This window comes from Rhinichthys klamathensis, unplaced genomic scaffold, assembly GCF_029890125.1.
Source record: "Rhinichthys klamathensis goyatoka isolate OS25496 unplaced genomic scaffold, OSU_Roscu_1.1 h1tg000329l_1, whole genome shotgun sequence".
NCBI lineage: Eukaryota > Metazoa > Chordata > Actinopteri > Cypriniformes > Leuciscidae > Rhinichthys > Rhinichthys klamathensis.
In genome coordinates, this window is record NW_026606844.1 from 1,907,113 (window position 1) to 1,979,201 (window position 72,089).

Consider the following 72,089-nt stretch of genomic DNA (forward strand, 5'->3'; position numbering starts at 1 on the left):
TGGGACGCAAACAGGTCTACCTGTGCTCTGCCGAATGTCTCCCACAGCAGTAGGACCGTCTGCGGGTGCAGAGACCATTCTCCTGCTGGAACATTGTTTCTGGACAGTCTGTCTGGTCCCAAATTCAGGTGACCAGGCACATGTGCTGCTCTCAATGAGCGCAGATTGTGCTGAGCCCAGACCAGGAGGCGTTCCGTCAGCCTGTAAAGGTTTCGGGACCTGACGCCACCCTGGCGATTTATATAGGCCACCACTGACATGTTGTCCGAGCGGACCAGGACGTGGTGTTTATCTGGGGAAAAAAACGCCTCAGCTCGTTGTCGACTGCCATCATTTCCAGACAGTTTATGTGTAGAAGCTTCTCCCGTTCTGACCACTGGCCAAAGAACGGTCTGCCCTCGAGCAGCGCTCCCCATCCCGAGGTGGAGGCGTCCTTGGACACCACTTTCATACTTGAGGAAGTCCCCAGATTTACACCTGACTGATACCAGTCGATTGCTCTCCAAGGTTTCAGAGCTGTGACACATTTCTGATCGACTTTGGAGAGCAATCGACTGGTGTCAGTCAGGTGTAAACCTGGGGACTTTCCCGAGGTGGAGGCGTCCTTGGACACCACTTTCATACTTGAGGAAGTCCCCAGGTTTACACCTGACTGATACCAGTCGATTGCTCTCCAAGGTTTCAGAGCTGTGACACATTTCTGATCGACCTTGAGGTGAAACAGACCGGAGGCCCATGCCCGAGGTGGTACTCACGCTTTTAGCCATAACTGCAGCGGGCGCATGCGAAGCAGACCCAACTGGAGTACTGATGATGATGAGGCCATGAGACCCAGCATTTTCTGAAACCTTTTAAACAGGACTATAGTGCCGCAGCGGAAGGATTTCGTGATGCACTGAATGTTTAGTCTGTGCTCTGGTGACAGTCACGCTGTCCTAGACAGCGAGTCCAGTTCTGTGCCCAGAAAAGATATTCTCTGACAGGGAGACAGCGAACTTTTCGCCCAATTGACTTTGAGACCTAGATTCTCGAGATGTTTGAGTAATATGGTCCTGTGTTCTATGAGCTCTGAGTGTGATCGAGCTAGAATCGGCCAATCGTCCAAGTACTTCAAAACTCGCATGCCCCGAAGTTTCAGGGGTGTGAGAGCCGCGTCCATGCACATTGTAAATGTACGGGGTGTTAGGGACAGGCCGAACGGTAGGACTGTGTATTGATATGCCTGGCCCTCGAAGGCGAATCTCAAAAATCGCCTGTGACGTGACGCTATTTGTATTTGGAAATATGTGTCCTTCAGATCTATTGACATAAACCAGTCCTCTTGGCAAATCTGCGCGAGGATTTTCCTGGTTGTGAGCATTCTGAACTGGCACTTGTTCAGCTGTCTTAGATCTAGAATGGGTCTGAGACCCCCGTCTTTTTTCGGTACCAGAAAATATCTGTTGTATAGACCCCCTTCGCTCTGAGCTTGAGATAAAGGCTCTATGGCCCCTTTGTTCAATAGTTTCGCTATTTCGGCTCGAAGTAGATGAGCTACTTTGGTTTTTACCGTAGTTTCGACCCGCGCCATGTAGCGGCGGGGACGTTGAGCGAACTGCAGCGAATAGCCTCTTTTTATAATGTTCAGCACCCATTCTGATACCCCGGGAAGCTTTGCCCACGCATTTGCATGAATAGCTACGGGTAGAATGAGATATAGGCTCTGGCCGCAACATAGTGGCGACCGGAGAGCTTCGTGTGCTGTAACGTAAACGCTGTGCTTGCATCGTTTGAGGCGGGGGGCACGGCGATCACGGCGGGCAGCCTGGCCGCGATCGACTCCCTTATGGTAGTTTGATGAGAGAGAGCGAGCGGGGCAAACCCTGTGGGGCTTAACATGTCTGTGAGTGAATGTGGGCGCGGGACAGCGGGCACATTTACTGCACTGAAAACACAGTCAGCCTGAGCTGACTGTATGTGTGTTGGTTTCGTTTTTACAGAATCCGTGGGACATGTGGTGTGTAGTGTTTGTGGGCACTGGGTTGTGGGCACATTCACTACATTTAATGCACAATCGACATTAGTCGATTTTATTTGTGCGAGCCCTGTACTGTGGTGGGCTGTGCTTGTGTATAGGAATGAACAAGGCGCTTTCCAGTAAAAACATAAATAAACAACAATATATAAAAACTTAAGTGTACATAAAATAGCAATTGAAACGGGACGAAAGCTATGTGTTAAAAGCTTGTCTGAATAGATGTGTTTTCAACTGCGATTTAAAAGTGCTCAACATAGTAATAGTTCGCAGGTGAGGTTGAAGTGCGTTCCACAGCTTTGGGCCTTGGGCGGCAAATGACCGACCTCCAAACTTTTTGTATTTGAATTTAGGAGTGACCAAAGAGGTGTGTTCAGAGGAGCGCAGGGTTCTGACTGGTTGATAGACCGTTAACAGTTCTGTGAGGTAGGCCGGGGCCATACCATTGATGGCATTGAACACGAACAACAGGACCTTATACTCCACCCTGAACCCTATTACACTCATAACACCATCGGCCGTGGCCGGAATACCAGAAAATACATTCTTTATGTGATTTATCTGGGTCGCCGTGAAAACGGCATTTGTGTGCAGGCATGTGGGCCGTGGTACCGGCTTGTTTACAGCAAAATACACTGGAACAGTCACATTTTCTGGAACTGAACGAGCGAAAAGTTTCAGTGGAAGTCTGGCCGCGGCGAGACTTAAACACCGTCGTTTTCCTAGGAGGGCTAGGAAGACTTTGAGGCCTCGGGCTTTATCTCAATCTTTTGGTCTCTGGTCCCGGGCTTGACGGCGCTGTGAAGCGGTGGCGGACGGAGGCTGTGGCTGGGAGCTTCGAGCAGACGGCTGTTTTGGGCGACCTGCTGCGAAGCCAGAGCGCTTTGGAAAGAAGTGCTTCATAGCCTGTGACGTCTTCTGAACCTCAGCAAATCTATCCGTGAAATCTTTGACGGATGATCCAAAGAGGCCAGCTACGGAGATAGGCACGTCGAGGAATGCGGAGCGCCCCGAGTCCGGCATCTCAGATAACGTCAGCCATAGGCATAGGCGGAAATCGCAGGGGGGTCAGGACCCCCCCTATCTGAGGGTTGGCCCCCCTAAAATATCATTAAAATATGTGTGTTGTAAATAAAATAATGATATATTCTTAAAATAATTGTTTAAGAAAAAAAAAATAATACAAATGCAAACGGGGCAACAACAAAAAAACATTTTAAACATTTTGAGTCCCCCCTCCCTTGCCTCACAGTGCTTTGGTCCACTGCCTCCGCCCCTTTTACCTCACCACCGAGCACCGACACACACACATTCCGGTGGCGGGAGAGATGAACTATGTTTTTGAGTAGTTGTGGAACTCCAGTAAGTCAATGTTATTTTATTCACTTTAAACATCGGATGAAGTGATTATTTTCTCTTTAATATAGATGATGCTGATTCATTAATAAATCATGTAAAAAACAAATATATATTTGCGTACTAATGTACTTTTGTCACTGATGTAGTCTGCTATGTTAGCGATTATAACGTTTAACGTTTACCTAGCTTGTTTATATCAGTATATCCCCACACACACACACACACCCACACCCATAGAGTGTACGCATACACTACGTGATGTAACGTTAGTCTTGTAGATTAGACTAGTCCGGGTGCGCATTTAGATTTTAACGCTTTCACTGTGATTTAGTCGGTTTATATAATTGAATTAGTGTTGTGCCTGAACGCGTTCATTGAACGATAGTTCATGAACTCGTTCATATTTTGGGTGAACGTGAACTGGACGTGCTGTATTACTGCCTGATGAACAACGTTACTGTGAACACGTTCATTCTGGTGTCTGTGAACGCACGCTCTCTCAGTTTAACTTCGTTCAATAGGGTGCTAGATTTCTATAGAGCCTTCCAGGCGAAAACCCGGCTAAAAATTCTTCAAAACCATACATTTTTTGTAAATAAGTTGTTTACACAAAACAACTTATTTACAAAAAAAAATATGGTTTTGAAGATTTTTTTTGGTCAATTTAGTCAGCTTTTTCATTAAACCAGAAAGAAACTTTGAGAAGAAGGATAATGGAACGGTCTCCATGCTACACTAATAATAGTAGTAAGGCTTTCCTCGGTGTACACATATCCTTGCAAGTACAATTTTGCCTGTATTATTGGTGTCCCCTTCAAAAATTGCTCTTGAGAATTATGTTTATTGTCCCCCCCAACATTTTGATGAAATTTTCGCCCCTGGCCATAGGTGTCTCAGCAATGGTGAGAGAAGCAATGTTCCGCCCAATGGCCTGTGCAGCGGATTTCGCGGCGCGAATAGCCAGGTCCGTAGCGCTCCTCATCCAGTTTTCGGAGAAGGTCGGCTTGGAAGATCTGCAGTACGGCCATTGAGTGTAATGCCGATACAGCCTGCCCAGCGGCTGTGCATAGCGTAAGTAGTGCGGCAAGCTTTAGAAGGTAGCGCTGTCTTAGCTTGCTGGCCAGCAAAGATGGGCCGCTACAGCTTCTTCTACTGGAGGAAGAGAGTGGTATCCTCTGTCATTAGCACCGTCCACCATAGAGAATGCTGCTGAGACAGAGTTACGTGGTCCCTTTGCAGGAAACATCCATCCAGTCGGTTGTGCGCAGGCTGTGCGGGCACCTCCCACACAAGGCCGAGGCTCGCCACGGCCTGTGAGAGCAGACGCATCAGCTCGGATTCGATGCTGGCCCGTTTCCCTGACGACTCGTGGGCAGAGGGGGGAGGTCCACAGAGCTCGCCCAATCCGCACTGTCCCACGCCAGGATAGAGCAGCTGGCCTCCTCTACAGATGCAGCTATCTCGTCGTCATCAATGGCGGAAGCGGCGGCAGAAGGCGGCCGTTGTCCGTCAGTGAGCGACTTGAGTGAAGCTGGCGAAGCTGGCGGATCTGACGTCACCAAGGGCCTCTCTCGATAGGCTGCTGCAGTTGCCGCAAGACAGCCAATAGGCACGCGAGCCGTCTTGCCTATGTCTGCATGCTGCCGCAACGCGTTTTACATTAATTCAAAATTAAGGATAATTTTTGGCTTCAATATCTCGTGGAAAAGAGGTTTTCCCCTAGCGTAAGATATTGCGCAGTATGTTTGTTATTCCAATAACTTATCAAAAACTGCTTAAGTCATCATTGCTAGTACTAACATGATGTTTTCTAGTTAGTAAGGAGGCTTGGACACATCTACAGGTATGATGTTTGTAATAAATGATGAATTGCAAAGCACACTTGCAAAAGGTCCCCATATTGTTGTCTGTGACTAAAGCTTGAAACTGTATCTTTGTCATTATAGACCTTAGTCAGGGTAGCGCCCCTAGTGAAAAATAAATATACCAAAATGTATTTGAAATACATTAACTTTATGCTAAGTATATACTACAAATACATTTACATATTTATGTACTTAATATAAATACCCTGCAATTGTATTGTTGGTATACTAATTGATATACTTAAGTCTACTAAATTGTAACAACTAATGTTGTTCTTAATACACTTTAGTTATCTGGATATAGTGCTGAGGTCCAACTAAAGATATATTTGATATGTACTAAAGTGGAACTGCTGCAAGTATACGTTAAATACCTTGCATTTAAAAACTGCCTTATACAGTGATCATACTATACTTACCAATAATGATATTAAAACACATTTTAGGCTAATATTAAAAAATGTGCATTATGTAATAAAGTTACATAATATTTGGATTGTATTTTAATTATAATATTTATAACAGTAAGTCTCAAGCGATATGCCAGTAAATATATGTACATGGATTTTTAGTATAATTAGTACAAAATAAATGTGTTTTAAATATATTTTGGCATACTTTTTCACTAGGGGCCATATTTAATTTTTGACAGGAATGAAAACGAGGCTCTGAGGGATATAATTACAGTGCGTTCAATGGATTGTACTATTTAACAACATCCAAAATGTTCAGCTAAAGAATCATCTTCTTAAAACTTTATGTAGACAAAAACTTAATAAATAGTTGTAAAGTTCCAACGCATTCTCATTCTTATAGTGTGTTATTCTCATCATATAGGTGACGCCTTATGACATTTCGTCGAAATCTTACGCACATGGCATCCTTTAGCGTCAATATAACACGCACTGTTATGGGTAGGTTTAGGTCTGGGGTAGGGTACGGTTATGACGCCTTGGGATCTGCGTCTCATATTCACGCTAAACGATGCCATGTGCGTTGGATTTAGACGAGCGTCACCTGTATGACGCCTTGGGTTCTGCGTCTCATATTGATGCTAAAGGATGCCACGTGCGTAAGATTTCAACGAAATGTCCAAAACGTATGGAGCGAATTATGTGCCAAAACCTCACACACAGACAAAACGTGTTTTACTCACACCCAATGATTCACAAACAAACTCAATGTGGTTTGTAAATACAAAACATCACTCACAAACTAATGCATATTGTTCTGCAAATAAAAAACGTACCTATCAAACAAATACAGTATGTTTTACATATACATAGACACGTATTTCTTCAATGACAAAAATATCATCTAAGTACAAATTAAAATCTTTCAAGTACAAAACAAAATTATACAAGTACGAAACAAAAACCTTCATGTACAAAACAAAATTCTACAAGTACAAAACAAAAACCTTCAAGTACAAAGCAAAATTCTACAAGTACAAAACTAAATTCTACAAGTACAAAGCAAAATTCTACAAGTACGAAAAACTGTCACGTGACTTTTGGCACTATTTTTCCGCGTCCATGGACAGGCAGATTTTCTCACAAATGCAGTTGAGCAACTTCCTCTTCTAGAACAGTAGATGGCGCTAAGATAGCGGATCAATTTCGCGCTAGTCTCTCGGGAGAAACACTGATGTGAAACGCGTGCTTGCCTTTCCCCATGGGAAAATGAGCGGTGAAAAGGTGTGTTTCTGTCTTACTTTATCTATAATTTACCTTATTGAGGTTTTGGTAAATGTTAGAAATCCACATTAGCACTTAGTAGCACTCCACTCTAGGATTAGGGAATCTATAAACTGAAAGCTCTGCCATCATGTTGCTTTTTACATTTTTGTAAAAACGTTTCATTTACTGAATGAGTCTATTTCTTTCGTTCTCTATAAATTAATGAGAACATTTCATTTAATTGAAAGGGTCCCACTTATTCATTAATTTAGTTGGAATTCAGTCAGCGTAACTGTTAATGTAATAAAATAATGAATGAACATAACAAACAATAGCCTATACAATTGTTTCTTAACTTCCCTGTGGCGTATTGCCCAAATTATTATTTTGGACAGACAAATGAAACCCTCCTTTCAATTAAATTAAATGTTCTCATTAATTTATGGAGAACGAAAGAAAGAGCTTTCAGCTTAGATTCCCCTATCCTAGAGAAAGTGGAGTGCTACTAGCGTTAATATGGATTTTTGTCTAGATTTAATAAACATTTTGCAAAAGAAAACCTCAATAAGGTTAATTAGATAAAGTAAGACAGAAACACACCTGTCCACCGCTCATTTTCCTCAGCTGTAGGCAGTGTTCTATTTCGTTACAGAATACATGCCCAAAAATGTATTACTCAATCTACAAACTATAAGGTAGCCTCTCTCACAGACATTTACTACTTTCACTGCGAAGATCGCGAGTCAGCATCGTCAACTTCATGTTTTCAGCCGACACACTGACAAAGAATAGGGTAGAGTGGGGGAAAATGCCCCCCTGGGGTAAAACGCCCCCCACCCGTTTTTCCCAAAATAACCACTAGAATGAATCAAGATACATTTTTACTATTGCTATGCACCACGTTGACAACGAGGATATACAAGTCTCCATGGAGAAGCTGACACCAGCGACGTATTTGAAGAGAAGAGGATTACATGGAAAGTGCTATAACTTTCAGATATTAATAAACAAGTTTTTAATAGAATATTGTTCACAGTGATATCACATTGATGTATGATAGATGAATAGTGATGTCTGTAGTTTGAGAGCATATGTTATTTATAAGGAATATAATTATATTTTTTAAAAATAAACAATTTTTTAAAAAGACATAGCTTGTGGGGTAAAACGCCCCCCAAGGGGCATAGTTTCTCTTTATCATAATTACTACAGTAACATATTTCTGTTCATCAAAGTCTTTATTTTACACTTTAATGCAGTATAACTAGGCGGTAAAATCAAAATATTTGAACAAAACATGAAAAAATTACCTCAAGTGAGCATTAGCTAGCTTGGTGAATGCAATGATGGAAGGTGGTTAGGTGACCCAATGATAAAACACAGTGACCTTTAATGCATTTATGGAATATATTTCACTATAAATATACTAATTTATGTTTAATATTTATTTAGGGGTTTCTGTTTTTCTTGATGATTGTGGTGAACAAATACTACATCAATTATCAACCCCATATAGGCCTAGTGTAGAAATCAAAATATTAAAATGTTCGAAATTTGGCTATTTTGTACATTGCTGAAATAAATATTAATAGGTATATATATATACATGTTGTTGCATTACTTGCCTTTTACTTTTAGAGATTAAAAACTATGTTCATTTTGCTGTTGATCTATGGAGCAAACTGGTTGGTAAGAAAGGGGGCATTTTACCCCACCTTGGGGGGCGTTTTACCCCACCGCTGGGGCAAAATGCCCCCTTTGTACAAAAATATTTTCAGTCAAAAAAAAAAATTATTATGAAGGTTGAGCAATTTTAATATTTGGTAAATAACTCCTGCCATAGACACTCAAAACTGGGATGGCACTTCTAGTCACATTTATGTTTTGTTTCACAGTAATGTCACATTTTCCTTAAGGGGGGCGTCTTCCCCCACTCTACCTACACTTGTTTATTAATAAACAATTAAAATATCTCCTTGCTATATTTTACATATTCATAATCTTTTGCCGGTTCTTTGTGACAGCTTTAAGGTGCTTTATTGGCAGTGCCACCACACATGTTACACGCGTCACCACCGCACCCACCAGAATAGGCCTGGGGTGCGTTTCCCGAAAGCATCGTTAGCCAACTATGGTCGCAAGTTGGTCGCAAATCCCATTGAACTCTATTGGTCACGACGGAACTTGCGACCATAGTTGGCTAACGATGCTTTCGGGAAACGCACCCCTGTTTAGTAAGCAGGATAAGATTGCCGCATTCTTACATTTATAAAATGAGTAATGTAACGGAATACGTTACAAATTACATTTTTGGGCATGTATTCTGTAACGAAATAGAACACGACCTACAGCTGAGGAAAAATGAGCGGTGAACAGGTGTGTTTCTGTCTTACTTTATCTAATTAACCTTATTGAGGTTTTCTTTTGCAAAATGTTTATTACATCTAGTCTAGACAAAAATCCATATTACCGCTAGTAGCACTTCACTCTCTCTAGGATAGGGGAATCTAAGCTGAAAGCTCTATCATATGTTGCTTTAAAAAAAAAGAATTCTACATAAGACGCGTGTGAAATTACTAAATTAGTGATTATGTACACTGAACGAATCTATTTCTTTCGTTCTCCATAAATTAATGAGAACATTTAATTTAATTGAAAGGAGGGTTTCATTTGTCTGTCCAAAATAATAATTTGGGCAATACGCCACAGGGAAGTTAAGAAACAATTGTATATTGTTTGTTTTGTTCATTCATTATTTTATTACATTAACAGTTACGCTGACTGAATTCCAACTAAATTAATATATAAGTGGGACCCTTTCAATTAAATGAAATGTTCTCATTAATTTATAGAGAACGAAAGAAATAGACTCATTCAGTAAATGAAACGTTTTTACAAAAATGTAAAAAGCAACATGATGGCAGAGCTTTCAGTTTATAGATTCCCTAATCCTAGAGTGGAGTGCTACTAAGTGCTAATGTGGATTTCTAACATTTACCAAAACCTCAATAAGGTAAATTATAGATAAAGTAAGACAGAAACACACCTGTTCACCGCTCATTTTCCCATGGGCAAAGGCAAGCACGCGTTTCACATCAGTGTTTCTCCCGAGAGACTAGCGCGAAATTGATCCGCTATCTTAGCGCCATCTACTGTTCTAGAAGAGGAAGTTGCTCAACTGCATTTGTGAGAAAATCTGCCTGTCCATGGACACGGAAAAATAGTGCCAAAAGTCACGTGACAGTTTTTCGTACTTGTAGAATTTTGTTTTGTACTTGTAGAATTTTGTTTTGTACTTGTAGAATTTTGCTTTGTACTTGAAGGTTTTTGTTTTGTACTTGTAGAATTTTGTTTTGTACATGAAGGTTTTTGTTTCGTACTTGTATAATTTTGTTTTGTACTTGAAAGATTTTAATTTGTACTTGGATGATATTTTTGTCATTGAAGAAATACGTTTCTATGTATATGTAAAACATACTGTATTTGTTTGATAGGTAAATTTTTTATTTGCAGAACAATATGCATTAGTTTGTGAGTGATGTTTTGCATTTACAAACCACATTGAGTTTGTTTGTGAATCATTGGGTGTGAGTAAAACACGTTTTGTGTGTGTGTGAGGTTTTGGCACATAATTCGCTCCATAAAAGCAAGAACGGGCTGAAAGTTCTGAGTTGTGAAATATGTGATCCAGAACCAATGTATGCCATTGACTGTAAGTCTGTCCCTCACAGTTCTAGGAACTTAGTTATAGGAACTAGCCACCAGAGTGGTTCCCCCAAGAACTAATTGTTCACCTACTTCAATTTTCCTGGTTGCATTCGCAACCAGTAGGAACTCGGAAGGGCCGTAAGCTGCGCATTTTGTTGTGACCTTTATTTTGACGGTGTTGACAACACCAGAGCCAGATCACACAACGCTCTTATTTTCTCCTTGGTGTAAAAATTGAGAGGTCCATCTATCGATGTTTGCCATGGTCGGAGAGTTAGTTTGTTGATTAAATATATAGGCTATAATCTGTGTGTGTACACCATTTTTAAAAATGGTGGGTGCCAGTGTTTTGCATGCGTTCGCCAGTCAGTGTACACTTATGTCACTGGTAGTTCCTTGTCCTGGGTTAGACCCTACTCTGAAGTAAGAGCTCATTTATTTCTACCAAAAGGCGTTCCTAAAACTAAAATCGTTCCCAGTTCCTGCGGTGCGAACACGCCAAAAAGCGGGTACATCTGCCAATCGGTCTAGCAAAAGGTTCCTCCAGTGCGAAATCCCCTATAATTAAGTAAGTACACCCCTAAGGTCACTGGTTAGTAGCCTATAAGAAATGGGAGGTCTACGGTCAGTGTCATCAACCAACCACAAAATGTCACGCCTTGATGGGAAGAAAAAAATTAGACTTAAATATCTTTGACTCAGACAAATGTTTTTAGAAAGAAGTATATTGTAAGTAAATGATTCTCTTGGTATTCCAGAGTTAGATCAGATGCTTTTCCAGATTATTATAAAACTTTAGTCAATATTTTTTAGATAATAATGTGCTAATTCCTGTCATTTCCTGTATTTTAAAAAATGATAAAATACAATTTAATATTTTAACTGGTTGTTATGACTCTGTGATCAAATATTATTGTATAATATTATATATATATATATATATATATATATATATATATAGATTATAGAGTAATTTGTGCTATATATGATTAATGCCAAACCAGCATTATAAAAATGCATAAAAGAAAATGCATTTCAGTGTACCTTAATCTATTTTATCATCCAGCCATCAGGTCGTCATGTCAGCCGGAAACATCAGCTTTGTTAAGGATTTTTTCATTGTTGGTTTTCCTGGGCTTCAAACAGAATACTATGGCACGGTAGCTGCTCTGCTATTTTTTTGTCTATGTGTGTATCTTAGTGGGGAATGGGATATTTCTAGTAATTTTTGCTTTAGAAAAATGCCTACATAAACCTATGTATTATGTCATCTTAAACCTGGTTGTAAGTGATATATTATTCAGCACTACTACCTTACCAAAAATTATTACTAGGTATTGGTTCCAAGCTGGTAGTATTTCATTTGGCGGTTGCTTCATTCAAATGTATTTTGTGCATTATTTTGGTTCAGTCAATGCTTTTATCCTGGCAATAATGGCCTTTGATCGGTATGTAGCCATCTGTAATCCTCTAAGATATCCTAATATACTCACAAAATCGAACATTTTCTATCTTTGTCTCATTGTATGGGTGCAAGGACATGCATCCTCTTTAATGATGGCAATAAGGGCATACCCTCTGCCTTACTGTGCAGAAAACACCATTATGCTCTGTTACTGTGATCATATTTCTATCACATCACTTGCATGCACTAACAGGGCACTGTACAGTGTTCCAGCCTTTGTATTTGCTATGGTTGTGTTGCTCAGTCCTCTGACTTTCATTGTTTTCTCTTATTGCACCATCATTGTGGTAGTTCTGCGTATATCGAGCGCTCAAGGAAGAATGAAGACTTTCTCCACCTGCAGTCCTCAGCTCATCATAATAGCTCTCTATTTTCTACCCAGGTGTTTTATTTATTTGGCTGGCAATATTGGTATCAACTTCAGCACTGATTTACGATTAGTCATTATTATGATGTATAGTCTGTTTCCACCCATGATCAACCCCCTCATATACTGTTTAAGGACAAAAGATGTCAAGGAAAGCTTACTTAAAAGGCTAAAATTTTCAAAAAATCCCCAAATTAATCCAACAAAAGTTAATGTATCCACTGTGTGTACATAAATTATTACAGCAGTCATACATTAGAAAAAACTTCAAAAACAAAATAGTATTCTTTGAATGTCATGCAGCATACTGAACTAGAGCAACTGTAAGAACATAGGATTTATCCACAAAAATATCATAGGAAAGATATATTTTGTCTTTTGCTTATATTCCAGTGCTCACATTTTAATGCTCTGCTTTTTGAAGCCAGGAAACGCAACTGCTGTATCTTTTACTGTAAAACATAAACTTGAAACTATATTTTAAAGCAAAAGCAAAGATCTGTGTTTGTACATGACTTAATCTAACTTTATGTGTTATTGCCACTTTATTTTCTTAAATAAAGTTTACTTACAAATTCATTGCATTTACACTGAAAAAGTCAATACATTAATTTTGTACATCGTGTGGTCATTCAAAATTATGTCAGGAACTGAATAATGGCCATTATGGAACATTTAACGACAACAATACATTCCTAAGTGTTCCCATTTTGTATAGATAATGCAACTGAAAGGCTAACTCATGTGTAGGTGTCACATATCTAATTGTTTTGATAGCATTTTATTTTTTAGATTCATAATATATTTCAAAATTGTATTACCGTAGAAATGTAGCAAATAGGTGTCTTGGTCAAATTTGTATTAAGTTACCTTACTGTTAGTTTAACAGTTTTGAAAAGAGTATGTAAATGTTCAAATTGGCCTGGATGTATATAGAGTTTTGGTGGTGGTTTTGTCTACGTAGGTGAGAAATTAATTCATGTAATTTGAAAGATGTAGTCATCAAATGCATTTTGTGCAAAAGCAATGATAAATGATCCACAGTTTAGTCCACAAAGACTGATGTTGCACTCGCTGTGTTAAGAGTTTTGAAATGTGTCCTAGGCTAGCAATTGTAAAAAACATATAATGGTTGAAAAAGTGAAATTTGTCGGATCCTAGTGGAATAATTTTCCCACTCTTTTCTGAAAGAAGACAAGTCGATAGCTGTACTTTTGTACAATTGATTTACATTTTGTTGTCTTACAGTTTTTCACATGTGCTAAGGCACATTTCTTGAAACCTTTACCTATTTTATCACAACATTAAATAAACTCAAAACCTAGTGTTCAAACTACATTAACAAAACCCTTACCCTTCTGACAAAATCAAACAATCGCCTCAAAACCATTTCACCTGTTTTCAAAATCAAACAAACCTTTCAGATCAGTCAATATATAAACACTTCAGAGCATTCATTAGCCTTGTGGTTGATGACTAGCCTGACTTCGTCATACTCATATTCTAGTCAGAATGTGAGTCTGATACTGCTCCATAGGGCTTTGATTATGAGGCGTGTCTTAACCGAACCAGGAAAAAAAACAACGACCACAGGGTTTTCATTGCATCCCATCTTCTTAGCGACCATCGGAGCCAGCTGATAAATTAAACTTTTGCCGAATCCCATAGGAAGGACGGCAAACAGATCTTTCCGATCGACAAATGCCTTGATTGCAGTTTTCTGTTCGTATTTTAAAATTAATGCGCTGTCGATTTCTTTTACAACAGACGCGATAGCGGAATCTATACATCTCAATTCTCCAGCTGCAGTCATCTTTGAGGGTAACCAGTTCAACCCAAGCGCTCTTTGATAACGCGATGATTACGTAACTGCAGATCATCTGTCCATCATCGTATAAAGCCCGCCCTGTCAATTTGATTGGCCCGACTAATTCTGAACCGATCATAATTACTCCTCAATGGATCGAGCCCAGACCGAACTTCCCGACCAAAAAAATGTTGTGGGTGGGGTTCGGGCTGGCATCCAGGCTAGTTGATGATGCTAGCTGAGCAGAAATCATGTTTCGCTTGGTCTTCTCAAAGTTGTGTTGGATTTTCTCCTTAGTGTAAAAGTTGAGAGGTCCATCTATCACTGTTTTCCATGTACGTAGAGTTAGATCATGGAATACATATATAGGCTATAATCTGTGTGTACACAGCTTGTTTTTAAATGGCAGTGTTTTGCATGAGTTCGCCAATCAGCGTACATTTATGTCACTGGTAGTTCCTATTGTCCTGGGTTAGTCAAAATTTTTTTAGATTATAATGAGTAATTTTTTTTTGTCATTTCATGTATTTTTAAAAATGATAAAATACAATTTAATATTTTAACTGGCTGTTATGTTTCTGTGATCCAATGTTGTAATTTGTGCTATATATGATCCATGCCAAACCAGCAGTGAGGCAATGCATAAAAGAAAATGCATCTCAGAGTACCTTAATCTAATTTTACATCCAGCCATCAGGTCGTCATGTCAGTCGGAAACATCAGCTTTGTAAAGGAATTTTTCATTGTTGGTTTTCCTGGGCTTCAAACAGAATACTATGGCACAGTGTCTGCTCTGCTGTTTTTTTGTCTATGTGTGTATCTTAGTGAGGAATGGAATATTTCTAGTAATTTTTGATTTAGAAAAATGCCTTCATAAACTTATGTATTTGTCATGATTCTGCCATCATGTCCATGATTCTCTTAGTATTGCGGCAGGATCATGACAGACCCATGTTCTGTGTGCAAGCACATGGCCTTGTGTTTTGGTCATGTGCTTGTGTTGTCTCGTCTCTTTAACCCGCCCCCTTGTTATCCTGATTCAGTCATTATTGCTTTAGCCGTGTCACCTGTTATGTCTTGATTAGTCTCCTTTTTTAATCCCCTTGTGTTTGCTGTCTTGTTTCGGTTCATTGCCAAATGTTACCTGTGAGTATTCTGTGGAAAGTCTTGTCATTGAAAGTCGTAGTTAGTAGTCATTGTTAGTATTATACAAAGTGTTGTTTGTTTCTTGTTCAGTCATTATCTAGTCTAGTCTTGCCAGTCTTATATCCCTTGTTTCGTCTGTTTTGCCCCCTCGTGGGTTTTGTTTTCCTGTTTTGTCCCAATAAACCCTGAGTTTATTGTACACCGTCTGCGTTTGGGTTCATCTCCGTGCACACCCGTAACAGAATGAACCGACCAACATCGAACCCAGCAGACGGTATGTCCTCCCTTGTCAAGCATGACTCTGATGAACTTAAGGATTGGTGGTTCAAGACCATCGCTGACTCGAGGAGAGGCAAACTCCCGATTCCCGCTCAGGGACGGCTATCGATAAGGGAGCATGCCCGGGTTGCGAACGAGAGGGGGTTTTTCATCCCGGAGTTCCTCCTAAACTGCTACCTCGTTGCAGGTCTCAACTCTCTTCCACCCCTGGCTGAACGGGAGGAGATGGTGACCTATCCGTTAACTGATTTGGTGGATTGCTTGTCTCGGAGAGAGTCACAGACACCCACGAGCTCATCATCCGCCAAGCTGCCCGTGATCCCGGAGGGTCGTGTACTAGCTGTGGTCACCCTTGGGGACCAGGCCCATGCCGCTTCAGTCCCTGAGGCATCATCTCCGCCCACCAGTCTCTGCAGCAAAGGGGGAAGACACGCCTCGTGGGAGTCCGCTTCGGAGTCCTCCGCTACAGAGTCAGCGCAGTCTGAGGCTGCCCTTCTTGGGCTAGTTACGGTCCCTGTGGAGCTTCCCCAACCAGCCATGAGTCCAGCTATTGCGTCTGCTCCCCGACCGAAGAAGAGGAGGAGGGGAGCCTCTGGTCTGTTTTCGTCCCCTGTGTCTGTAAGCACTGTCCCAGAGCCCGTTGCTGCTGGCACGATCCCAGAGCCCGCTACAGCTGAAGGTACCGTTCCTGAATCGGTCGCTGAGGGCGCGGCTCCAGATTCTGCAGCGGTAAACTTGTTCCCACGCCTGTCGCCGAGAGCGCAGCACCCACGCCTGTCGCCGAGAGCGCAGCACCCACGCCTGTCGCCGAGAGCGCAGCACCCACGCCAGCCGCCGAGAGCGCAACAGTCAACGCCTCTCCAGAGTCGGAAGTGATGAGTCTCACCTCTTCTTGGGGAAGCCTTGACTCTTCAAGTATCTCTGTTCCCGTTCCTGCTTCCTCTTCCCCTGTCAGTTCCCGTGTCTCCGTTTCGTCTCCCGCTGCTGCTGTCTCCACTGCCCCCGGACTCCCGTTTTGTTTCCCCCGTCATGGCTCAACCCAGGACTGTTTCTCCCTCTACCCACACCACTCCACCCAAGTCCGTTCGGACCCCCCGTCCTAAGCCCAGACCCCGTAGTCCCAAGATCACCGTCCCGCCTACCCACCCTGGACCCTCGCTCAAAGACTTTGTTGTCCCTCCGCCTCCCCTTCCTTGTTTATTATTTTTGATGTTCCACCCGAACCCTGTCATTGTTTACTCTTGTATGCCCTTGTTATTATTTGTTATGTTTTGTTGGGTCTTGTCTATGTCCCAGTCAGTCTTGTCCCGTGTTTGATGTCTCCTTGGGGAGCGTCTGGTAGCCGCTCCTTAAGGAGGGGGTTCTGTCATGATTCTGCCATCATGTCCATGATTCTCTTAGTATTGCGGCAGGATCATGACAGACCCATGTTCTGTGTGCAAGCACATGGCCTTGTGTTTTGGTCATGTGCTTGTGTTGTCTCGTCTCTTTAACCCGCCCCCTTGTTATCCTGATTCAGTCATTATTGCTTTACCTGTGTCACCTGTTATGTCTTGATTAGTCTCCTTTTTTAATCCCCTTGTGTTTGCTGTCTTGTGTCGGTTCATTGCCAAATGTTACCTGTGAGTATTCTGTGGAAAGTCTAGTTAGTAGTTAGTAGTCATTGTTAGTATTATACAAAGTTTTGTTTGTTTCTTGTTCAGTCATTATCTAGTCTAGTCTTGCCAGTCTTATATCCCTTGTTTCATCTGTTTTGCCCCCTCGTGGGTTTTGTTTTCCTGTTTTGTCCCAATAAACCCTGAGTTCATTGTACACCGTCTGTGTTTGGGTTCATCTACGTGCACACCCGTAACAGTATTGTGTCATCTTAAACCTGGTTATATGTGATATATTATTCAGCACTACTACCGTACAAAAATTGTTGCTAGGTTTTGGTTCCAAGCTGGTAGTATTTAATTTATTCAGTAGCTTCATTCAAATATATTTTTTGCATTATTTTGGTTCAGCCAAGGCTTTTATCCTTGCAATAATGGCCTTTGATTGGTATGTAGCCATCTGTAATGTCAAGAAACATCTGTTTTGTTTGTTTCCACTTTCTCGATAAAAGAGCAGTTTCCAAAGCAGTTCCCTTTCGAGGGAACTCTCGATGCGTCACTTGACGCTTTGGGAACGCCCCCAGCGTGCATGCGTCTGAGCATCAATGTCAACTAGTCCAATGGAAAGAATGAGCGTCACGGGCGGGTGACGTCATGACCAGGAAGGGATAAAGGCTCACCCGGTGAAACGCGGCATTAGCTTCTGTGTCTCAGCAAGCGATCTGTGTCATTTTGTCTCTGTCTATTTACTGTTGTCTGTTGCGGAAAAGGATGGAAACTAAACAAGTGTACAAACAGTGTGCTTCTCCCTGCCCGCGTTATTTAACGGGTGGGGACACACACGAGCTTTGTGTCGTTTGTTTGGGAGTGGAGCATGCGGTCTCAGCCTTCGAGGGGGCTGAGTGCCAGCATTGTGAGATGTTACCGCTTCGCATGCTCCGCTCTCGCCTGTCACTCTTTGATAAAGAGAGTGGGCAGGCTCGCGATCCGCAGGGATCAGGACCCGCGTATGCTGAGGCAGCGCGGAGATTGCATTCCTGGGGATCGCAAAAGGAACTTTCGGAGGGGTTGGAGACGGGTCCGAGGGCTCTTTCTCCTTCCTTACCCGAGAGATCCAGCGCTCTCCCCCCGGTGTCGGAAGCACGCTCTGCGGTTTCTTCCGCCCGGGGAGAGAGCCCTCCATTACTTCATTGCTCTTCCTCCGAGGAGGTTGATGCGATGAGTTTGGAGAGTGAAAGCACACACATGGGGGAAAGAGATTCACAATTTATTTCCCCAGCATATGATGAGCTGGTGGATGTTATGTCGCGGGCTGTAGAGAAATTAAATATCTAATGGCCATCTGAGAAGAAGGGCGCTTGTCCTAAAAGCAAATTAGATGAGCGCTTTTTATCTTCCACCACATTATCTCCACCACGAGGGCTTCCATTTTTTCCCGATTTGCACAATGAAATATCTAAATCGTGGAATAAACCTTACTCATCACGTCTTTTCAGCCCTCAAGTTAACACTTATTCGAGAATAAGAGGGCTGAAAGAGTATGGTTATGAGGCGATGCCCCAGGCGGAAGAGAATTTAGCCAGTTATCTTTCCCCTGGTCCCGCATCGTCTCTGAAAGCCTCGGCTTTGCCCACTAGACCGCTCAAAGCCACTTCGGTGTTAGTGGGCAAAGCTTATACGGCAGCAGGTCAAGCTGGAGCATGTCTGCATACTATGGCAGTGCTCCAGGCTTATCAAGCTGACCTGCTGGGGGATCTGGATAGTAGTGAGGGAGTCAGTCATGACGATATTCGTGAACTTCGTCGGGCTGCCGATCTTTCTCTCAGGGCTACTAAGGAGACCGCCAGAGCAATTGGGCGGTCTATGGCAGCCTTGGTAGCTACTGAGAGACATTTATGGTTAAATCTGTCTGATATTAAAGAAAAAGATCGAGCTTTTTCATTAGATGCTCCGCTTGAACCTTCTGGTCTCTTCGGCGACGCAGTCCACGCGGTCGTCGAGAGATTTCAGGAGTCAAAGAAACAAGCTGACGTTTTTAAAAAGTTTATCCCTCGCCGGGTCCAGCCCCCTGGGGCTGCTGGGCGTGAGCAGCCCCAGCCGTCGAGCTCATCATATCGTGTGCATCAGAAAGAGAGTGTTGCGTCTCGTGCACCTCCACGTAGAGACTGGAGACGGACGCAACCCTCTCAACCGAAGTCTTCTAAGTCGAAGCCGGATCTGAGGACCGTTCTTCAGGCGAAGAAGACTTCGGTTCAAAAAAAAAAAAGGTCCTGATGTTCATGCATCAGGCCTGTGAGGACAGCCCCGACCGAAGTGGAGCGGTGTACACCTCATTATACGGTGCCCGTTCCATTTCGGGGTCCTCACGAGACCGTTCTGCCAACCCTGCCACCCTCGGTGCTTCAGGGCGCAGCGGTCTCCAGCGAGTCGCTGATGCTATGCTGCGGCACAGCATCGGTTTCGCGCCCTCTGAGGGGGGCCTTAGAGCGGCCAGTTCAGGTAGTTCCTGCCATTATGTTTCAGGCTCCGGAATTAGCCGTCTCGATAACACCAGAGACCAGCCTCGAGAGGCTGGTTCCCTTAGTAAATTTTCTGGCAGCGTGGAAGCTTCTGCCGAATATTTCTCGTTGGGTCCTGCAGATTGTAGAGAAAGGATACAGAATCCAGTTTGGTTCTCGTCCTCCTCGTTACAACGGGGTGCTGCCCACAGTGGTGCATCCCGAGCAGGCTCTGGTAATGGAGCAAGAGGTAAAGGCCCTGTTAGCAAAGGAAGCTATAGAACAGGTGTACTCACCCGACAGAGAGTCGGGTTTTTACAGCCGTTATTTCATTGTTCCAAAAAAGGATGGAGGGTTGCGTCCCATTTTAGATCTTCGTCTGTTAAATCGTTAAGTACAGAAACTCAAGTTCAAGATGCTGACACTCAAGCAGATCGTGACTCAAATCAGATCCGAGGACTGGTTTGTCACGATAGATCTGAAGGACGCTTACTTCCATGTCTCCATCCTCCATCCTATGCCATAATCAATGTAGCGTGTGCACAACACGCATACACGTTGATTCTCTCATCTAGCAGCAGTTTTCATTTTTGCAAATCATACATTATTACGATAGATAGATAGATAGATAGATAGATAGATAGATAGATAGATAGATAGACAATTTATTATAAAAGCATACATGTAGCTTACACATTTACCCAAATTATCATACGCCTGTTTAACAGAAGTTAATTTGGGTGGGTTTCTCCATCCCCAATGTCACTTCTCTGTGTTTTACGGCCCTGACAAGAACGTTGCTCTCCTCGGCTGTGAACCGCTCCTGGCGCGCGCCTGACAAATCCGCCGTTATAATAGGAATCCGCTTTAGAACAAGCGCGCCTGCTCTTAAAAGGAATGTGAGATGACGCTCTGATTGGTTTATTTCACGTTACGCCCAAACCACACCTATGAATAATGAAGCTACTTCAGACCAACCCCTTTTAGATTTGCGCCAGGCGCAATAGGCATTTATCACGCCGGGAAAATAGCAACAGCGCCGGGATCCGCCCACAAAGTTACTTGCGCTTTGCGCTTTGACACTTGTGTTTCAGATCGTTAAAATAGGGCCCACAGTATTCTAAAATGTTACCCAAACGAGCAGACAGTACAGAGTGGAAAGGCCCTTCTGTAGTTCTCTTACGAGAGGTTCTTTCGTATTGCGTAAGCTAGCTTACGCTATGGGAAAGATTCATCTTTTCGAGATATTGAAGCCAAAAATTATCCTTAATTTTGTATTTATTGTCAACGCAGTGCAGCCACTGCCAGACCTAGAGCGGGCTATCTAGCGAGCTCATAGGCTGCTGCAGCCTATCAGTGAACCTGGCGTGATGTCACGCCCAATGAGAGGCGCTCGCGCCCTCATGGCATCACAGCCCGCCAGAATGGGCGTGGCTATGTGTATATAAGCGAGGTTCAGAGGCTGCTTCCCTGATTTTCATCTCTTCAGCGAAGCTCTCCGCATCGCTGGACTACAGAAGCCACGTCGCTGTCTGAGGGGCATCTAGCGAGCTTAGGACAGCGCTCGAAGAAGCCGGCCGTCTTCACCACCTTTAGCCATCCGTGCGAGCTACGCCATCCGGCGACGTATCCTTTTCTAAAAGCTTTAGAGCACGTTCGCCAGCGCGAACTTCTAAAAGAGCAGCGAGTGTCTTTTTAAAGATGCCTCGCACATCCTGCGGCTCGTGCAGAGCCCCGCTCAGCGCAGGAGACCGCCATCTGATCTGCACTCTCTGCCTGGGCCAGGAACACGCAGCCCTCGCCGACGGCGGATGCGAGCTCTGCGAAGAACTCCCGTTGTCGACCCTGCGGGCTCGACTTCAGAGTTTCGAAGCCGCCACGCCGCCTTTCGTTGCACCGCGCAGGAAGAAGCGCCGTTTACAAAGGCCGCCGGAGCCTCTCCCTCGAGCTTCGCCTTCCCTCGAGTGGCCGCATCGCCGTCACGACGGATGAAGAGGCGGAAGAGAACGTCACTCAGGACTGTTGCTCTATCTTGGCTTCAGAATAGAGCATGAATAGAATAGAAATGTCAGATTTGAGGAGCGCGACGGACCTGTCCCTTCGCGCCACAAAATCTGCTGCTCTAGCACTGGGAAAATGTATGGCCGCGCTGACTGTTACAGAGAGGCACCTCTGGCTGACGCTCGCGGACATGGGGGAATCTGAACGTGCCACGTTTCTCAACGCACCGCTCTCTCCCTCCAGTCTCTTCGGCCCCGCGGTGAGTGGTATCGTTGAACGGTTCTCCGAAGTTCAGAAGACCACTCAAGCCATGAGTCTATTCCTGCCTCGATGCTCTAGCTCCTCTGCAGGCCGCTCACGTGACCAGCCTCCTGCACGAGCCTCCTCACAGCTCCCAGCTCAGCACAGCCAGCCTTCGCAGTGCGCTGAAGCCCGAGCACGCGAAGTCCTCCTAGCAGCTTCAACACCGAGGAAAAAAGACGGTTGAGTCCCGCCGCGGCCGGACTGCCGTCAAAACTCCGCCCCCTGCCAGTCCCCTTCACTAAGGCTACTGCAGTGGAAAAATCAGCAGTTACACTCCCCGTGTCACTCAAGCATTACACTCCCCGTGTCACTTACAGAGCCCACTCCCATAAAGCGGACACAAGCCGCTCGAGTGGTGAAGTCAGAAGACGCGCCCGCGAGTCCATGCGCGCGCTCTCTCCTTGCCCGCTCTGTCACACGGCCAGAAAACACTTGTATGAATGTAAGTCTCGTGCCCTCTCCCAAGCGCGCACGCTTACAAATATACGCTTCTCCCAAAGCGTCGCCTGCTCGCCACAAGGCTATAATAACACGCTCCCCATCCAGAAGGGTCGGGACGCTACTAATTCATGTAAACACCGTGCCCGCTCTCACACGCGCTCACGCTTACAGAAAGGCACCTCGCCCGAAGCGCTGCACTGCAAAGCAGTCATAAAACGCCCCCCATTCGCGTTAATCGGGTCGTCACTCACAAATCAGTTTGTCACTGCTGCCTGCGAGCCGCCGTGTTCAAACACCGAGCCCACGCACGCCGCGCACACACCTCAGGTACTGCCTGTAAGACACACACAGTGTGGCAATCAGAGCCCGGAGGCCATTCAACCCCTGGCGGCACATATAAAAGCATGGGAAGCTATCCCAGGGGTATCAAAATGGGTGTTAAGCACAATAAAACAGGGCTATTCGCTACAATTTGTTTGCCGCCCCCCACGCTTTCGGGCGCCGCTCGAAACTACTGTGAATTCAGAAGTAGCACATCTACTTCGCGCAGAAATAGCAAACCTGCTGTGCAAAAGGGCTATAGAGCTGGTGCCGCTTTCTCTGAGCGAGTCGGGGTTTTACAGCCGTTATTTTCTTGTACCAAAGAAAGACGGTGGCCTCAGACCCATCTTAGATCTGAGACATTTGAACAAAGTGCTTGTGAAAAGACCGTTCAAAATGCTGACAATCAGGAAACTCCTCGCGCAAGTGCGCCAGGGGGACTGGTTTATATCTCTCGATCTGAAAGATACTTATTTTCAGATTCAGATAACTCCCCATCACAGGCCATTCTTGAGATTCGCCTTCGACGGCCAGGTTTATCAATACACCGTCCTCCCGTTCGCCCTGTCCTTAGCACCCCGTACATTTACGAAGTGCATGGACGCGGCTCTCGCCCCCCTGAGAAATCAGGGCTTGCGAATACTGAACTATCTGGACGATTGGCTGATTTTGGCACAAACAGACACGGAGCTTTTGTCACACAAAACAGCGCTCCTCAACCATCTGAAATGCTTGGGTCTCTCGGTCAACTGGACCAAGAGCTCATTACAGCCCAGTCAGGTGATTTCCTTTTTAGGAATAGAACTGAACTCGGTGACTATGACAGCGCGCTTGTCAACACAGCGCGCGCGCCGTATACAGTGCTTAGCCGCATCTTTTCAGATGAACAGCCTCATTCCTCTGAAAACATTTCAGAGAATGTTAGGCTGTATGGCCTCAGCCGCAGCAGTACTCGAGCTGGGGTTACTGCGCATGCGCCCGCTACAACGATGGCTCAACACGAAGAGCAAGGACGTGCTGGCCGAGGACTGGCCCAGCCGCCCGCTTTACGCCTTCCCGCCTGTCTCATTGTTACCACAGGTAATAAAGAGAATCAGGGAAACGCGCCACTTGGTGCTCCTTATAGCCCCGCGTTGGGAGAATCAGGCTTGGTTCCCGGAGCTTACGCAGCTGTCACAGACAGCCCCGTGGCCCATTCCGGTGAGAACAGATCTCCTCTCTCAGGCTCGCGGCTCGATCTGGCATCCCCACCCAGAGCGTTGGTCGCTGCATGCGTGGGTGATCAACGACTACCCGTTGCTCTGCCAGAAGGAGTAATAAACACGATCGTACATGCCAGAGCTCTTTCTACCTGAAAGCTTTATGCGTCTAAATGGTCTGTGTTTTCTAAATGGTGCACCGACAAAAATCTGGACCCACGGGAATGTGGGGTTTCGTGGCTGCTCGTATTTTTACAAGAGCTATTGGATAAGGGCAGGTCCCCATCCACGCTCAAAGTACATGTGGCGGCCGTTACAGCGTTCACAGAACCTCCGCACGGCCAGTCATTGGGACAGAACGAGCTGGTCATCCGTTTCCTTAGAGGAGCTAGAAGGATGAACCCTCCGCGCCCCCCGTCGGTTCCTGCATGGGATCTTTCTGTGGTCCTCGCGGTCCTGAAAGCCTTTCCCTTTGAACCACTACAATCCATGGATTTAAAGTACCTGTCATTTAAAACCGTTTTTCTGACAGCTCTGTCATCAGTTAAACGTGTGGGGGACCTTCACGCGCTGTCTGTCAGCCCGGCGTGTCTTGAGTTCGGGCCAAATGACTCTAAAGTCATTCTCAAACCTAGACACGGTTATGTTCCCAAAGTGATTGGTACTCCCTTCAGAGCGCAGATCATTTCCCTATCGGCTCTGCCAGCATCCGATAGCGAATGCGACACCAATCTCCTCTGCCTAGTCAGAGCGTTGAGATTATACACTGCGCGCTCCGCCTCTTTCAGACGCACGGAGCAGCTATTCGTTTCGTGGGCGCACTAAAGGTCTCGCCGCCTCGAAACAGACACTGTCCAGGTGGATAGTGGACGCTATCGCGGCTGCTTACGCGTCAAAAGGCTTGCAATGCCCTTTGGGCGTCAGGGCTCACTCCACTAGAGGCATGGCCTCATCGTGGGCGTGGTCCAGCGGGATTTCCATCCACGACATATGTGTGGCAGTGGGCTGGGCTTCCCCGTCCACCTTTGTCAGATTTTACAATCTGGAAGTTCCCGCCCTGCAGGCAAAGCTTCTGGCGGTATAAGTGTAATACTATCACTATAATCAGCTCGACTGGTTGAGCTGCACTACTGGGTTGCTATATGCTTACACAGACCGGCGCCGCCGCTCTGCTGTTCCCTTTAAGTGCTTATGTACATGCGCTGGCCCGCACTGCTGCTGGCCACCTTATTATCCCCACTTATCAGGGCTCCCCGGGTTCCCCCCTGCAACTGTTAAAGACAGACAAGAACATTTTGAAATTAAATGCACTTTTTTGAGGTGCTAATGAGATGTTATGCTTTGAATGTACTAAAATAGCCTTCACACAGTTACACAATTCTAGATGTAATTTAAAAATGTATTTTTGGCTTGTACATTATTGTTAAATAAAACAATTTTGAGAATTGAATTTTCCTGTGACTTATTTGTTCATATGGTTTGGGTAAGATTAGGCTGGGTTATGGCTCAGTTTTGGGGTTTCTGGTGTTGATATGGTTAACTTATGGCTGAGACTTGGTACCAATAATAAAACCTGTTTTGGTCCAATTCAGGGCCAGTTATGGCCCATGTGTGACTCTTGTCCTTAATCCAGTTGTGGGCCACTTCAGGGCCAGTTAAGGGTGATTAACTGGCTGAGATTCGGGCCAGTTATGGCCCATGTGTGACCCTTGTCTTTAATCCAGTTCTGGGCCACTTCAGGGCCCGTTAAGGGTGATTAACTGGCTGAGATTCGGGCCGGTTATGGCCCATGTGTGACCCTTGTCTTTAATCCAGTTCTGGGCCACTTCAGTGCCATCATTCTTTGCGGTACTTGGGCCGAGGGAAAAGTGATTGTGTGGCCCGGAGCTGGGCCAGAAAACATTTGCTATGTGGGTGGGCTCATGTAGTGGATGCTTGGCGCGCACGCCATTGACAAAGGGTTCCCGTAGCGTAAGCTAGCTTACGCAATACGAGAGAACCTCTCGTAAGAGAACGTATCGGTTACCTAACGTAACCTCGGTTCTCTCTAGAAGAGGGAACGAGTATTGCGTAACCGGCCGTGCTCGCGCCATGAGCGACTTTCGCTTCAGTCGATGAAAACCAGGGAAGCAGCCTCTGAACCTCGCTTATATACACATAGCCACGCCCATTCTGGCGGGCTGTGATGCCATGAGGGCGCGAGCGCCTCTCATTGGGCGTGACATCACGCCAGGTTCACTGATAGGCTGCTGCAGTGGCCGCAGAGCAGCCTATGAGCACGCTAGACAGCCCGCTCTAGGTCTGGCAGCTGCTGCACTGCGTTGACAATAAATACAAAATTAAAGATGAACTGAACTGAAAAAAATCGACGTTGATAACGTGTTGTTTATGACAATTAAAAGTAAATTACACTAAAAAAATTATTAAAAATATCAATATAGCTTTTTTTAAGCAACACAAAAATTGCGCTTGTTACGCTGGCAGTTTCGATGACGTCACTGGCATGGTAGGACACGCAGAGGTGCATAGGCAACAGCTGCAGGTCCTAAGACACAGACGAAAATGAGCACTTTTAACGGCATGGGTTACGCATTTGAACCTGTGAGGGACAGTCCAGTAGTTTCTGACTACCACCACCACATGGAGGATCAGTTTCAGGCTCATAACCTACAGCACAGGATCGTTTGGGGCGAAGTGACTGGTGTGGGTGTGTGAGCTGCCGGAGCATGGACACTGCACCGGAGTCAATCTGTTGCAGAGAACAGTCTCTGTTACAAAAAATGCACTTGAATAAATACCAAAAAGGGAGTCTATGATTTCTTGAACGCAATGGCCAATCAGAAGCAAAACATATAACTGTGATTGGCTACATCACTCAACGCGATGTTATAGCGTTGTTATAAATAGAATGTTATGAATAGAAACTCTGGCCTGTAAATCGTTTATTTTTTGTTTTAGTTGTTCTTGTTGTTTTTCTGCAACAGATGAATAAAAATCTATTAGTTTTTATGTTTTATTCATAAATATTTCTAGTTCGCGGGAGTCCCGCGAATCGTTTTATTTAAATAACCCGCACACACAGAGTGAGTGCATTACCGCCCGCGCCCGCACTAGTCTCGGCCATCAGATCTAGTGCCGCGCAGCACGTCTCAAGGATAGTGTCGGTAAATATCGCTCGGGCAGAATAAGCTCTAGTTCACTCTTCCTACGCTAAGGAACCGAGAGTTGTCATCCAGTCTCTTTGCTAGAGGGCGAGAGAGAGAGAGAGAGAGAGAGAGAGAGAGAGAGAGAGAGAGAGAGAGAGAGAGAGAGAGAGAGAGAGAGAGAGACGAGGAAAACAAACAAGCATGCAAATGGAAATTATCGCGGCCGGAAAAATTATCGAGCTATTTTTTTTTGTCGTGCGATTAATTTATTTATTGACTATCGCGACAGGCCTACTAAATAGTCTGTCACAAAAAAATGCTCACTACAGACTCGAAATCCAGGGGCTGTCGGAGGGCTAGATCGTTTTAAGGCAGCTAGCCTTGACTTGAGGGCTGGTTTCCTTGTCAAAGGTAGCCTGTGAAAATGTATCGTAACCCCAGCTGCCTTAGCCCTATACAATTCATTACTACAGCCAGGGGCAATACAGTATGAACCTCCCCTAGACCTGTTGGTTTCTGTTTCCCCAGCCATGTCAGCTAGCCTCAGACTATTTAGATGCTATGGCTGCTCTGCTGGTGTTGGTTGACAACGGAGTAGCCTACCATGCCAGTGACGTAGCCGAATGTTGAAATCCAACATGGCGGCGCCCGTGTAACAAAAACAACATTTTCAACGTACAGTTTTATCCCTTTTAACAAATTCTGCCATTTTAATAATTGTACCAATGATAATAAATACAATAGATCTGTTATATCACCGTTTTTCAAATTTCAGTTCAGTTCATCTTTAAGGATAATTTTTGGCTTCAATATCTCGAAAAGATTAATCTTTCCCGTAGCGTAAGCTAGCTTACGCAATACTCATTCCCTCTTCTAGAGAGAACCGAGGTTACGTTAGGTAACCGATACGTTTCATATAATAACTATTGCCCAAAAGCAGTTTTGCTAGTGGTGAACCATGAACCTCAGTTTGAAAACCCCTGATTTAGAGCAGACAAGACATGTAAGTAAGTATTACATATAATGGAGGTTGTTATATATTAAAGTCGTTATATATTATAGAGGTATATTTGAATAGACCTCTCAGAGAGGATCTCAACCATTTCCACTACTCGCTGTTAAGGCCAACACATGGAGATAAGTTGTACTGCAGTTGCTGTTACATAGAATTAAATATATCCTTGAGTTACCGTAATATAATGTGCACTAATGAGAACTTCACAAAGCGGAATTGTGTGGCCAGTGAAGAAAATGTCTATCAAAACTAAAGCAGTGGCCAGAACATTTACTTCAACATACAAGTATTACATCATTGTGTTGTCTGAAAGCTCTCAAGAGATGAATCAGTAGATAAATTTGGATTCAATGACGCAGAAGTCCAATGATCTTTGCGACATTAGAGAATAAAGATGGGCATTTAAAACAGACTAATTTAATTCAAAGCAGCTCACAAGCGTTCAGACACTGTCATTGTTTGCTCTGGCTCTAAAACTTTAAGATTATTTAGTCTGTGATTCAAATATTATACTGAAAGTTTACATAAAGGTATATTTTCAACATTTGAAAATAATAGATGTTAAAAGTGTGAGATAACAATTTAGTCAAGTCCATATTTTTGCTATTTCTTTATAGTAATTTCTATTTTCAGCCTGTGCAAAACAACATACACAGAGCTGCCATGAGTTTATCCCAGAATATCTCGATTGTTCATCCTGAATACTTTTTCATCACTGGGCTTATAGGTACACCATACAAAACTTATTACTATATATTCTTATTTATAATTTATTTTATTACTATAATTATGAACTTGATAGTCCTTCTCATTATAGCTCTTGAACGGAGCCTGCACAGTCCAATGTACATCGGTGTGTTTAACTTGGCCTTGGCTGATATTGGTGAAACTAATGCACTGATTCCTAACATGATGAAGACTTTTTTATGGGACTCACAGTACATCTCATACAATGCTTGTTTGGCAAACATGTTTTTTGTGAATGTCTTTATTACTGTGCAAACTTACACTCTTGTTGTTCTGGCATTTGATCGTTTCATTGCTATTTGTTTTCCACTAAGATATCATGCCATAGTGAGTAATAAGTTAATGTCTATAGTGTTTTCAGTAATATGGGCATTTAACACCTGTATGGTAACACTGTCGACATCTTTGATGACCAGACTTTCATTCTGTAATTCCAACGGGGTAGAGAGTTGGTATTGTGACTATGGAACATTGCTGAGGCTGCCATGCAATGACAATAGCATTAATACGTTATTAGCAATCCTAATTGAAGCTTTATTCCTTGTAGCACCACCTTTCATTATAATCCTGTCATATGTGGGCATTTTTCTTGCTTTATGTAAAATTACAACTTGGGAAGGACGTTTAAAAGCACTGAAGACCTGTGTTTCTCACCTTTTGGTAGTTGGATCATTCTTTCTTCCCATAATATGCATTTTGATTGCTTCACCTACTACTAATGCCACGATTATCAGTGGATCTCTTTCATTTGCTCTTCCACCGATGCTAAATCCCATCATTTATGTTTTAAACACAGCTAAAATCAAAGACTTAATCCGAAAAATGCTTAACAACAGATCTGCACCAATTAGAGGGAACGTTTCAAAATGACTGTAATGATTGTCTGTATTCTTCAATCATTGTGAATTAAATTACCTATATGAAAAATTACATTTATGTATTCCATAAATATTTTTAGATCCATTATGTGGTAAATAAAAGTGTACAAGCAAAAAATAAATTAACATGTAGATTGGACACATTAGACATCTGTTGGTTAACAGCAGTGAAATTTTGTTTATTTATTTATGAATGAATCCATCTGATTTCAGTGTGTGTATACTGTACTGTGATTGGTTTTAGTTACTGACCCCGTAAGCAAATTGAAAAGCAAATATTTTAGCAAGAAATTTGAATTATTGTACTGTTAATATAGTATTTCTGTCAGGAATAACTGCAATACCAAAGAGGAGGTTTGATAAAGAGGATGTTTTAATAACAGTTATTGAATACAATCAACAACAGCAAAAACACAGCAGAGATGATGGTAGTAAAAAAAGAAGAGGCAGATGTGGACAGCAGTGTTTCAATATTCTGTATATACTATAACCATAAAAAGAAACAGGCTCGCATGCACAAACTGTTGCCGGGAGAAGGCCACTAAAGGAATAATCCAGATTGTCTATATACAGAAAACAATAATTTACAAACAATGCCTGCAGGGTGCTGGGGCAAGAAGGAACAAAAGCAAATCCAACTGGACAAGAGAACATGAGTGAGTTGTCACAGTGTCTGGTTGTTCCCTGGGTTAAACACTAGAGGTCCTCAGTTTTCACGGTGTCATTCACATTAGACTATATTTCCCAGCATTCTGTTCTGCCACTCATCTGATCATTGCACACAGCTGTTTCCCGTCACCTTGTTAGTTCTGTGTGTATATATATCCTGTCTGTTTCAGTGTTTGTCACGGAGTCCTTGTTTATAGTCACCACACTTCGGTTGTTCTCGTTCTGTCTACCTTGTGTTTTGTTTCTTGTTTTGGACTGCTTGCCTGGATTTTGACCGCTGCCTGAACTAGTTTGTGAGTACGGATTACCCCTAAATAAAGTCATTGCATTTGGATCTCTCTCCCCAGTGTGTGTTCCGTGACATGAGTAGCAGAAGAATGCAATCCTCTGGACAAGATGTTTTGACAAGCACTCAGTGCAAACACAAGATATTAATAGGCAAAGTAACAAGCAAAACATTGCTCATTAGTGGCTGATTGCTCATTAGTGCTTATGCAATGCTGTCCAGCAGCTCCACACCCGTAACACAATAAAGACACAAAACAAACCTGACACAATCCAGACACCTGAGAATTTTAATGTCAGCCACCAAGTAAGGGATAATGACATACATCCAGCCGGTTGTTCTCTCAAAATAACCCCCAACAGGGTGATGAGGACCGCCACGCAAAACAGACGGGTCTTAATCAGCCTGAAGGGGGTTATTTTGAGAGAACCACCGGCTGGATCTACATTATCTCGCTTATTACACGGCTACTTGCCACATAAGTAAATAATTAGATACGAAATATTGATCTGAGTTTAAATATTTTTTTTAGGTCTTTAAACACAAAGCTTCCGCGGAGAGAGCAGATGCAGCGCGGCAAGTTCAAACTAGACTACTCTCAGTCGTACCACTTATTACACAGCATTTCACCACATAAATAATTATGGAGATAAGATATATTGATTTCCGATTAAACTGTTTTAAAATCGTACCTTTGTATCTTATAATCCAACAGTGTACAAAACAATAGTCACAAAATGGCAGCAGCTGTTTGTATGAAACAAGAGAGAGCGAGTCCACGATACTGGATGGCATAATTAAATAACTGTACTGAGCTTGACTGAATTTTAATACTTTATTAGCTCTTTAAACGCAAAACTTCCACAAAGAAAAACCGTTCCTAGCACTGTTGACTTCAGTAACCCGGATGAGCCTGCATTAACTGTTTTGAGCGGTTGTTATCTGGGGATCCATACATTGGAAATGCTAAATCTTCTTGATATTGATAGCTGATGCTTGTTTTGACAATATCTCTGGATACATGATATCATGGTCTATTGGTGCAACCCGGCACGGGGGTTTATCGGGCATATTTCACACGTATAATGTGAGCAATCAAGTTGCAGCTCAACGTTCAGACCGTATAGTGTGAGCACATAAATCGTGAGCTTTGGCTTTACATTGCATGCTATCTACTCGTACAGTGTGAGTAGGTAACCTTGTTGAAATCGCAAATAAATTGCACAGTGTTACAGGCATCTTGAGGAATCACAGGAGATTCTGGATACCAATGAAGAGGAGGAAACACATAATGCAGTGTTTTAGGGGGATTCTGCCCTGTGGATTTTCTTATGATATAATCTGTGATTAGAAGTGATTGACATTATTGTCCATTGTGTTTATAAATTAAACTGATAGGTTTGTATTCTGATTCATTGAGGTGAACATATTATAGTGTCTTATTAACTGTGGGTATTTAATAGGTAAACTATCATTTTATTCAGAAAGCTTTTAGTGGAATAAAGATTATTTTTGTGAAATACATTTGTATTTGTCATGATTCTGCCCTCTTGCCCTTGATTTTCCCTAGTCATGAGGCAGGATCATGACAGAATCATGTTTTGTGTGCAAGCACATGGCTTAGTGTTCGGTCATGTGCTTGTGTTGTCTCGTTATGTAACTCCGCCCCCTTGTTACCCTCGTCTTGTCATTATTGTCTAGTCAGTTTCACCTGTCCTCGTCATTAGTGTTCCCTATTTAATCCCCTTGTGTTTGCTGTCCTGTGCCGGTTCATTGTTTCTCATTGTGTGATTTCTACCTGTGTGTTAAACTTACCTGTGAGTACCTTGTGAGAGTTTTATCTGGAGAATTACTGATCCTGTTTCTGTAGTTAGTTTATGGTCTAGTTAGTCAGTCCTAGTCTTATTTCTTTTGCTGTTCATGTTTTGCCCCCTTGTGGGTTTAGTTTTCTCTGTTTTCTGTCTATAATAAACTTTGTCACTGCATCCCGTCTGCGCCTGGGTTCACCTTCCACCGTCATAACAGTATTGTTTGGAATTCACGTCCCTGCCTTTAAATCCAATTTGAACAATCCGGTTGCATGAGACCTATGCTCCCCTTGCTTAAAGGGTAAAAGGCGCTAAGCTGAGTACATCGCTTCTGTTGGCAATGTGAGTGAGTATCCCAAGCCCAGCAGACCTTTTGGTGGTTAGCTCTGTTAGAAATGTACTTGCTACCAAGTAGTTGGCCCTTCACTGGCCACATTGAAAGCAATCCTTCGAGTTGAGCTAGGCTCTTAGCGTACTAGCTAATGAGTGTCCTGACTCCATAGTATGGTGCAGACTGAGATCAGGTTGCAGGCCTCATAGGAGCCTCCCTGACACTAGCCCTAGAGATCTAGATTCTTTACCAAGTAGTTGGCCCTTAAGCAAGCCACCTTGAAGGCGATCCTCTGGGTCGAGCTAGGTTTTTTAGCAATTTCAGCTAAATCAGTGTCCTAGCTCCCTAGATTTACATCATGTTGCAGGCTCCTTTTGAGCCTGTCTGTTATTGCTTAGAGCTTGGTCGATGCTCTACTCGGTTGAGCTTGGTAGTACTCCCCTTATTTGAGAGGGTATTTCTGTAGAGTACTCTGCTCCCTGAAAACCTGTGCTTTGAAAACGATAGCACTATACTGTAGATCATGGGTCGAGCAAGCGAAGGTTTGGAAAGCACTATGCTGAGTCCTGCTCCCCAGGATGCCCGTCTCTTTATCCGGTGTGAGCTGGTTACTGCCTTTTTGCAGTCCCTTTCATTTGGCTACCACTCATGAGGCAGGTAATGGAAAGAGGCTCTATTTAGGAAACAGACAGGTTGTTGGCAAGACTAGGTCTCAGGGCAGACCGGGTCAGCCTCCCTGGTGGCTATGGGGGTTGACATATTGTTCCCCTAAAAGTGACCGGCCAGGGTTCCTGTTAGGCCCCTGGCCATATTCTCTTAAATGAATCCCTTCCCATTGAAGATGTTGGTTCCAAGCCCTTGAGCGGCCTTTGAAGCTTTTTGAGAAGGCCTCCGCTTATCTGAGCCAGATTGTGATATGTCATGTGTTCGGTCCTCTGGGGGCCGCCTTGATAATCCGTGAGTTGACTTCCTCTCTCTAGAGAGTCTCTCTGAGGCATGATAGCTTGGGCAGTGTCCATAGGGAGTATTGTCACTGACAGTCTAGTGTGTGACCAGAAGGGGTGAGTGGTTTTGGCATTTCTGCTTGAAACTGCCATTATTGTACTATAGTCTCAGCCATTGTTTTGGCATGCACTCCCGTCAGCATGGTGGCACGGGTATTTCGTTCCCCATAAGTGTCTCAGGACGCAGTGCGAGTTCTCTTTAGAAAGGGAACATCTCGAGTTACGACTGTAGAACACTGCATCTCGTTGCCAGGCCTCCGGGCTGCCTGCAAAGTCCCCTCAGACAATAAGTGGATGACATGTTCTCTAGGCGCCCCTTATATACTTCCTGGTCCTACTATTATGATATCATAGGCTGTCGCTGGCCAATACGATTGCCGTGATTTGACAGTTGCTTCAGACACCAGTCACGCTGAGGCGTTCCCCATAAGTGTCTCAGGACGCAGTGTCTCTTTCCCCGAGACGTAACCCGATTTGTATTGATTTCAATAATATTGTGTGTATAATGCCTTCAGTTTTTTCTGTTGATTGTCTTGTGTTGGTTGTTTACTGCACACTGTTTCATTTATGTCTTGTTTTTCTTTTTATTCTTTTGTTAGGGTTAGGTTTAATAAAGGTAAGCTCTGATTAGATCCGCTACGCCTCTCGCCATCCTAATCTCCTTTGAATTGTGTCAAAAACCATCTGATCAAACGCTTTATAAATAAAATGATATTATTGCACAATACTGTTTATTTTAATGTGTAATCCAATTCACCTTTTGCCGGAAGTTTGATTGACAGTCGATCTAAACAATCATGACGCGGAATCTGCCGTTTTTTTCCGACAAAGCAGTCAGAAAGGGTTAAGGTGCATTCACACTACAAGCTGTCGCTGCATGTCGCCAGTGGCTGGCGGTGAGGTTTCTTAGTAATGTTTGTGAGTGACTTTCATGGATGTTATCCCATTTTGTAGACAGCAAATCAATTTTCTAGCTGCTACAAACAAACATTTTGGAAGGAAAAGTCTAAATATAAATGAAATCAGTACATAAAATGCATGATACCAGAAAAAAGGCATGGCGCATGCGTACGTGTGCGACTGGCAGCGAGAGTTGGCGTCCGATTTGTTTGTTTTGTAAGCGTCATTAAGTGTCTCAAGTTTTGTCTAAAGTTTGTACAAAGTTTGTCTGAGACTTCCTACCGAGCAGCTAGTCTCCAACCGAAGGTGTTAACCTAAAAATGGAACTTTTCTACCTGGTTGTGACATGGATTCTGTCATGTCTGCTGCTTGCCCAGGATTCAAAGCAGGCAGCTACCCAAGGAAGAAGACAGTACAGCAGAGACCAATTGCTTTATCTTAGCTCTGGGAATCTGCCTAGTGTATCAGATATAACCTTATACTTACCAGACTGTATATGAAAGGATTACAGGTCCGGATCCTCGACATGGCAGAGAAAAAAGAGGAAGCGGGGAAAACGCGGAGGCGTCAGATTACCCCTGAGAAAGCAGAGAATGAGACGGATCCCCCTGCCCACAAGGATAATGGGGAATGTGCAATGAACAAGGTGGATGAACTCCAGGGAAATGTCCATCTACAGAAGGATTTCAGGGAATGCTGCGCCCTGGCCTTCACGGAGACCTGGTTGTCTAACCGGGATCAAGACCGAGACCTGTGGATTGACGGCTTTGGATCACCTGTTCGGATGGACCGGGAGGCCAGTGCAATGGGAAAGACACTGGGTGGCGGGGTATGTGTATTTAATAGATGGTATTTTACCTCTGTGACTGTTAAAGAAAAAATATGCTTGCCCGATATCGAACTCCTGTCTGTGTCATTTCGACCATTTTATTTACCACGGGAGTTTCCACAAATTTTCTTAACAGTCGTGTACATACACCCGAGGGCAAATGCCACCACCGCTTGCACTGTGATTTCTGACGTAGTGCAGAAACTACAGTCACTCTCCCCAGATGCGCCAAACTTTATCCTAGGCGACTTTAACCATGTCACCCTGAAAAAGACTTTGAGAGATTTTTACCAGTATGTCACCTGTCCTACCAGGCGGGGAAAGACACTGGATCTCTGTAATGGTACAATAAAGGACGCATATAAATCGATGTAACAACTCCTCCCCACTTATCATACTGTCCTGAGAAGGGAAAAAGTGCAAACCAAGGCAGTACAAGAATGGACTGAGGAATCAGTTATGTGCCTCCAGGAGTGTTATGATTGCACAGACTGGGATATTTTTAAAGAATCCTGCAAGGACTTGGATGAAATGACTGATGCTGTTTGTTCATTTGTGGCCTTTTGTAGAGATATGATTATACCCTGCAAACAAGTAAAGATATACCCTAACAATAAACCATGGGTGAATATGTCTATAAAATATAGTATACAGAAAAAAAGACATGTAGGTCGCTGTCGGTAGCCTAAAAGAGGCCTAGAAATAGGGTTTCGTTCCACCATGTGGGGCACTACCCAATTTTTTTATATTTAACATCAGAAATATATAGAGATTCCTAAGGAAAAAGTTCTCCGCACACAACATTGCAGTTTTTGAGAAAAATGATGCTAAAGGTGCCCATTTTGAAAAAAAGGGAAAACATAGGGAATTTTGCACTTTCAAACCTGTTTATCATATAAACCCAAAAATGCCAAATTACCACTTGAGGTAAAAAATAAACCAGTTTGAAATGTGTGATATACCTGAAGTTGCTATCTAGGCACAGTAAACATGATACGATTATCAAGAAAACTTCTACTGTAGCATTAACATCCCAATTACTTCTCATTATGTTGTTCCAATTCAAAGGTAATATTTGAGGTAAAATCTGAATAACAAATAGAATTCAGCCAAAATATAATATATAAAAAAAACACTTTTCAAAACAACACATTTAATGGTGAATTGCCAATTCGCATACACGAGCAGTAACTGCACTGCATGTACACTGTAAAAAATATTACATGATATCTACTTAAAAAAATTATGGTAACAATATTACACGTATTATATTTGAGTAGATTTTAAGGTTTTTTTTGTGTGTGTGAAATCTACCCAAATAAATTAAGTAAAATTTCCTAATTTCTTTAGTCTATGGCACATGATGAATTTAATATTATTAGTGGAATGTGCTTTTTTAATTTAAGTTGTCTCACAAATAAATCAAACAGAATTTACTCGTTTGTATTAATGAAATTTACTTAATTATAACATTTACTGTCTTTTTCAGGTTAAGATAATAATGAATACATAATGCCCTTTTTGTTATCAAACATGCTTTTATTCTGTATTTTTTGCACAAATAAAACAAATCTATATAAAATGTAAGACAGCAGTTTTAAGATATGAAAAATAAAAGCAAAAAAATGATAACATTTTCCATGTCATTGAGAAAGATCATTTTGTTACACAAAAACATGTGCATACAAATTTCTGTTGGAAAAGTCACATTATTGACTAAAACTTGTGAATAACTTGTAGCAAAACATATCAAATAATTTGTACTTGCTGAAAGCTTGTATGTAATACAATGATCATGTAATATTTAAAGGCCATGGTGCAGGTTAAACACCACTGTCGATTAATGGGTACATAAAGCAGTTAAGATATGTATATAAAGTTAGAAATGTCTCCAAAATGGTGTTAAAGTCCAGTTTTTTACGTTTTTGGTTAGTAACGGTTATTTTTTTACGCGACTCGGCGATGACGTCACATGAGGTAGACGCAGGCAGCGGCGCGCTTGGTTTAGTTACAGTTCTGATGGTTCACAGCCGAGGAGATCGATGTTCTCGTCAGGGCCGTAAAATAAAGAGAAGTGACATTGGGCCGGGGATGGGACAAACCCACCCAAATTAGCTTCGGTTAAACATGCACATAATAATTTGGGTAAATGTGTACGCTTTATGCCTATTTTTCCTATCGTCATGAACACAACAATGATTTCACTCGTGTTTAAATAGTTTTCCTTATAATAATGTATCATTTGCAAAAAGTAAAATGCATCTGTGTAGATGAGAGAATCATCTACAGTGTATGCGCGTTGTTCATTCTGTATGGCCAAGCATGCGCGCTTAAAATAGCATCTGAATGTACGCGCTAGACCTAGACTTTAGACTAGGTTAGGGTGACCAACAGTCCTGTTTTCACGTCCTGTCCTGGCTGGGTTTTTTTTTTAAAATTATGAAAATTTCCTGGTTTTCAAAACTTCTGGGAAAGATCAGCTCTAAAGCAAAACATAGATGGGCAAACAAGGAGGATGAGGAAGAAAAACAGGATAAAGAGGAAGACTAAAGATACATTTTGTTAGTTTGTTTTTGTAAGCTTGTGAGAGCTATTTTTGTTAAATTTGGAGGTATTTCTTTTAGTTATTTCTTATTTATATATTTATTTTTCTAATACAGAAGAGACATTATTTCATTCATTCAAACCTGTAATAATTATATATTTATTTTTCTAATACAGAAGAGACATTTCATTCATTCAAACCTTTAATAAAACAGGCTCTGAGAAGGCTATCTGAATTTGTGTCTTGTAATATAACCATTTTCTACAGAGGAGGCATAGGCTACTTTAAATATACTGAAATTAATAAGGCATCATTGAGTAAATTTCGAGTATAATTTGAGTATCTGTTTGCCAGGCCGAGTGTCCTGCTTTCACCTCTATCTCCAGTGAAAATGTTGTTTGCAAACGTAGCTGACGACGAGTAGGCTGGTCATGTCTTCAGTCAGTGTGATTGATAGTGCTAACTAGTTTTCCCCGTGACTGTCATTGACACCGTCAGGCTTACCGGGAGAGGGAGTGAGTTCTGGGCGGTGTCGTCCCATGGAAACTGTGGTGGAGAGCTTGTGTTGTAGGGAGGTGAGCGCGTTTTGGTTGCTGGTCGAGGACCTCACCCCGCGGCCAGCAGTTGTAACGTGCCTAACGCAGCATCCTGGATATAATGCCTGAATCCGTTTGTGCTACACATAGCATACTCACACTTCATGCAGGATAATGCTCCCCTTCAAGCCAGCACGCACGAGTATGTTCATGGTTTATGTTTACTTTACCTTTTTATTTTTTACACCGAGTCCTTTGAACAACAGCTATAGGTGACAGGAGATGTGTTGCATACACAATAAACATGCATCAGAGACGTTTCCAACCTACTAACAGAGTTTAAAACTTAAGAATCTTTCCTACTTATCCCTAGGCAATACCGCTACACTGCGTACAGGCAGGCTATACGCTGGCCTGGGCTTATGGAGTTTTAGGCAGGAGTATAAGAAGCCTCTCGTGTGGTTTCAACCATCAGACAACAATTCCAAAGTCGTGACCAGACCTATCAGGGCTTTCAATCGCCTCGTTTGGATGAAAATGTATAAAAATAATAATTGCTTATTCTGTTGTGATTGCCCAATTTGCCCTCAAAATGTTATAAAGTACACAGAACACATGAATTTCTATAAGAAAAAAAAAACTGTTTATTGGCATTGCTTGTAATGGTTACTAAACATTTACTGAACAAGGACAAAGATTACTGAACAAAGACACAGGTTGCAAGTAAACAAATCTATATAAAAAAAAGCCCACTGATGAAGGGCTAGACCTGAAACGTTTGCACATTGTTTCTTTTGCCTGCAATAGTGTGGTCCAGAGCCATAGAGAGAGAGAGTTGCGACACTCCCATAGACCGCCATAGGAACTTAAAAATGCGCAAGTAACGCGTGTCGTGGAGCGGCCGATAGTTCCAAACACTGATAGTTCCAGCATTGAACCCCATTCATTTTCAGTGCTTCCGAAGTACGCTCGCTGGTAAAATAATGAAATTACTGTATTTTTTTTTTTACTTTTACACACATTAGCCGACCTCTCGTGAATCTAGTCAGTATATTTTATGTAGCCAGTTTTAGTTAATGCTTATTTGGAAGATAATGGGTTACTTGCAGCTAGCTATAGCTCACATGACCAACTCTTCATTAAAGTTAGCTAACTTCTGGTAACCTGAAGTATATATTATATTATTTATAATATATATGCATGTATGTATGTTTGTACGCCTATGCATATATACACACATAACCCTAACCCATTTAAATAAATGAATTGTGTGTGTGTGTATATATATATATAGAGTTTATATTTACCGAACATTACTGCAAATTTGTACATGCACTTATATTTTTTGTTGGTTGTAATTCTGAACGGACCGCCTCTCCAGACCTCTTTGCGTGATCACGAAGGTAGGCTAATGGCTGAATCGGAATTTATAAGCAAGATCACGGGAATCAATAGCCTAAGAAAAAAAGTAATGATTTTGTGCAAAGTAAAACCAAAGCAACAGCACACAAAGAAAAAAAAAACATGCAGAATGCAGGAAACCACCACTAAATGAATACTTACAACTAAATCATTGGACTTGTCTGTGGAAAGAAAATAATGTGAAATTAGGTTCTTGTAGCGTGACTGCCGGGCTAGGTAGAGGCTGACGGCCTCCTCAGGAACCTGTTTGAAGGATTTGGCGATGGGGGCGGGTGCATCAGGACAAACTGGCGCTAACCTCTGGAAGAGCTGCAGGTGAATTGGTGTAGCTTTCCCGAAGGGCCTTCATTAATGATGTTGCATAACCTGCAGACATAATAATAATATTGTATAAAGATCATTGCCACTAATGGAAACACATGAAATTGTCCTGCATATGAATTATAGCAAACATAAACAGTAAACAGAATGTTACGAGATTGCCAGGGAGATTACAGTACAGTGGACCCTGATATGCGCTACTAAATGTTTTAAAAAATACATAAAAGAAATTCAGAACATATTTGATGATTTGAATGTTACTATTAAATGTTTACACCAATACTAGTGGTAATACATGTGGTAAAGTTACATAAACTCTACGAGGTAGTGAATTTACTGAGAGGTAGCTAAACTCTGAAGTGAGAAGTGGATAAACTGTTTCTGACATAATTTCAGCGGTGGGTAAACTGCGTTTAGCCTCCACTACAGCCCTGACGACACGGTCACGGTCAAATGTGAAAGAGAACCGTAGCAGTCTAACACAAAAAGCAAACACACGATTGCGAAAGCCGCTTAATGATCATCACCACTGATCCAAACACTAGCCATGAAGCTTTCATGACGATATGGACTTTTACTTCAGGGCAATTTTGTTTTGGCTCAAATTCGTGAATCACGAAAAATGCTCTTCTAATGTCAGAGTGATCGTCCTTGTAGTGGAGGCTGTGTCAAAGGGAACACGGTAGCTATACAAAATACACACAGAGCTTGCTAACACGCAGCTTGTAAACACTAACGTTAGCATGAACTTACCGTGGCAATATCTCGCTTGCGGCAGACGGTGTCTCTCGACCTCGGGACAGGGCAAGCAGAGATGTTTGCATTCACAGACGGCACGGCGGTAGGAAGTAACTTAGCCATCCTCTCACTCTTTAAACTAAGTGAGACCATCTTGGCATCCCCTGCGTGGTAAATTAATCCTCCTCTTTGAAATGCGCGCTGCATATTCTCGAGTAGGCGGCGACAGAGCTAATTTAGCTGAAAAATCTGCTCGCCTAATCTTGACAAATTGCACCCAGTTTCGGAAGATCCCTTTGACCTTGGGGAAACAATGGACCCTATGTCCAGTTTTGATAAAGTTTTGCACCCGCCACAAACACAGTAATAAACCATTTTGTCTACTTATTATCTAGCTTACTCTTCTCTATCTCTAAGCTGTTATGCTATGCTATCTCTCACTATCTATCTATGTTATGCTTATGATATCTATCTATCTATCTCGATATATTTACTTATCTGACACTGTCACTCTTTCACTAGCTACCGTTAGCTACTAACGTTACTCGCGGGCTTTCGTCTGTTGTCCAACAGCGAGTACCTCATGTGACGTCATGCAATGCATTGTGGGAGAAATTAGAATCCTCGCTAGGCTATTGGTAAATGCTAACACATCACCGACTTTTCCGTATTATATTTCTTTTTTGTAATCCCCTACAACATAAAATACAATGGATAACTGTTTAAATGTTTATTACCAACTAGAAAACTGGCAAAAAAAAAAAAAAAAAAAACCTGCACCATGGCCTTTAATGATATTAAACGTTCATCAATCAATGCAGTTTTTTTTTCACCAGAACTTGGTCATAATGCATTGTCTCAATCTAAGTCATGTGTTTGTTTTTAAGTGTTAGTAATTTCAGGGAAAACTTGCAAACATCCAGTTCCAAGAAGAGCTTCTGAAAGGCCTCAAAAGTGTGCCTCAGTTCTTTCGGGTAGGTGTGGTTTAGTGCATACGTGAGTCCAAGAAGAACAGCACAGGCTCTTGCCAGATTTTCCAAGCCAGCCATGACTTGCATCCCCTCCAAGATGATGCTGAAATACTCCTGAGAATCCCTCTTGCAGATGACAATTTTCATTATGTGCTGCAGGATATCTCCATTGTCACACTGTAAAACAAACATTAAAGAAGTATTTTTATCTCGTCTGTCTCATTATAAGTCTGTCCATAATTATAAACTTGATTTGTGTACGGTTGTAAAAATTTCTTATAACAGCTTAAAAATGCTAAGACAACTACAAGTAAACAATTATAGTTTATTTTCTTTGTAATCACTGAAACATAAAAATATTATGTTTCAGTGGACCACAAATACAAAGACTGTCACAATAACATAAGTACAATATACATACATAAGTATTGACATTCGACTAACTGTATAGTAACTACATGTCAACTAACTCAGAGTATTAGTAGACTGCTTGGGTTACTAGAGTAAGTTAACATGTAGTTGCAGTTACTTATAGTCAGTAGAATGTCTAAAGTGGACCATCAAAATAAAGTGTTACCTTTTTTCATATAGTGGCTGCCAAAAATCTATTTTGTGTTAAATATTTTCACATTAGCTTTATATAATTTAATTAGAAAAAAAGATTATTGTTTAAGTTGCATTTCTATTTTTATAAATAAAAACAATGTACAAATACATTTCTCAAAACACCATACTCTTGGATGAGGTCATCCTCTTTTTCACCCAGATAACAGATCAAGCAACGGAGGACAACGTCTCTCATCATGTCGATGTTTTTATCGGGATTCTGATCGGGAAGTTTGTAAATTAGCATCACCCAAAAATAATGAACAAATATTGATATGTTATAAAAGTAACTTACCTGCAGTATGGGATCAATAGCTAGCTCCGTCCGACGTTTTGCCATTCCTTCGCACATTGCTTGATTTGTTCCCATCGGACTTCAGTAGGGCTGCGGACCTTTCCCACCATCTTTTCCGGCATGAAGAATACACTTTACGGGTGTTAATTGAGCTTAATCCCCGTTATCAGATGAAGATGCGCTGCTTACGTCCTCCTCCATGTTTACATGTGCGTAGTGATATTACTGTAACTTGATTTTGGCTGTGACCTACTTATATTTTCGATGCTGATTGGTTGAAAATCTAGCTCAACAGTTTTATATGTCTCAATACGCAGTCAATATAGTGCGCCAATAAATTACACTTTTCTCATTAACTGCAGGATAATGCGTGGAGAACTTTTTGCTTGGATACCTTTTATTAACGTTGAACATTTGAGCAAAAGAAAATGTAGTGCCCCGTTTGTCGGAACGAAACTGAACGATACAGCTCACGTACAGCGGCCTAATGCTCATAAGCAGGGAACTGCCTCTGATCTACATGTAGCCACCAAAGAGCTTAAAGGTGAGATATATAAAGCAAAACAAAGATATAAGTCTAAACTTGAAAAAAAGTTTGGCTGAAAATAACCTTTGCTCTGCCTGGTCCTGTATGAAAACGATAGCAGGTACCCAGAAGCACAGTAATAGTAGCCATGTCTTTCCAGAGGGTTTTGGATCTGATGCGGAGCTTGCCAATGCTTTCAACTCTAACACGTTTTGACAAGTATGATTTCAGCCAGGAGGTCCAAGGACTCCAACACAAACTCAAGGATAAACAACATTTCACATATAAAGATGTTGAAGATGTCTTTAGTAGGACAAAGATTAATAAAAGTCATGGACCTGATAACATTTGTGGGCGTGTGATCAAAACATGTACAAGAGAGCTGAGTCACATATTCCAATATATTTTTAACAAATCCCTGCAGACACAACATGTACCAAAAATTTGGAAGGATGCGGTAGTGGTGCCAGTTCCAAAATGCAGTAGTTCTAAAACTCTAAATGAATTTAGACCTGTCGCTCTCACTTTAATTTTAATGAAAAGGTTTGAAAAATTGATAAGGTCACATATTTTAAGGATAACTGAGCATGCATTGGATCCCATGCAATTTGCCTACAGGCCACGCAGGGGTGTAGAAGATGGCACTCTCACTCTGCTTCATTTGCTCCTCAAACATCTTGAGGGAAGTGGGTCCCATGCACAAATTCTTTTTATCGATTTTCCATCTGCTTTTAATACAATTCAACCGTATATTTTAGCCAACCGTCTTATTGAGCAATTCGATTGTTGTCCTAATCTTGTTGGTTGGATTTTGGATTTTTTTAACAAACAGTACACAGAGAGTAAAGGTGAATGGAGCTCTGTCTGGTCAGCTTTGGTCTTCTACAGGTTCACCACAGGGGTGTGTACTTTCATCCTTTTTGTTCATTTTATATACAAACATGTGTCAGATTAAATATGTAAATAGGACCATTATTAAATATGCGGACGACTCCATCATAGTAAGTCTGCTCCATAAAAATGATAGAGGCCATGGTCCAATAATTGAAGATTTTGACCAATGGTGTGAGGAGTCGCACCTTCAATTGAACATATCCAAAACGAAGGATATGTACATTGATTTTGAAAAAACTCCAGGATATGAGGCTATAACTATAAATGGTCAACTAGTGGATCAAGTACAATCCTATAGATACCTAGGGACAATTAGCCCGAGACTGTACCTAGGGACAATTGTAGCCCGAGACTGGTTGCTCACTGAAGCTAAGCAGGGCTGAGCCTGGTTAGTACCTGGATGGGAGACCTCCTGAGAAAACCAGGTTGCTGCTGGAAGAGGTGTTAGTGAGGCCAGCAGGGGGTGCTCACCCTGTGGTCTGTGTGGGTCCTAACGCCCCAGTATAGTGACGGGGACACTATACTGTCAAAGAGCACCGTCCTTCGGATGAGACATTAAACTGAGGCCCTGACTCTCTGTGGTCATTAAAAATCCCATGGCACTTCTCGTAAAGAGTAGGGGTGTAACCCCGGTGTCCTGGCCACATTCCACCCATTGGCCCCTGCCAATCATGGCCTCCTAATAATCCCCATCCACTGAATTGGCTCTATCACTCTCTCTCCTCTCCAACTATAGCTGGTGTGTGGTGAGCGCACTGGTGCCGTTGTACTGTGGCTGCCGTCGCATCATCCAAGTGGATGCTGCACACTGGTGCTGGTTGAGAGACCCCCTGATATGATTGTAAAGCGCTTTGGGTGTACAGTAGTACATATGAAAGCGCTATATAAATGCCTCATTCATTCAATTATTGACTCTAAATTAAATTTTCAGGAGAATTGTGAGGCTGTCTGTAAAAAAGGAAAACAGCGTCTATAGTGTTTGAGAAAATTGTACCATTTTAATTAGGGCTGTCAGTTAAACGCGTTATTAACGGCGTTAACGCAAACCCATTTTAACGGCGTTAATTTTTTTATTGCGCAATTAACGGTCTTTTTGGCCTAGCATTCTTTGTAGTTTTTTTTTCACATGCTTTTGCAACAGGACGCGGTATGCGCGGCGCTGCGCTATGAACCGCATTAATTTAAATGGCTTGCGCCGCGCGAGGACGTTTTGTTGCTTCGTCGACCAAAGCGCAAGCGGATCTAGCTAGACCGGAAACAAAACAACAGGCACGACGCCGCACACACTCGTTTAGGCTTGCGCCAAATAGTAGGTTAACGTTACGTTTTGAGTGGATGACGAGCGCGAGACGCCGAAATGGATGCCAATAAGATTCTGAATGGAAAGTTTACTTTTAAAAAGTTGCCAAATGGTTCCATTGACAAGACCAAAGTGATCTGTGTGTTTTGTCGTTGTGAACTGAGCTATCATCATCGCAGCACGTCCAGTCTGAAATACCACTTGATGATGGCCAAGCACACACACACACACACACACACACAGCTGATGCGAATTCTCCGCCCCCCTCGTCAATATCAGGACCTCGTCAGTATTTCTTTCACCCTTTTATTGATGGACAGTGTTACATTGTGTGAGAGATTACTTGCTCCAAGTGAGAATGTTAGTGTGAAATTGAACAGTATATGCCAATGTTGTTTTCAATAAAAAAAACATTTGCACAAAGCAAGCCGGTCCACTTTTCCATGTTGATAAGAGCATTCAAATGAGAAAAAATAATGGGACAAAAAGAAATCAAGAGACATTTAGAATAAATAAAAATGTGCAATTAATTGCGATTAATCGCGAGTTAACTATGACATTAATGCGATTAATCGCGAATAAATATTTTAATCGTTTGACAGCACTAATTTTAATATAGACAAGACTATGATGACATTATTTTATCATGCTTTTATTGAAACCATCATATCTTTCTCCCTAGTGGCATGGTTTGGTTGTGTCTCAGTCAAGCTCAAGAATCGCCTAAACCAAATTGTAAAATGGTCAAGTAAGCTGACTGGGGAGGCCCAGCTGCACCCCGCATCCCTGTATGCTAAACAATTACAGCGGCTAGCTATGGCTATCAAAAAAGATAGCCTACATCCATAGGCAATCTGGTAATGTACTGTTTTCTGTTCCTCCTTTTTTTTGTTACTACCTGTTTTTAAATGTTTTAATGTTTTGTATGTTGCATGCTATGTTGTGGTCAACAAAGTTTTAAGGATGTCCTGCCTCTCAGACTGTAAAACGTCTCGGTTACGGATGTAACCCTCGTTCCCTGAGTAGGGAACGGAGACGTTCCGTCGGATGACGACGAATGGGGGTTTCGCTTAGAAGCCAATCAACTTCAAGTACTTCAAAACGAGCCAATGGCAAAGAAATGCCATGGGTCTGCGGGATTTGCATAGCGTAACTCCGCCTCACCTCGTGAGTATATAAGGAGAACGCTGGCAGCAAATAGGCATGTTTCTTCGCTGAGGAGCCAACCTGAGTTCAGGCGATCCCCGCGGTACAGCGGAAAGTGGCAGGAAGACGGAACGTCTCCGTTCCCTACTCAGGGAACGAGGGTTACATCCGTAACCGAGACGTTCCCTTTCGTTGTCACTCCGAGTTCCGTCGGATGACGACGAATGGGGATACCAGTCTAATCACGCCACCTTCCCAGCTGTCTTCCAGTGCCCTGCGTAAATCTGAGATCCCTGTCGTGAGCCTAGCACGGACGAAGGACTCCTATTTAACACAGGAATACCAAGGTACACTGGGGAGCATATCCCAGGTCTTAGGGAAGTATGCAATTACTGCCAACCCAGAGGGGGGGACTTAGAAATACACATATGACCCGAGGGATGCATATGGGGAATCACTGGGGTATCCAGCCGAAGGTGGAATATTTCAACCCCAGGGGTGGCAAGGTGGCTTGCCAAGGGAAAGACACATGCTCAGAGAGGCTTACAGTGGGAATACACATGTGGGGGTAGCTCCGGGAGGTACCATGCACACGGGAGGCACCTAGCCGACGCGCAGGCAAGAGACACTGGCGCCGACGTCAGGAGTGCTGGAGGAACTCAGGGCTTTCGGAGAAGCTCACCTGAGGAGAATATCGCACGTATCCAGTCCGTAGAGTGGAATGGCGAGCAAGCGAAGACACCTGAGCGGGTCCGGTACTAGCTGGTTGAAGCGAGTACATGAGAGGACACAGGCTCCACTCGGAGATTGTAGAATCTGGCGAATGTGTTAGGTGTCGCCCAGCCTGCAGCTCTGCAGATGTCTGTTAGCGAGGCGCCATGCGCTAGAGCCCAAGAGGATGCCACACTCCGGGTGGAGTGGGCAGTCACACCAAGGGGGCACGGTCGACCTTGCTGCTGGTATGCCAAAGCAATGGCGTCCACTATCCAGTGAGACAACCTTTGCTTGGAGAGAGCCTTTCCCTTCAGCTTCCCACCATAACAGACAAAGAGCTGGTCTGAGGTCCTGAAACACTGCGTTCTGTCTACATAGATGCGAAGAGCACGTACTGGACAGAGCAGTGCCAAGGCTGGGTCTGCCTCCTCCGGGGGCAGCGCTTGCAGGTTCACCACCTGGTCCCGGAAGGGAGTGGTAGGAACCTTGGGCACATATCCAGGCCGGGGTCTCAGGATCACGTGAAAGTACGCCGGCCCGAATTCCAGGCACGCTTCGTCAACGGAGAATGCGTGCAGGTCCCCTACCCTCTTGATGGAGGCCAATGCAGTCAGAAGCGCCGTCTTCATTGACAGGAAGTTAAGCTCGACTGACTGTAAAGGCTCAAAGGGAGCACTACGCAGGGCGGTTAAGACCACTGCGAGGTCCCAAGAGGGTACGAGAGGAGGGCGAGGAGGATTCAGTCTCCTCGCTCCTCTCAGGAACCTGACGATCAGGTCATGCTTCCCCACCGACTTACCTTCTATGAGATCATGCTGTGCGGCAATAGCGGCGACATAGACCTTGAGGGTGGAGGGAGACAGCCTTCGCTCCAACCCCTCTTGAAGGAAGGAAAGCACGACGTTGATCGAACATCTCCGGGGGTCTTCTCGGTGAGAAGAGCACCAGTTGACGAAGAGGTTCCACTTCAACGCGTAGACGTGTCTCGTGGACGACGCTCCAGCGGAAGTGATGGTAGCCACCACCGCTGGTGGTAGGGTACTCAAACCTGCCTCGTCCCGTCCAGGAGCCACACATGGAGGTTCCAAAGATCGGGACGAGGGTGCCATAGGGTGCCCCGTCCCTGAGAAAGTAGGTCCTTCCTCAGAGGTATGGGCCAAGGAGGTGCTGTCGCGAGGAGTACAAGTTCGGAGAACCAGGTCCGGGTGGGCCAGTACGGCGCTACCAAGGTGACCTGCTCCTCGTCCTCCCTGACCTTGCGCAGGGTCTGCTCACTGGGGGAAACGCATATTTGCGGCCCCGCGGCCAGCTGTGCGCCAGTGCATCCGTGCCGAGCGTGCCCTCGGTCAGGGAATAATACAGGGCGCAATGGGTCGAGTCGTGAGAGGCAAACAGATCTATCTGTGCGTCCCCGAACTGGTCCCAAATCAGCTGAACCGACTGGGGATGGAGTCGCCAATCTCCCGGGAGGGGCTGAAACCGTGAGAGCTCGTCGGCTGCACAGTTCAGAGCTCCTGGAATATAGATGGCACGAAGCGACCTCAGATGCTTTTGACTCCAAAATAGGAGGTGGCGGGCGAGTTGCGACACACGGCGAGAGCGCAGACCACCTTGACGGTTGATGTACGCTACAGTCGCGGTATTGTCTGATCGGACTAGTACATGCTGGCCCGAGAGCACGGCTCGGAAGCGGCGCAGGGCGAGCTGTACAGCCAGCAACTCGAGGCAATTGACGTGCCAAAGGCGGTGGGGTCCTGTCCAGGAGCCCGCGGCAGCACGTCCCTGGCACATGGCACCCCAGCCCGTGGCAGAGGCATCTGTTGTTACAACAACGTGCCGGGAAGCTCGTTCCAGGGGCACACCGGCCCGTAGAAAACTGAGGTTCGACCACGGGGTGAAGGTCTGACGGCAGGTCGGAGTAACTGGTACTCGGAGAGTGCCGTGTTGCCATGCCCACCTCGGGACTCGGTCTCGAAGCCAAAGCTGAAGCGGTCTCATATGAAGTAATCCGAGCGGTGTTGCCACGGCTGCGGATGCCATATGCCCCAGGAGCCTCTGAAAAATTTCAGTGGAACCGCACTCTTGCCCTCGAACTGTCTCAGGCAAGTCAGCAGTGACTGCGCGCGCGCGCTCGTAAGCTGCGCGGACATGGCGACCGAGTCGATCTCCATACCGAGAAAAGAGATCCTCTGCACGGGGCAAAGTTTGCTCTTCTCCCAGTTGACCCGAAGGCCCAGACGAGCTACATGGCGGAGCACCAAGTCCCTGTGTTCGCATAGCTGGTCTCGAGAGTGAGCTAGGATTAGCCAGTCGTCGAGATAGTTCAGAATGCGAACCCCGTGTTCCCGGAGGGGAACAAGGGCTGCCTCGACGACCTTCGTGAAGACGCGAGGAGACAGGGCTAGCCCGAATGGGAGAACTGCGTACTGATATGCCTGTCCCTCGAAAGCAAACCGCAGGAACGGTCTGTGTCGAGGGAGGATGGAGACATGAAAGTAGGCGTCCTTCAGGTCGATCGCTGCAAACCAATCCTGGTGCCGCACACATTCGAAAACGCGTTTGGCGGTGAGCATCTTGAATGGCAGCCTGTGAAGGGAGCGGTTCAGAACGCGCAGGTCCAGGATTGGCCGTAACCCACCGGTTTTCTTCGGGACAATGAAATACGGGCTGTAGAAGCCGGTCTTCATTTCGGCTGGAGGGACAGTCTCGATCGCACCCTTCGCCAGCAGGATAGCAACCTCCGCTCTCATGATAGGGGCATTGCCACCGACCATAGTGGAGCGGACTCCCCTGAAGCGGGGAGGAGACCGCGCAAACTGAATCGCGTAGCCGAGCCTGATCGTTCGTGCGACCCAGCGGGACAGGTTGGGAAGCTCTAGCCAGGCTCCCAAGGACTGTACCAGCGGGGTCATCCGAGCCACAGACTTCCCGTCGGTGGAGCAGCGAGGCGGTATGGCTGACCCAGACGTGGACGGCATAGCGGCCCGGTGTGGCGGTACAGTCATAGACCGCGTCCTGACAGAGCAGACCAGGGAAGGACGAACGTTCCACGGGGGTCTGCTCTGCCAGGGGTCTGGCGACAGAGGAGGATGAGAGCGGCACGGTCCGGGGACGGCGCGCACTGTCATCTGGCTCTGGGACAGAGGAGGACGAGGGGTGCACGGCCCGGGGGCGGCGCACCGTGTCGTCCGAGAACTCTGTGTGCTCAGAGATGAATGTGTCACTTCTTTCTTTAACCACATTAGGGTGCTGCCCACCCGTGGGTGAGCAGCGGGGAGTGGAAAACAAAAGATTCTCCCCCGGCCCTCCACCGGGGGAAGGAGTGGTCCTGCTACCATCTCCTGAGAAGTGGACATCATCTCTGAGCAGCCCGTCTCAGGAGCGCCGCTTGGCCCGGCGTTTAGCGGGGGGCGGGGCTGGAGAGGGCTGGTGCGCCTTCTTACGGCTTCCTCCGCGACCGGGCCCGGGTGGAGGCTGCTGCTTGGGCCGGGCGGGAGGGGCGGGAGCCGTAGGAGGGCGCCCTCGGCGGCGAACAGACTGAGTACTCTGCCCGGTCGGCTGGGTGGAGGCAGCAGCGGGCCGTCGGGGCAGAATATGCTTGATAGCCTCAGTCTGTTTCTGAGCAGTCGAGAACTGTTGGGCAAAGTCCTCGACTGCACCGCCGAAAAGGCCATCTTGTGATATGGGAGTGTCGAGCAGCCGGGACCGCTCGGCATCTCGCATATCAGCAAGATTAAGCCATAGGTGTCTCTCCTGGACCACAGCTGTGGACATCACCAAACCCAGGGAGCGTGCGGTCACCTTCGTCGCTCGGAGAGCAAGGTCGGTGGCGGCGCGCAGCTCATTGAAGAGCCCTGGGTCTGTCCTGCCCTCGTGCATGTCCCTGAGCATCTGGGCCTGGTAGACCTGCAGAATGGCCATGGCATGCAAAGAGGTGGCTGCCTGTCCCGCAGCTCTGTAGGACTTCGCCACTAGTGTAGACGAGTACCTACAGGCTTTGGATGGGTGCTTAGGCTCACCACGAGAAGAAGCGCTCTGAGGACACAGTTGCATCGCAACAGAGCGTTCAACCGGGGGGAGCCCAGTGTACCCACGGGCAGCGGCCTCATCGAGGGGAGGAAAGGCGGATGAAATCATCGAGCGGTCGCGGGAAGACATGGGAGTCTTCCAGGACTTCGAGATTTCATCATGCACGTCCGGGAAGAAAGGTATCGGGGCCTGACGGGGACGGGGATCCGCAGCCCGACCCAAATACCAATCATCCAGCCGCGAGCGCTCGGGGCAGGGCGGAGGGGTCCACTCTAACCCGATGCTCGCGGCGGCTCGAGACAGCATGGCCGTCATCTCTGGATCAGACTCTGGCACAACTGTATTCACACCCGAAGGTGGCAGCTGTGATGAGTCTTCACTTCCAGCAGACTCAGACCCACCTTGTGATGCCGCGATAGACATCGCGTCCTCCTCTGGAGCGCCAAAGGAAACCCGCGGGGCACCCGAAGATGGTCCCGCCGGAATCCCCTGAGCACTCACGGGTTGCAACACTGGAGAGGGTGCGGCTGGGCACGGACTGATAGTCGGCGCTTGGTTCCAAACCGTCACCCTCAGATCACCCTGGCCACCAGCCGAAGTACCAGCTCTATTTCTAGAGTCAGTAGATCGGGGTGTGGATGAGGGGGCTCTCACTCTTGCGAGATCACTGAGTCTTGATCGTAGTGCTGCGATGGTCATGTTCCCACAGAGAGAACATGAGTCATCCACGAGCGCTGCTCTAGCGTGATCAATGCCCAAACACACTATGCAACGCTCATGCCCATCAGAGTCGGCAACGAGTCTACCGCAACCAGAAGTGCACGGGCGAGGCATCTTTAAAAAGACGTGCCACGTGCAAGCTCTTTTGTGAGAGAAAAGAAACACTGACTGTGTTGAAGCGCCCGGGGAGACACACACTCGCCGTCAAACCACAGACAGATAAGCAGGAAGTGCGCGCTCGCCGGAGATCGCCGTCACACCAACACCAGGGAATCTCGCTCGTCTGAAGAACTGACAGTACAGAGATGGCTGTGGAACGAAGGATTAACTTGGCTCCAAAGCGAAAACATGCCTATTTGCTGCCAGCGTTCTCCTAATATACTCACGAGGTGAGGCGGAGTTACGCTATGCAAATTCCGCAGACCCATGGCATTTCTTTGCCATTGGCTCGTTTTGAAGTACTTGAAGTTGATTGGCTTCTAAGCGAAACCCCCATTCGTCGTCATCCGACGGAACTCGGAGTGACAACGAAAGGGAACTAGTTTACCTTCGGGTACCAATAAAGTTACCTAACCTAATATTAAAGATGAACGAGAAACAGCGAGTGCTCTTTGCCATCTGGGCTCACGAAACCATTCAGGTTGCAGGTTGAAGACTTTAGTACACACAACAAATGCATAGAATGTTCTTAGAGTAGCCATGTAGAAATGTAGTATTTATTGCTTCCGCATGATGTTTTAGAATGTGCAAGTTGTGTAGGAATTCCAGTGAGGAAAACAAAGTCATGTCAGCACTGCGAGTACCCCCGTATGTAAACGGAGGCATATCATAAATTATAGGACAGTTTCTGACTTCTAAAATGAGCTTCTCATTAATCTTGCCTCGGTCGGTGACGGATCACGTGCGCTCCACTGACTTCACTCCTATTGGTTGCCACTCCGGAAAGTCGCTCCTCATTTGCAGATATGCTCAAGAAGAGAAAAGAAGAGAAGAATTTTCCATCGATTAAAATTTAATTAGGAATATCTTGAAATGTTTGTTTCATTTTTTTTTATATATTTTTTATTTACAAGTTCGGGGTTCACTTCCGCTGGAGTTGTGATTCTGCATTTGTCCATTACATTTTTAATCGAATGGCTGAGAGACACCATGCCTGCTAAAACTGGGAAATGGTCAAAATATGGACAAAAATACAGTAAAGAGTGGGAACGTTAAGACGGCATTAAAGAGCATATTGCAGGTAAAAAAAAAAACTAAATTAATATATAACCTTGTATGAAAATACCATATGAAAAGTTAATGCAGGATATAAAATGTTTTAAAACGACATAAGGGCACTAATTTAGTAGATAAAGTGAGCGTTTCTTGGACTGCTCGTAAAAACGGCTTTTTTTTTTCAACATTGCGTCATTTTACGTCAGGTCAGGGAGCCTCAGCCTCAGCTCAGTGCAGAGTAGGCTTTTTGTATTTCAATTTATCATCGCCATGGTAAATTATTGTGTTTGTGGAGGTTGCAAAAACTCCGGCCTGTCAGGACATCGAGTCCACAGGTTTCCATAACAAGAAAAAGGACGGTGCTATATATCTTTCGTGCCTGGTGCGGTTTGTGCAGGTGAAGAGACGGGATTTCTCTTCCACATCGGCTTCGAGAAACGCGGTCGTGTGTAGCGTTCACTTCAGATCGGAGGATTATCATCCCGGCGATATGATGGAGTTCAACATGGGATGCCGAAGCAAGAATATTGATCGTCTTATACTGTACCAATGGCATCAAATAGTGTGATAGAGGCAACTTGTAATTGAAAAACAAAATTACTAGGTTGTTTAAATATTCAAATCTTTAATTTTCTGTTAATGTTATAACCCAGGTGAAAAATATGTATTAAAAATTTACTTTGAGTATGTTTTTAGTACAATACAAATACAGTATACTCAAGTATAGTTTTTATACATTTAATAGTATATATCGTACTCGGTTACTAACGTAACCTCGGTTCTCTCTAGAAGAGGGAACGAGTACTGCGTAATATCTTACGCTAGGGGAAAAACCTCTTTTCCACGAGATATTGAAGCCAAAAATGATCCTTAATTTTGAATTAATGTAAAACGCGTTGCGGCAGCATACAGACATAGGCAAAGGCGGCTTGCGTGCCTATTGGCTGTCCTGCTGCAACTGCAGCAGCCTATCGAGAGAGGCCCTTCGGTGACGGTCCAATGGGGGCGCTTCCCGCCCACTGCGTCACCTTCCCGCCAGAGTAGGCGTGGCTTAGCCCTATAAATATGGCTCGATGGGCTGATATCACTGGTTTTTCATCGCCGAAGCGAACCAGAGTTTGTTGCAAGCACGGCAAGATATGCAGTACTCGTTCCCTCTTCTAGAGAGAACGTCTCAGGTTACGTATGTAACCCTGGTTCCCTGATAGGGAACGAGACGCTGCGTTTGAGTGGGAACGCTCTGCGTGATTGCGTCATGAAGCACGTGTAAAATCAGTCCAATGGAAGCCCGATACGTCATAGGTGACGTCATAGACCAGGAAACTATAAAGCACCCTTGAAAACAGACCGCGCCAGCTTCTGAAAAGTCTGAAGCAAGTCGATCAGGGTATGCAGGAAGTATGGCAGGCAAACACAGCGTCTCGTTCCCTATCAGGGAACCAGGGTTACATACGTAACCTGAGACGTTCCCTTTCAAGGGAACTCGAGCTGCGTTTGAGACGCGGTGGGAACCCCATACCCACTACGCCATAGTGACAAATGCCCGTTCTGTGTGAAGTCCAGAGCACACTAAGAAGCAAGCAACCTCGCCCCTGGAGTGGAGAGGTCAAGGTCATAAAACCTGACAAATGTATGCGGAGAGGACCAACCTGCCGCATTACAAATATCAGGAAGGGAAACCCCCGAAATTAAGGCCGTAGAGGCCGCCATACTTCTAGTAGAATGGGCCCGTACAGCCATAGGTGAAGGCTGACCGGCCGCTTGATAAGCTAATGAAATAGCCTCGACTATCCATTTGCTCATAACCTGTTTAGATGCAGGGCACCCTCTTCTGAGTGACCCAAAACATACAAATAATTGCTCTGACTTACGCCACAGGGCAGCTCTGTGAACGTAGGCATCCAATGCCCGAACTGGACATAACAGGTTCAGTTGTTCCTGATCTGGGGTATTAAAAGGTGGAGGATAAAAGGCCTGCAGCACTATAGGGCCCCCAACATTAACTGGGACCTTAGGAATATAACCCGGTCTAGGGTATAGAAATGCTTTCACCATACCAGGTGCAAATTCCAGACATGAAGGAGCAACCGACAGGGCATGCAAATCTCCAATTCTCTTGATAGATGAAATAGCAAGGAGAAATAAAGCTTTCAAAGTGAGGAATTTTTCTGAAACCTCTTCAATAGGCTCGAAGGGAGCCAGAGCCAGACCCTCAAGTACAATGGCTAAATCCCAAGCCGGTGCTCTCGAGTGCAGTGCAGGTCTCAACCTCAATGTACCACGGAGAAAACGAGTAATCAGAGGATCTCTCCCAATAGAAGTACCCCCCAGAGGGGTTTGGTAGGCCGATATAGCCGCCACATAAACTTTTAAGGTGGAAGGAGATAATCCAGCAGAGAAACGGTCTTGCAAAAAATCGAGAACTGAACCAACAGGGCAGTTAACAGGATCTAACTGACGCTCACCACACCAGGTGGAGAATAATTTCCATTTCAGTGCATACAGTCTTCTCGTGGAAGGGGCTCTGGAATGGAGAATGGTCTCAACGACCTCAGTCGAGAGACCGGATTCTATGAGCCTGGCCCCCTCAGAGGCCAGGCCCACAGTTTCCACAACTCCGGCCGAGGGTGAAAAATCGTGCCCTCTACCTGGGACAGCAGGTCCCTCCTGATTGGAATCTCCATGGGAGAGCCGTTCAGAAGAGACACCAAGTCCGAGAACCAAACTCGAGTCGGCCAGTAAGGGGCTATTAGTAACAGACGGGCCCCTTCCCGGCGAACCCTCTCCAGAACCCCCGGGAGCAATGATATCGGGGGAAATGCATACAGGTGCAGCCTCGGCCACACCTGCACCAGTCCAGTCCGAGAGGACCCAAGCTGGGTGCGTGAGAGAGAACCACATGGGACAATGGGTTGAATCTGAGGATGCGAAAAGGTCTATCTGAGCACGACCAAATTTCTCCCACAGGGAGCTCCACCACCTCGGGGTGAAGTCTCCACTCCCCGGGCCTCAGCCCCTGCCTTGACAGTATATCTGCTCCCACATTCTGACGCCCCGGAATGTAAACTGCTCTGAGAGATAGCAACTTCCCCTGGGCCCATAGGAGGATCTGATGGGCCTGCTTGCAAAGGTGACGTGACCTCAGACCCCCCTGATGGTTGATGTATGAAACCACCGACGTGTTGTCCGTACAAACCAACACATGATGGCCTCTCAGGTCTGACAGGAAATATTTGAGAGCTCGAAATACCGCCATCATCTCCAAACGATTTATATGCCATGACAGTTGATGGTCCTGCCACAGACCTTGCGCCGAGCGGCCACTCATGACCGCCCCCCATCCCGTGAGGGAAGCATCCGTCGAAAGCGTGATGCGTCGACAAGAAACCCCCAGCACTGGGCCCTGGGCGAGGAACCAAGGTTTCTTCCACATGACCAAGGCACGAAGGCATAGCCGCGTGACCTTGATCTTGCGGAACGGATTTCCCCTCGGAGAAAACCCCTTGGTTCTGAGCCACCACTGCAGGGGTCTCATGTACAGCAGGCCAAAAGTAATCACGTTGGACGCTGCTGCCATGAGCCCCAATAGTCTCTGAAACTGTTTCACAGTGAGTGACTGGCCTAGTTTCACATTTTTTACGGCTGTGAGAATCGCAGAAATCCGAGCAGGAGATAGACGTGCCTGCATTGTGGTCGAATCCCAAATTACACCTAAAAAAGTGGTCCTCTGAGCAGGGAGGAGAACAATCTTCTTGATGTTGAGCCGCAACCCCAACTCCTTTATGTGAGACAGAACGACATCTCGATGCCGAACTGCCAACTGCTCTGACTGAGCTAAAATCAACCAATCGTCGATATAATTTAATATGCGAATGCCCTGGAGTCTCAAGGGAGCCAGAGCTGCATCCACGCATTTTGTAAAGGTGCGGGGTGATAAACCTAGGCCAAACGGTAGAACCCGATACTGGTAAGCTTCGCCCCCGAAAGCGAACCTCAGGAACTTCCTGTGATGAGGATGGATAGATACATGGAAGTAAGCGTCTTTCAGGTCTATTGTGACAAACCAGTCCTCGGACTGGATCTGTGATACAATTTGCTTGAGTGTGAGCATCCTGAACTTGAGTTTCTGAACTCTGCTGTTTAACTGGCGCAGATCTAGAATAGGACGCAACCCTCCATCCTTTTTCGGAACAATGAAGTAACGGCTGTAAAACCCTGACTCTCTGCTGGGAGGAGGCACCCCCTCTATCGCTCCTTTTTGAAGAAGTGTCAGAACTTCCTGCTCCATAACCAGAGCCTGCTATGAGTCCACCACTGTGGGAAGGACGCCTTGAAATCTGGGCGGACGAGAACCGAACTGAATTCTGTAACCCTTTTCTATTATGTGCAGGACCCCTAAAGAAATATTTGGCAGAAGCTTCCACGCTGCCAGAAATTCTGATAAGGGAACCAGTCTCTCGAGACTGGCCTCTGGATTTGATTGAACAATCATTTCGGCGCCCTGAAGCGGTGAACCGGCAGGGAACAACCGAACTGACCGTTCTACAACCCTCCTCAGAGGATTGCACGGGGACGCTGACACATCGGCGCCCTGAAACGGCGAACCGGCAGGGAACGACCGATGTGGCAACGCTGCGACTCTCCTCGGAGAATCGCCCCCCGGAGGGCGCCAAAGAGAAACGGTTCCTCGGAATTGTTCCTCTCTGGAGGGGACCACCCTCAGAAGCCTGGCACACTCGGTGTCAGGACTTCTTCTTAGTCCAGGCTCTCTTGGAGATGACAGTCCTCAGATCCTGTCTGCCCCCAACAGGCCTGGACTGCGAACGCCACTCGGGAACCCCGGATTGTGGAGGAGCCCGAGCAGCGACGCTCTGTTTCTGCTGGAATCTATGTGCGGAGCTCGTAGACGTACGAGGCTGCTCAACCTTTATATTACGTGCAGCCTCGGGGACACTGGACCGGCGAGGAAGAAACCTCTGAAACGCAGCCGCTTGTTTTTTATTTTCTTGAAACCTATCGACAACACAATTTATAGCATTGCCGAACAGACTTGTAGGAGAAAGCGGTGCGTCCAGAAGAACAGATCTATCTTTATCTTTAATTTCAGAAAGATTTAACCATAAATGACGTTCCGTGGCCACCAGGGCTGCCATAGAACGGCCCACAGATTTGGCCGTCTCCTTGGTGGCCCGGAGAGATAAATCTGTTGTGCGAAGTAATTCTCGAATTGAATCAGCACTAACTTCCTCATAATCATCCATGTCCCTCAGCAGGTCAGCCTGATAAGCTTGTAATATCGACATTGTATGTAAGCATGCCACAGCCTGACCTGCTGCCGAATACGCTTTACCCACCAGCACTGATGTATTCTTTAAAGGTTTGGTGGGTAACGTCGGGGCTTTCAGTGATGACGCTGACTCGGGGGAGAGATAGCTCGCAAGCGTCTCTTCCGCACGAGGCATCGTCAAATAACCATAATTATCAATACCTCTAACTTTACTGTAATTGTTAGTTTGAGGATTATGAACTCTGAAAGACGCCGGTTTATTCCATGATCTGGACACCTCAGTGTGGAGATCAGGAAAAAACGGAAGTTCCCGACGAGGAGCCAGTGCCTGTTCCTGAGCCGGAGCCAGTGTCTGTTCCTGAGCCGTGGCCGCCCGAGGGTTCTTCACCGCCCTGGCCGCCCGAGGGTTCTTCACCGCCCTGGCCGCCCGAGGGTTCTTCACCGCCCTGGCCGCCCGAGGGTTCTTCACCGCCCTGGCCGCCCGAGGGTTCTTCACCGCCCTGGCCGCCCGAGGGTTCTTCACCGCCCTGGCCGCCCGAGGGTTCTTCACCGCCCTGGCCGGCCGAGGGGTCGTCTGCTTCGCCCTGGCCACCCGATGGACTGTCTGCTTCGCCCTGGCCACCCGATGGACTGTCCGCTTCGCCCGGGCAGCCGGATGAACTGACCGCTTCGCCCGGGCAGCCGGATGAACTGACCGCTTCGCCCTGGTCACCGGCTAAATCGTTATTTCCCGTTTTTGTTCCCCTACATGGACCTGGCCCACCATCCCTCCCCCTGATCCTCCGCCATTCCACCTCCCTCCTGAACTCTTGTGTTGTGTGTTAGTTGTCTTGGAGCGTCTGGTAGCCGCTCCGTAGAGGGGGGGTCATGTCACAGTGTCTGGTTTATGTTCCCTGGTGTCCACTAGAGGTCCTCTTTCCTCACGGTGTCATTCACGTTTGGAACTGCATTCCCCACAATCCTTGTCTGCGCTCATCACTGTTAATTGAACTCAGCTGTTCCCCATCATGATTGTCTTGTTCTGTGTATAAATACCCTGCCTGTTTAGTGTTTGTTATGGAGTCCTTGTATATTGTCACACCACTTCTGGTAGCCTGTTTTTGCCTGTTCTTGTTTGTTTTCTTGTTTTTGGATTGCCTTTTGGATTTGACCTTTGCCTGGACTAGTTTGTGAGTACGGATTACCCTATTAAATACTGCTTTTGGATCTAACCCCTGTTTCCCGTGTGTGGATCGTGACACTCACAGGCTTGAGTCACAGTGTAAACAAACTAGCTAAGCCAGCTAACCCCTTGCTAAGCTAACAAAAGCAGTTGTTACAGTGAGGCCTATATGCTAAAGCCTTAAGCATTATTTACATCAGTAGTATTAACATCAATGGTTAAATACAGTGTCTGTTTGAACAACGTTAAAGTGATTTAACAATTTAAACACCTTGACTTTACACCTGTTGGTCTTTTCTTCTGTCTTATTTACCTTTCCCATATCTTACTTAACCCATATTTTCCCGTGAAAAGGAAGTCGTTTGCAATTATTAATTCCTTTACCTGCATTTTACTTAAGAAAAGAAAATGCTGGTTTATGATTATTAATTGTCAAGTTCGAATTTGATTCTTTTTTTAAAGGGAATTATTAAATTAAAATTAAAATTCTATTTTTCTTAACAGGTAATTTCTAATGATTTCTCGATTTATTTTTAATAAATCTAATTTCATAATTTCTAAATTTCTCTTTTAGATCTAATCACAGGCGAATAAGTCTTAAACTTTGAAAGTTAAGAACTTATTCCACCAACATTTTCCCTGTTACAAAATATTGTTAGACTCATACTTGCTTCTTATTGTTAGTGCGTTGTATCATCCTTTTCTCATTTATTTCAGTTGTGGTTATAAACTTAATCATTCTATTTTACTTATTCATTTACCCCTTTATTTAATTTCCCTTTCTTATTTTGTCCACTAGCATTATTACTTTCTTTCATCTTCATTACCTCTTCCTTTTTTTTGCTTGGAAGTGACACACCTGAGCCTCAATAGGAGACATTGGTATCTCACTACGAGTTTCAAATAAATCAGAGATAACCCTCTCTTACAAAAGTTTATTTGTGAATGTTTAGTTGTTTGGCAACTGTCAATTCTATACTCATAGTTCGACAAAGGCTCCAGCCATTTGTGGATCCAATCACCTTCCCTCCTTCCCTTCTCACATCTTTCCTGTGCTGTCCTGCTTTATTCCATCCCATTCTTCGCACTTGTAGCGAATACACCTGAGAGAACCATCAATTGATTCAAAAGAAAGAGAAAGACAATCTTTCCAAAGAAATCATTGTATTTGATTTTTAATCAAACCCTCTCTGTTCTCCATACTCTCCCTGTATCTGTTTACACAATTTACAATTTGACATCTCATCCAAGATCAATTAACAGAGACAAGTGTTGAGCAACCGTCGCCTTCAAAGCATCCCTGCTGTAAGCGGTCCAACTGACGGTGTGTGGTGTCAATCCTGTCAAACTCAGAAAAGAGGTATCAGCATTATTATTGTATTATTTTTCGTTGTAAACATAAACAATAATATTGTTTAACTTTCTGGAAACAGATTATCTTTGATAGGAAGCATTTACGAGAAAGATAATATCTCTCCTAGTTAAGAATTTCTTTCTTTTTTTTTTAATTGGTTTTTTAACCTCTCTCTCTTTTATTTTCCTTACTCAGTTGAGTGACATAGTCCTCACGTCACGAGTTGAAACCAGCTTTTCATTGATAGAAAATATTTATAAAAAAATATTTCTCCCATTGGAAAAAAAAAACCTTACAATTGAGATCTGTTTTAACCTTTTTATCTCTCTTTCCCTCACTCAGTTGAGTGACAAAGTTTTCCCCATCACTAGCCTACCTGTCTACACTGAGACCAACACGTAGACATTACAACATTTCACTATTAGTGTATCGTCACTGAAACGACACTTAGCTGTTCAACCACATATAGGCTTATACCCCACACAGATCTGTGTCAGTCTCTTCACCCAGCGTGCCAACATGTCGTGGACGACGAACCCCAGTGCCCAAAGGGACGACGTGGACGCCTGGCTCAGAGGCATTACAGACTGCCTCACACCAAAGACAATTGAACTGTTATTATTTTTAATAATAATCATAATTCTGAGAAGATTCCTGACACATGATTCAAGCCAGAACCACAACCACGTGGAACTAACCAAAATAACCTGTTCCTTAAGCAATGCCTTCACAGCCCAGCTGAAACTAAGCGACAAGCACATCACCCACCTCCAAGAGGAGCTGACACGTGCCCAGAGCCGCATAGACAAGCTGGAAGTGAAAGTCCAGGACAACTACAAGTGTCAGACCACTGAGTTCCTGAGAGAGCTGATGCACACTAAACACTGCACAGACCAGCTCAAAGCAAAAGCTCAAGACAAACTCAAAGCACCCGATGAAGTGGAGCAAGAAACAAAGAAACAACTTGACAAGCTCCAAGAAGCCCTTGCAGTCACTGAACGTGACAAACTAGAATTAAAGACTGTCCAAAAGCACCTGATAAACCAACTCCAGTCTGCTGAACATCAGCTAGAGAAAGCCAAAGCTGACATTAAAGATAAGAACTCTGAAATTAATGCTCTGAAAGACCACCTGAAAAGGTGCAGCGCTGAAATGGACCATCTGACCCAACAGCGAGATGACGCCAACGACGAGCTCTACGCGGTCAGAGATGAACTCCAGCACATTTTCCAACAGAAACAAGAGCCAAGAAGGGAGAGACCTCCCTTAGCATCACCCCTGCTGAGCAGAACAGAGTCCTTCATCCAAGAACTACCATACAACGGAAGAAGTGAATGGCCACAACCCAAAACGTCACCGGCCTTCACCAAAGAAACTCTTCCCTGCTAACAAACAAAGAGAGCTCATCCAGGCAGACTCCAAATCTGCACAGGGGATGACCTTTAAAGATCTCAACCAGCTGGTTAAGAATATCACTCAGTTCAACCCGAACTCCACAGAGGGTCCCGACATCCAGACCTACATCAGAGATATCAACTTCCACCTAGAGGTGAGACCACATATGACTAACAGAGACAGGTTCTACCTCCTCAGATCCACATCCAGTCCAGAGGTACGAAGCTTCCTAGACCGACAACCTGCTCATGTCAAGTCAAACTACCAGCTGCTATGTGAGACACTGATTAAAGAATTCACAGGCCCAGAGTCGGAACACGGTGTGTTAATCGCCTTGGAAACCAAACAAGGTCGACAAGAGACTCCCCAAGCCTACTACCACCGCTTTCGACAAGCCTACTTAGGTGAACATAACAAACCTGAACTTGAAGAGGATGTGAACTTCAAAACCCTCTTCCTGAGAAACCTGCACCCCGGATTGAGTCATCATCTTGGCATCATGGCCTGCCCAGGCACAATGACAAGTCAACAGCTACGTGACCTGACACACAAGGCCTACATCAAACAAAAGATGACCTCAAAGAAAGGTTTGAAAACATCCACAGTTTCAAACTCCATCAGCCAAGACACAAGCCTTGCACTGGAGGACACCCAGTGGCATGACAATACCACAGTCCTTCGTAAGGAGCACAGAGGACGTGACTCCCATGCCGATGACACCTACCACACTAACCGCATGGAAATGCCATGGGACCAGCCACGCTTCTCAAGTAACCCACAAGAGGGAAACCACTGGAAACCTAACTGGACATCCAAAGGCCATCAACCAAGGCATCCAAAAGCACTCCATGTGGGTACTCAACAACGAAACCCACCTTGGCACCACTCAGTTAAACACAGCACTGAGTATGCCCAAGAACCAGACAGTTTACCCTCAGAAGACATGGAGCAACTAATGAGGCAACTGAAAGTTTTCATCGGAAATGAGGTAAACATGGATGATGAACAGGATGGTGATGGAACGGAAGACCACCGATTCATCTGATACACCTTCATAACGAACATGACGACCACTTGTTCTACAACAACACAGAACAAAGTGGCCTCTCACAGTCAACCACTGACAAACACCCAGAGGTACCAGAAAACACCATCCTGGCTACCCATCACTCATAAAGAAACCACCAAACGAGCTCCAAACTCAAGAACCACGTGTGTGCTACAGCAACCACAGTATGCACAAGAAGGTCAGAAAGTCTGTCACAACCAGAAGGCATCATCAGAGGAATGCAACAACGGAGACCAAGTTTCGCACTACATCTTCACACATCCTTGCCAAACTACCTCCCAATGTCTGCCAGAGAACTTCCTGCCTTACTGGATTGACCCCCAGCAGCTCACAGAAGAGCCCTTTTCCAAGGCAAATATGCAACAAGCTCATCAAAGCTAAGCCATCAAGCAAAAGGGGGGAGCAAAACAGACTGAGACAGATCTGACCATACATACATACATACATACATGCACTACACGACACCCCTAACATACTCACTTACATACAGAAGTTAACCACCTCTACCGTGCAAAACATTCAACAAATATGTTTCCCCCACAGGTAGAAACTAACTTCAGAAACTAGCTTAACAACTTAGCTACATTTACCATAGGAAACATGGTAACTACCCATCCAACAAGTACACCTGAGAACACCTCTCACTAAATCATGATACCTGACACCTTAGCTGCGCAACCGTAGTTAGAAGTCATATCAGGAACACTCAACTGCTTTGTTTTGTTTTACTTCTTCCTTCCTTTCCTTCTTCTTTTATTAGGTAAAATGCCTGTCCACCCCATAAGGGTCAAGGTCACAATAATAGGATTGACACACCACTCCTATATTTGTAAGTCACCTTAAAACGAATGTGAGCCAGAGAACTCCCTGCATCATTCGTATCACAAATTGAAAGGTAAATTGGTCTAAACCTAGAACAATTTAGAAGAGAATAAAACAAACAAATCAAATTTAGTCACAAAGTTGATCAATCACCGTACCAAAACAAAATAGAATAACGGTCCTAAAATTGAATTAAACTTTATTCAACGTGATTGACTTTATTGAGAGAGTGAACCTGTTTAGGCCTAGATAATCTAATGCCCTGCACCAGTAAAGTGACCAGTCATGGAGGTGTTGTCTTGTTGTTTGCTGTTTGTGTTTGCTTCCTCTACCCGTTTCTCCAGCGTTCACTGATGTCTTCTTCTCAACCCATCATCGAACGAAGGGGGGATATGTTACGACATTGAGAATGGACCAAACACAATTGAAGCTTTCAGACATAATCAAACACAAGAGGCCGCATATTCCAGATCACCCCAAGCTATGAAGCCAAGAGACCTTTTGTTGTTAAACTAAAGGGAGAACGTTGTCAATGTTTTATAATTTGGCAAGAACAGATCTGTTCAGAAATGGTGAAACAAGTGGCCCTAACAAGAAGTCAACTGACCCCTGCGACTAGACAGACTGAACCATTCAGGGTCTCGAGCTAACTTTTTCCCCCCTCATCAATTATTATGTCTCCTTAAGGCTGAAAAAGTGGACTTGCATACAAAACTACCCTTTGTCTTGAAGACAACCATTTGCGAACTAAACCCTCACGTGGTACACACCACGGATGCGACAAATGCTGACCATAAGGATACCCACACACACACACATAAGGACTTTCCTCCATATCAAACTCTATAAAACTCATCCCAGAACAATTCTTGACTGAGCCATAATCAAAATTATATAACATAACATAATTATATATTGTGTTTACAACCCCTGTATGTGTCTATTCTGCTTAGATCACATCTAAGTCATGTAATTGTTTTAAATATTAGAGATGCTGCTGGAATGAAAGTGTCGTGCTTCCTATCATTATGCTCATATATTATTAATTCAGAAGGTGGCTTGATTGAAATCTGTGTAAAAATGTTTATGTTCTTAAAATGGAAATTATGTCTAAACTGAATCCTCTGTTCAGCTGATGAGTAAGCAGACCACAGATAACACATGATTCACGATGAGAGAAAGGGGGGGGGGGGGGGGGGGGGATAGAAAAGACCCCCCAGCAAACATTGGTCCGACGGCAACGTCGTGTCCCTGGCCAAAAATAGTTGCGGCCAGACGTCATAAATCGGTAAAAATATGTAACACAGAACATTTGCTAAAAATGCATTCAGATACATTTGTACATGTCTACAGTTGCATGTATAATTGTTATTTTAACTTTTAGCTACTTGTAGTTATGTTTAGTGTATCGGGTGAGAGGACGTCACCTGGCGACGTCTTTTCCACGTGCATTTATAGTCCATCATGACCCTCTATGAAATCCTTGTTAAATATGCAAAAGCTGCGCTTAATCCTCGCATGCTTAATACTGCAATAATTAATGTAATTGCCCATGAAGTTTTTATTTTAAGAGGTTGTGAAGACGTCCACTGGCGTCCTTTACACGTCTAGTCAGGCTGTGAATAATAACGTCCACTGACGTCTTTTGCACGTCTAGTCTAGCGAGACAGAAAAAAATTATCAGGAATTATAATTCTTTATAAAATACACGATTTATATACAAATGAATATTTACTTTATCTTGTTTTTATAAATTATAATCACAAAATGCCCAGTATAGTCAAGTGATTGCAAAGCCACTGCATTTTAGTCATTATTTTAACCTGTTATATCTTTATGAAATACACAATTTATATACAAAAGAACATATATCTACTTTATCTTGTTTTTATAAATTATAATCACAAAATGCCCAGTATAGTCAAGTGATTGCAAAGCCACTGCATTTTAGTCATTATTTTAACCTGTTGTACCTGGGGCCTGTACCATGAAGGTAGCTGAACAAACTCGGGGTTACAGGATTAGTTTTGAGTTGACAAAACCGAACCGATGCAATCAGGCTTTATTGGTACCATGACGCAGCTCATCAACTTTCTCTGTCAACTCAGGCTTTGATCTTAACTTATGATTAATCCACGAGCGCGTGCACATAAAAGAGTGACGTCGGCACTGAACAACCAATCACGTTCGAAATGGATAGAGCGAGAGCTAGGCTATATATTTTTCCGTGCAGGATCAAGAGATAATTATTCAAAAATATGAAGAATAAAAAAATGTTTTTCAAGCACGCAGTAACACTGTATCTGCTGCCAAACCAAGAGAAGATTCTTGGAGGAAGATTGCTGATTGCGTTAATGCGTAAGTTAAACAATTAATGTAAAATGATGTTATCATATAAAAATGTATTAAATGCTAAAATAAACATGTGTGTATTCGTGTTGATATACATGCATGCATGCATACTGTACATACGTGTGTGTAGATGTATGTAAAGTATGTGAACTTATTTAACCAAGTAACACTTTAGCATGAATATTTATTAATGCAACTTTCTATTGCTCTATTCCCCCCCATCCCACAAAACCAATAAAACAGTTTGAGACCTGTCTGCAGTTTCAATGTGCTTTTATTAAGTGTAATATTGTATGGTGATTGCAACTACATTTGCACCAGCTGGGTGGTCGAGTGTGTTCGGGTCAGTTTCATCGGGGAGAAGCTTTCTGTGGTGTTCTGGCTCCTTTCTATGGTGGCTATATTGTGCAGAATGGCACATGCAGACACTATCTGTGATGCCCACTCTATCTGTGATGCCCACTCTGGTGACTCTTAAACTCCGAAGACAGTTGAAACGTGCCTTTAGGATGCCAAAGATCATCTCTAACTTTTACTATGGTTTTACTGACACATGAGGGTCATGATAGGGGATTATTGTGTAGGTTTTGCTGTCCCAATTCAAATTAACAGTGTTTTGTACTGTACCACATTTAACTAGCTTTCCTCAAAGCGCTGACACAACATATTCACGGAAAGTAGATTGTTATCTGTTAATTTTACTATTAATTTAAAGATTCATCTCACAGAAAATAATAATTTCACATGTTCACATAATCTCTACCTGAACATTAAGGCTGTGAAAGGACTTTCTATTAACATAATCTGCCTCATGTTCTCCTAGAGAAGTGGAGATTGCAACATGTGTGCAGGCTATTGCTCCAATGACTCTATAGGGAATCCTATCATAAGATTAACCGAATAAAATAAAAAAAAGATTTAAAATAATGCTTAACATTTACTGTATTGTATAGTACATTTGTGAAATTTGCTTTTTGAAAGAAAAAAAAACGTGATGTCACCCTATCAATATATCTTACCGGCAATTTTATAAAAACCCTCTCTTATGGACATGGTCAATAAATGTCTGGGGAACACTATTAAACTATTAATGTACTCCTGCAGAGCGAGGACCACCTTGCGAATGGTTCGACAAACCGTGTTTTCCCCTAGATTCTGTGCATCACCGATCGTGCAAGTATGTAGGCTACCACTTGCAAAAAAAAAAAACGCAACGCAATACCATTTATGGTACAGTAAGTACATGAATTCGACGTGTTAAATTATTTATGTGCGGCTCAAGAAGTTCGCAAAGATAAGATATTCCTTCCGCGAAAATCTGTATCTTTCATCAGGAAAGGCAAGGGGATTTTGTCCGGCTAAAAACTCATTCTCTACGATGTGCTCGTCTAACAATTTGCGCTGAGATGTCCACAGGATTTGAAAGAAAATGTAAAGCCATTGCAACAAACACTGGGAATTAGTTACGTCACCTATATGTTTCTTTGCTCACAGCTGATTGGTCAAACTTCAGTCTGAGATCTCGAATCCAGAACTTAACCTGCCCCGGAGCAGGTTAGCCGTGCAGCGTAAGATACCATGGCAACGAACACCGATTAAAGCCGAGCTACTTTCATAGTACCTAAAACCCAGGGTTGGCGGAAACTAAGCTGAAACATAGCTGGCTAGCCACCTAAACCGGCTTCATGGTATAGGCCCCTGATGTTTTCGTTGTTATTTTTTATGTAATGTATTTTATTCAAAAACAGTAATATACCCGGTCACCATTTATGTCTGCAAACCATAAACTGTGCTGCCAAGACAACAAAATCCCGCGATAGGATAGATTATCTCGCGAGATGTTAACGCGTTCTCATATTTAACGGCTCTGGTTCTCCCCATAGATTCTAGAACTTTGAACAACCACGAGGAGAAGACGGAGTTGTGTCGATATTATTATTAAAAATCTACTGTTTGGTAAGTACATTTTGTATTAGATTAACGTGCTTGAGGTTTACTTGTGTGACATGAATGAACAGAAAGAAATGATGCCCACATTGTCAACTGACATTTACTGAGTTTGGCTAAAATTAGCCAGTAGGCTAAAAGTAACTTTGAACGTATACAACAGGCTAAAAGTAACTTTGAACGTATACAACAACGGTAGCACTATACCAAGTATATTGTTTAATGATACAGTCAAAGTTATTACTGTAACTTATTAATGTAGCCTTTTGATAGTTTCTTTCAGAAAGTAAATTATCTGAAATGGAATGAAATGTTTAGCTGGATTTTAACATGTATGTTTTCAGTAACTGCTTTAAAAATAAAAGCAGAACATATTTTATACAATAAAATAAAATGTAACGCATGTTGATTACCTTTTTCTAATGTTTCATTCATGATTCATTCATCTTGTTCCATGTTTTTTTTATTTAGCTGTAGACCATACAAATATTTTGAAAATAAGTGCATATCATTTACCTCAAATTTATAATTTTATTTATTTAAATATATATATATATATATATATATATATATATATATATATATTCTCTTCCCTTAGATGCTGTGAAGAGGTGGAGCCCAAATGCTACAGACTCTGAAATTGATGCAGCAATGGCAGACCACCTGAAACGCGCTCCAGGAACAGCTGGTGGATACAAAAACTGAGCCAAACAATGTGTTTAAAGGGATAGTTTACCCAAAAATGAAAATTGTCATCATTTACTCAACCTCATGTTTCAAACCTGTATACCTTTCTATGTTATGCTAAACACAAAGATGTTTGTAACCAAGATGTCGCTTCCCATTAATCTTTCTCCAATAATGGTAGTCAATGGTTGCTCTATTTGCTTGGTTACAAACATTCTTCAAAATATCTTCTTTTGTGTTCAGCAGAAGAAAGAAACTCATACAGGTTTGGAACATGAGGGTGAGTAAATGAAAGAATTTTCATTTTTGGGTGAACTATCCCTTTATATAATAATTCAGTATTTTGTAATTGGTATTTTAGTTTGGTTTAACAAATGTTAAACATTGAAAAAATATTAAGAGACATTTTGGCTGTTCAAGATCAATAAAATTGGCTAAATCAGAACATGCTTCTTTTTTTCTTATGTCCACAAATAATGTGTTCTTGTTTGTGATGTACACGTGATTAAAACGTTTTATTGACGGTCAGGTCTGACTGGACCAATTTTGGACCTTTTTAGAACCTTTGTCAAGATGTGTAAACCTCAAGACTTGATTGCCTTTCACGATGTTACACAATATGTGTGTGATTATTTTAAATGCAGGCTTATATACACTTAAATTATGCAGCAACACATTTAAACACACAAATGACGACGCATTTAGACGTCCAGGGACGCGCTGAAGAGACGTGGAATTCACGGCCAGAAAAGACGTGGAATTCACGGCCAGAAAAGACGTGGAATTCACGGCCAGAAAAGACGTCGGTTCAACTTCCATTTTGGAACTATTTTTCAACCATGACGGGACGTGTCGGACGGACGTCTTTTCAACGGTCATTACACGTCCAAATGTTTGCTGGGCCCCTTCTCAAATAACCATATAGTATCTTATTGTCCGAATTCCAAATTCCTCCAGGAGGCGGGACAAACTTTGAGTTTAAAATCTTAGACCCAAACACAGAATCGCGCTCTGGTGATGCTCTCTTGTGTTCTCGTTCTCTCGCTCTTGTGCTCTCTCTGGTTCTCTGGGGCTCTTGCCCTCTGCGCCGGGTGGAGCCGACGATGGTTATAGTAACCATGTAGACGCAGAGACAAATGACCCAAATCAAGATATGGGTTAAAACAGATTTAATTCAAGCCATCTCGTCACACTTTTCTTTCTTTTCTTAGTTTGTTTCTTTTCCGTTAAAAGTCTCGGTTCTAAGTTAAGTTTTGCTGCAAAGTTTCGTTTAAAACGTTTCGACTGCAACACACTCCCAACTTCAAAGACTTTCATCCATCCGCCAACACACCACGTGACTGGCTGCCCAAGATCTAGCAAGCACGAGGAGACCGCCAGACAAAAACCACGGACCCGGGGAACACCTTCACACCGACAAAAGGGAATCCCCAAAAGCAACGCAAGGACAAGCAAGTACCTCCAGACTCGCTGAACTGGTGTATATTGATAGAAAATTTAATAACCCGCCTAAGAAACGATAGAAGGGTTAAATTAATTATTGATGGTTCGTTCAGGTCATGTCTTTTAAGTGCATATAGAAACTTGGGATCTCACCATCTAACTCCTAAAACTCATTCTTCCTCACTCTCTGTCTTTCTTCAACTTGTATGAATGCGTGTGCGTGTGTTTGTGTTATATTAGTTTTATGTGTGTTAGTTATAGGCTTATAATCAATAAAGTATTGTTTGTATTTGAAAAGAGAAGCATTACTTGTGTTATGTGCTTACAGATTTATTGTCTTGAACTTCGATCTAAGTTACCTATGATTTGACCCTTGATTTATTTCTTAATTTAGCTGTTAGCTGGGAATTAGTCTTTCTTGGCCAGGAAGATATTTTATTTCCTAGAATTAATAATTGTTTATGCTTTCCATTCATTGGATGAACTGATAAGATGATCATACTATTGATTCTGCTACAGTAAATTCTGAAAATAATTAAATTATTAATTATTGATCATAATCCGTTATGAATAATAATTAATTATATTTATACGTGCGTATAATCGCTACACCCGACTTGATACACCACAGACCTTCTACAACCGACTCCGACAAGCCTACTTCGGAGTACAGAACCAACCAAATATGGAAGAGGATGTCAATTTCAGAACTCTGTTCCTTCGAAATCTGCATCCCACAGTGAGTCATCACCTAGGTGTCCTGGCCTGCCCACGTAGCACGAATACCCAACAGCTACGAGACTTGGCCCACAAAGCTCACATTAAGCAAAAGATTGTGTCCGTAAAGACTTTGAAAGACCACACAATCTACTCTGTCTCTGAACACTACTCAGAGCTGCCTCTAGAGGGCGCCCCACAACACCACAGCCCTTT

At 43.9% G+C, this 72,089-nt stretch overlaps 1 protein-coding gene and 1 pseudogene across 1 annotated transcript; both read left to right on the plus strand.

Annotated features, from left to right (window-relative positions):
- Nucleotides 1–11,695: 11,695 nt before the first annotated feature.
- LOC130105766 (olfactory receptor 2AT4-like) lies at nt 11,696–12,791 on the plus strand (annotated as a pseudogene).
- A 16,044-nt stretch (nt 12,792–28,835) lies between these two features.
- LOC130105770 (olfactory receptor 1496-like) lies at nt 28,836–29,825 on the plus strand. The gene has a single exon (XM_056271926.1). The coding sequence runs from the start codon at nt 28,872–28,874 to the stop codon at nt 29,823–29,825; it is 954 nt and encodes a 317-aa protein (XP_056127901.1). The 5' UTR covers nt 28,836–28,871.
- Nucleotides 29,826–72,089: the final 42,264 nt, after the last annotated feature.

Excerpts from the sequence above, each read along its gene's own strand:
- LOC130105770 (XM_056271926.1), top strand. The coding sequence starts at position 28,872 with ATGAGTTTATCCCAGAATATCTCGATTGTTCATCCTGAATACTTTTTC.